This window comes from Nelumbo nucifera, chromosome 4 (genome assembly GCF_055504915.1).
Source record: "Nelumbo nucifera cultivar China Antique chromosome 4, China Antique-T2T, whole genome shotgun sequence".
Lineage (NCBI taxonomy): Eukaryota > Viridiplantae > Streptophyta > Magnoliopsida > Proteales > Nelumbonaceae > Nelumbo > Nelumbo nucifera.
The window spans coordinates 17,560,235-17,624,832 of NC_142652.1; the positions used below are offsets into that span (position 1 = coordinate 17,560,235).

The 64,598-nt window shown below is 38.1% G+C and overlaps 3 protein-coding genes across 9 annotated transcripts; 1 reads left to right on the top strand and 2 right to left on the bottom strand.

Moving 5' to 3' along the window:
• The first annotated feature begins 1,520 nt into the window (after positions 1–1,520).
• LOC104598106 (Biotin/lipoate A/B protein ligase family) lies at positions 1,521–15,611 on the top strand. 4 transcript variants are annotated; one of them, XM_088886600.1, is made up of 7 exons: positions 1,609–1,750; positions 1,838–1,908; positions 2,077–2,131; positions 7,488–7,703; positions 9,006–9,244; positions 11,079–11,227; positions 14,976–15,611. In XM_088886600.1, the coding sequence occupies exons 4-7, from the start codon at positions 7,522–7,524 to the stop codon at positions 15,210–15,212; spliced, it is 807 nt and encodes a 268-aa protein (XP_088742726.1). In that variant the 5' UTR covers positions 1,609–1,750; positions 1,838–1,908; positions 2,077–2,131; positions 7,488–7,521; the 3' UTR covers positions 15,213–15,611. The 4 variants fall into 4 exon arrangements, with proteins under 4 accessions (XP_088742727.1, XP_010258321.2, XP_088742726.1 ...); XM_088886601.1 differs by lacking the exon at positions 1,838–1,908 and having other exon boundaries at positions 1,521–1,750; positions 7,485–7,703; XM_010260019.3 differs by lacking the exon at positions 1,838–1,908 and having other exon boundaries at positions 1,521–1,750.
• Positions 15,612–16,883: 1,272 nt separating this feature from the next.
• On the bottom strand, positions 16,884–20,038 carry LOC104598105 (uncharacterized). Its single transcript, XM_010260018.2, has 3 exons — positions 19,255–20,038; positions 18,567–19,109; positions 16,884–18,238 (listed from the first exon to the last, which is right to left on the bottom strand). Exons 1-3 carry the CDS (start codon positions 19,847–19,849, stop codon positions 17,949–17,951), a joined length of 1,428 nt encoding a protein of 475 aa, XP_010258320.1. The 5' UTR covers positions 19,850–20,038; the 3' UTR covers positions 16,884–17,948.
• A 12,953-nt stretch (positions 20,039–32,991) lies between these two features.
• Positions 32,992–55,609, bottom strand: EMB93 (Mitochondrial transcription termination factor family protein). Of its 4 annotated transcripts, none has more exons than XR_016068592.1 (3): positions 54,594–55,609; positions 33,709–34,015; positions 32,992–33,324 (listed from the first exon to the last, which is right to left on the bottom strand). XR_016068592.1 is itself a non-coding variant. In XM_088886484.1 (2 exons), the coding sequence occupies exons 1-2, from the start codon at positions 55,580–55,582 to the stop codon at positions 33,898–33,900; spliced, it is 1,107 nt and encodes a 368-aa protein (XP_088742610.1). In that variant the 5' UTR covers positions 55,583–55,609; the 3' UTR covers positions 33,385–33,897. The 4 variants fall into 4 exon arrangements, 2 of the variants coding, with proteins under 2 accessions (XP_088742610.1, XP_088742611.1); XR_016068593.1 differs by having other exon boundaries at positions 54,587–55,608; XM_088886484.1 differs by lacking the exon at positions 32,992–33,324 and having other exon boundaries at positions 33,385–34,015.
• Between the last annotated feature and the right edge of the window lie 8,989 nt (positions 55,610–64,598).

Here is a 64,598-nt window from a genome sequence, read left to right on the forward strand (position 1 = left end):
TTTGACATTACTAGTGTGGGATCATTTTGTTGGGTTGCCCAGTAAGAGCACGAGTTACATTCTCAAATCATGGGCTATATATCAGTTTGGTAACAACTGACTGATCAATCAACTAGAGAATGCAGTTCAACAATGCTTCTTTCTGGAAACCAGGGATCCAGGGTGGATATTCCACCTGAGATTCCAACATTGGTATTAGCCTTTTTTAATTCCTTTTGTGGTCAAGATCCTGATTGAGTGGTTGTCCTTCACATATTTCCATTTCTCAACTTCAGAAATTGCTTTTCTGGCACAAGGTTTTCTTAGAAGCCCTAGTCAGCAGCATTCTCTATGCTTTACATGGTATTTGTTGAAAACAATTGTTTTGCAGGTTAAGTTGAAAAGTGTCTCTTGCATGGTTTAATGGTTAAACATTTTGTCACCTATGAAATCTGGATACCTGTATATGAGTGTTATGTCATGTTGGATATTCTGATTTTTGGGGTAAATTGTGTATGCAACAACTTGTCCATCCATTCCTCTACCGTATTTTTGTCATATCTTTACAACTCGATATACACTGGTTAACCCTTATTTGTTACTTTCCAAACTTGACTTGAGTCTAGATAAAGATGTTTGTACCTCTTAAAGTTTCACTAAGTTGAGATGAAAGGAAATTGGAATATGCATTGGCTCATTTCCCTTACTGCTTTTTTGGTAGGGGAGCTTGCACTTTATTATTTCTTTCTCTGTAAAATTCTCTTGGTGATTGACAAAAGTAGCTTTGCCTGATATTTTTACTTACACATTACATATTTATATTTCTCAGTTGTACTTTTGAGTTTGTTCATTTTTCATTTAACATCCCTGTAGATTTACAGGAACTTCAAGAAATACAATTTTTGTGTCCTATCTGATTTTGTAATTTGTAAAATCTTAAATTCCAATAATTTTCTGCAACCTTTCCCACCTCTAGGGACTCTGTTTGGTCTAAGTTTCATCTTCAGCATGTGCACCACTCCTCCCTTTTGTTCACCAATCATCAAGTTCCTATTAACACTACATTTTCATGACAGTGTGTACATATGTATGATGCTGTGAATCTTCACACACACAGAGAGACATATTTATGTAATGATTTCAAATGTTTCACTAGCATCTTAGACATTTATTTTCATTCATTTTTTTTTAATTTTTTGCAAAATTATTGTAATTTCTGCAATTTTCTGATTTTCTTGCAATTTCTGCAAAATTCCTGATATTTTCATTCATTTTTTTGAATTTTTTGCAAAATTATTGTAATTTCTGCAATTTTCTGATTTTCTTGCAATTTTCTGCAAAATTCCTGATATTTTCATTCATTTTTCTGATTTTTTTGCAAAATTATTGTAATTTCTGCATTTTCCTGCAAAATTTCTGCATTTTTTGGTATTTTCATGCATTTTCTGTTTTTTTATTTTTATTAGGGGCAAATTTGGAAATCATGGCTGATTCCGATTCCAGCCTCTTGATGAACCAAACAGCATCAACGGAATCCGATTCCCGTTCCTGTTTGAACCAAACAGGTACGGGGAATAGACCATTCCCATTCCGATTCCCATTCCAAGGGATTCCCATTCCGATTCCGATCACAAACCAAACGGACCCTGAGATTCTTTTCAACTTCGTGTTGTTCGTTGTTGAATCTTCTCAACTCAGGGAACCGAGACTCTTATCAACTTTGTTGTTTGTTGGAGAGATCCCAAAATCCAATTCGTTGGAGATTTACCAGGTATATTTTTAGTTTTATTTTTTTCTCTGCTAAATCCGATTTTAGCAAAAGCAAAGGGACTGCTAAAATATCGTTTACTTTTTCAAGTGAATACGAGCATAGTTCGTCCTTAAGTCCATTCTGTGACAAAGCAGTAAGAGAAGGCCTGCTACTCACTGGTATGTTTTGTAGAGAAGCATGTGGAGTAAAGAAATCCTGGTTCTCCAACCATGATTACATTTTGTTCCAGCATTCATCCAATCCTATTTTAGTTCTTTCCTTGTATGCAGGTTGCTCTGGTTTTATTTTAATTCTTTCTTTATCTAATTATAAGAACATTGTTTCAGGGACGTTTATGGTTGCCTCTATTGTTCGAAGGACTTTCAATGGATTCTTCAGCTGGTACGTTTGCTTCCTCTTACAAAGCATATCCAAAGAACTGAAATTTTATCAAAAAAACATTTATTGTTAATAGTCGGCATCTCTGCTCTTCAACTTTTTTAGTTGTCATTTTTTACTACACACAATAATGCAGATATACTTTTCTTGCAATTAGGGCCTTCAGTCAACTAAAATAGCGAAGTCCCCTTTTCCCAAATCTACCAGGGAAGCAATGGACGACATTAGCATGTATGTGGTGGGTTCTATATACTTAGGGTCCCCAATATTTTTGAGACAAGCTCAGGCTTTCAAGAAAAGTTCTAGTTGGACTCCCATATCAAATTTCCATGTCTTTTTTTGGATATCTGGATATTACAGGAAATTAGATGTCAGGTGGGAACATCAGGGGATTTCCATTGAGCCAGGAATTGTCCTTTTTAGCTTGGGTGTTTCTACTAGGTAAACCCTTTTGTTTTCTTGAGTTAGTTACCCACTTTCTACTGGTTAATTAAGGGTTGTAACAACTAAAATGGCTGAACAAAATGGTTTAATCTTTAATAGCCTTTCACTACATAGCTCGCTACATCTTTTAGCTTAAGTGGGAAATTATTTTCGCTAGCTTTTAAAGTGCATGCACAAATCCAAACCAACTGAACGTCCAGTCCTTTCAATTTATGCATGATGCATCCATTCACAAAGTGGTCAGTCACTTAGTCAGATACCTTTGCAACACTGCTTATTTGGGCTTAGCAAGTTCAAATTGAGTAAGGAACACCCAGCATAGCTCATTGAAGTCTGGAAGTTTTTCAACTAGGAATTTTTAAAACAACCAAATCCATGGCCACGAGTGATATTTTCAATCATACTTCAAACTCCCTTTTTAGTCCAAGTATTCTTTAATCCAGTGCTTCTATCTATATATTGCTTGCCAAATCAGTGAAATGACTAATAATTAAATAAACAAATTAAATGAATAATGAACAAATTAATAACAAATTGAAAAAGAACCCTCACTTCCTGTCATTATTCCCATCCTGGCAAAAATAGCTGATGTTTTGGAGAAGATGAGAAATTTTTGTGGAGAGGGTGGAAGGTTGCAGCCAAATGCCACTTGCTGACTTGGAAAAAAGTATGTAAGGCTAAGAGATGGGTGGCTCAGGGATAAGAAAATTAAAAATTAAAGGAGGTGAATTCTTCTATGTTAGGGAAGTGGTTGTGGAGGTTCAATGAGAAATTGAACAGCCTGTGGAGAAGGGCAATAGTAGCTAAATATATGTATAATAACAGAAATTGGGATTCAGATGTGGTTTGAGCCTCATATGGATGCTCAGTGTGGAAAGGAATTTAGAAAGTGTATCCATAGTTCGTGAAGGGATTAAGTACGAAATTGCTAATGGAAAAAGGGTAGTGTTTTGGAAGGATCAATTGTGTGAAGGATGGGTTACTTGTGGAACTTTACCCCGGGCTGTTTGAAATAGCTGTAAATAAGGATGCAACAGGGGCTGAATATATGCAAATGAAAAGTGGAAACAGCAAATGTAAAATGGAAACAGGATATGGGATCCCTAAATTTTAGGATTTTGAATGATTAGGAAGTGTTATCCCTCATTAATCTGTTTGCAATAATTTATAATAAAAAGCTGAGTGGGGAAAGGGAGGATAGGAGAATGTGGGGTATGGAGAAATCAGTCTAGTTTTCTGTCAAATCATTTTGCAGCATTTTAGCCAGGGATGAAACCTCTGTTTTTCCAAGTGCAAGAGTTTGGAATAGGAATGCCCCATCCAAACTATCTTTCTTTGTTTGGAAGCCAGATTTTAACAAAATTTTAACTAGAGACAATGCGATTAGAAGGGGCATTGAAGTGGTTGATGTAAGGTGTGTTATGTGCCACAGAAATGAAGAAATAATAGACCATCTCTAGCTGCATAGTGAATTTTCTTATAGATTATGGACTAAAATGGACTTATTTGGGGTAGAGATGTTTTTCCTGGGCAATATTGGGAGTTTCCTGGAATTTAGGGATTTAAAAGATTTGAATGTAGGTGGCAAAGTGGCATCAAGAATTGTCCCAGCAGTTGTATTCTGGGTAGTGTGGGGAGAGGGGAATGCTCGGATATTTGAAGGAAATCTGTGCAATTGAGGAGACTATAAAGAGGGTGTTGGGCATGGTGTGTTCTTGGATGGGAAATCATAAAGCATTTAAAGCAAGAAGCTACAATACTTTTTTTTTTTTTTGATAAGTCTAATTGTTTTGTAAATTCATAATGGGAGGGATTTTGATGTAAAGTTACAATAGTTGAATGTATATCCTTTGTATAGAGCCTCATTGTACAGGGGAATTTTGCACTTTTTTAATCACAAATGAATACTTTACCTTACAGTTGTAAAAAAACTTATATCTTTTCATATTTTATATATGTTTTGTTGAAAATGCCAAGAGAAAGTTGTCTAAATTCCACCAATTTGTGTTTTTTTCCCTCCATTTTCTGCTTCTTTTTGGGTGTGTGTGTGTGTGCGTGTTTTGTTTTTTTAGCAATTTTGCTTTTAAATTCTTTGGTCACTTTTGGGTATATGGATGACCCAACCTGGTTCTGCCACTGGCAGCCAGAAGAGGGGACAGAATTCCTTTTTATTTTAATCTGATCATTTTCAGGTACACTGGTTGTGCCACTTGGAATAGAAATATAGAATAGAGAAAAAGAAAAATGTTAACTTGGGCAAGCGGGTCAAAATGGGTGGGTTTAGGGATGCAAACAGTATCCAATTTTCTGAATTTGAATTCTCTCCCATTACGTGTGAACTTGGACCAAATATGGATTCAGCCTTATCCAATCTGATAAATTCCAGTTCAATTAGACTTAAATATATTGTGTCTATTAATAAAGATGGTTTGAATGTTGTATTTTTACTAAATTGTCATAGGTTCAAGTTTCATAAAAGTATTGTTCATGGAATACAACATCAAAGTGATTTTTAGTTCATTTTATTAATAATATATAATATCTTGATCATTTTTAGTATAGTTTATTTTTACTATTCAATATCCAATTATAATCTGAATTCAATTCAAATCCAATATAAATCTGATGGATAATATCTGATTTGAATTTGAATTTGAATATAAACAAATCAAATTTGGATCTACCTATATTTGATTCAATTCGATCCATTTGCAGCCCTAGGTGGGTTAGGTTGGGTTACAACCGATTAATTTGTATATGGAATGGATTGCTTTTTGTTTTGGTGAATAACAGGATTTTATTAATATGAAGAAAAAGATTCCCTAGTTGTCCAAAGGAGATAACAGAGAAGGTACAAATAGGGGTGCAACTCAGGTAGGCCGGAGTTAGCATTTCAAGCTTGGGCTTTCAGGCCAGGCCCATTCAAATTTTGACAAAATTCTCAACCCAAGCCCACCCAAGTTCACCCCTAAGGTACAAAGCCAGCTAATAGTTGATCACACAAATTTAGACAAAAACATAACTGGTTACAATTGGACCCCTGGCCCAGGCATTCCCCATATGCATCCTTGACAATTGACATCATCTCTAATTGAACTATTATGCAAGAGAATTAGCCAACATCGAACCCACTTGAAGCAGTTCAAGTTTCTTCCCAGCATTTTGGCTTCTCTAACCAGAAATCTGAATATCTGAGCTGGTTCTATTTCAGAACTGAGCCATGAAATGACTGTTTTGTAGTCACCTTCAATGATCACCCCCTTCTAATTCTGTTGTGCCAATAATTTGAGTCCGTCAATCACTGCTACCAATTCAGCCCTTAATGAGATACCAATACCAACTGCACCACAGAAGTTTAGCAAGATGTAACCAATCTCATCCCTTACAGCACATCTAACCCTATTTACCTGGATTACCCAAGCAGCAGCCATCAAAGTTAAGCTTAAAACTGTCAATCTGACCCAAGCACACGAACTCCGTTCACTTCCCTTGGATTGTTATTGGTTATGGGCTGTAAATGGATGGGTTGGTCTTCAATCCACTCTCAAATTTGATTTCTGAGCTGTTGAAATGTGTATATAAGAAACATCTTTCCAGTTTTAAAAGCAAAATATCTTGCTTTCGTTTCTTTTTCTTATTTCACATGTAAAGACAAGTAGACTTTAACAAAGTAGGCTTTGGTTTTTGGGACATGCAACTAGATTTGTTGAGCCCTGGATGCAACTAAAGTGGTGTTCTTTGATGTAAATTGTTTTTCTTGTAGTGAGTTCCTAAAACAAGTTAGAACTTAAAACCATCTGTTTTAAAAATAAATTGGTTTGTAAAACAAAAACATATAAAACACATTCTTAGTTGTATATGTGTTTTTTGTTTCCAAAAAATGTGTTCTTAAATTTCTGGTTTGCAATCAAAATGTTCTCTCATCATCTCAATGATCTCATAAATCATACAGTATTTGTATTCCAAAATTTGTTTTTTATTTTAAAGTCCTTCATATTGATGGTTTGAAAAACATGAATTGTTTTCTAAAACAAAACCAACTTGTTTTTGCTTCTCAAAACAAAAACACAACTTTTTTTTGCTGATGTGGCAATTTAAAAAATGAATAAAAACAAAAACGTTCAAATTGTTCCCTAAGAAACCGATACTATGAGATTAGTGATGCACAAAATGCCATCAGATGCTTGCAAGTTCAACCAGCAACTAGACGGAGTTTTAGGTTGGTCATAATTTGAGTGCTCTCGAGTCTTGAGTCAATAAAACTCTGGCCAAATTCTGTTCTAAATGATCACAACCTTACACTTAGCTTTCCAGAAATATGAAATTCAATGGCTTGGCTTGTTGAGTTGGGTTGGGAACCAAGTATTAGGTAATATTCCTTAGAGAATCTTCATATCTGAGGTTTAATTGTGCACCTTTATGCTTTAAAGCTCCACTTTGCTAGCTTTAGTAGATTTATATCTTGGGTATCCACCCTGCCGTGTAACTTGAAGAATTGGAGGTGTGATTTCAAACTAAGAAATTGAGGTATGAGGAGATGGTTTGGTCATTTCTTCTAAAGTTGTCATTGTGGCATTGCTGAATCTCTATGTTGATTTTCATTTTTGAGAATGTTTTTTCTCCTCTACAAAGAGAAAAGAAGCAAATCTGTTATTGTAGACTATTGCATTTGTTTTACCAGTAATTTTACCCTTTATGTTTCATGTATTAGTAGAATATCTCAAGAGTTTCTGTTTGGTTTGCCTTTTTGTTGTTGATGAATGTCATCATGCAAATGGGTATATCAAGTTTCAGAAAACAGAGGGTCTATTGTGAATCCTTGTTGTGATCATTTCTTTTCAAAGAAAGACGCATATCAGTTTATAGTGAGTGGATTCTTTTTTCTTTCTTTTATTTGTTTATTTTTTATCAGCAGATAGTAAGTTGATCTGACTGAACCCTACTGCTCAATGAGTACTATATCTCAAGCTAGAAGCATTGGCCTTCCACTGATGAATATTGTAAGATTTAAAGGCGCACCCATTCTACATCAACTATACTTGGAGGAACAGCTTCTTCGGACCTCCTCAGAGAATTGGTGTGTCATCAATGATGGAACAAATATTCCCACCATTGTCATGGGGATTTCAGGGTAAATTTGCTCCTTTTTGTTGGTTCTATTCTTTGATCAGTAATTGTTAAATTTTATTCATATGAATAAATGAATAGTATATCTACAACAATGTGCTTAGCACCATAGATGTTGGCCTAGTTCATACTAGACACTCTACCCAATTTCTTTACATTATACTTTCTTGGAGAACCAGTCTTGCTAATCCATATGCATCTTGAAGTCCAATTATGCTTTCTTCATGGTTCTGCAGCCAACCTCTCAGTTTCACTCATTAAAAAAGGACAGCCAAGTGCATGAGGCTCTTGCCAATGCAGGGTCTTGGGAGGGACAGATGTACACAGCCTTACGGCCCTTACCCCTGCAGATACACAGAGAGACTGTTTCCAAGATTTGAACCCTGGTCACCCAGGTTGCAATGGAACAACTCAACCCACATTATGGATCTGTTTCCTTCATTAAGGATCTGTACTTCCAAGAGCCCGTATCATTCTTATTTAACCAACCCACAAATGTGTCGCAGTCTTCTTTCATCATTAAATCTTTACATCTAAGAGATTTATTCAGCCCCTGTCCTTGTAGAACTGCCATAATCCAGCCCTAATTGAGTATCCTTGTCCTCTTTCATGGTTCTCATAAACCGTATTTTAGGTGCAAAGCTGCGGTTTTTTTTTTTTGTTTTAGCTGAGACATCTCTTTTTGTTTTTAATGAATTTATTTTTATTTTTCAAAAAAAAGCTAACGTTAATCCAAACTCTTTCCCCAACATGCCAGCCAATGCAAGCTCTGTTGTGTTATTCATGTAATTGACTGGATTGTCCCCCTATTTACATGGCCATCCACTTTCAGCTTCTTTCCCCAACCCAAGGATGGAAAGGTTGTGATATGGACCTAAGTTGTCATGCTACAAGACCATGGTTCAGGAAAATTGATTTGTTCTCTCCAATGAATCATTGGTTTTGGATAACATATAAATTATCTTTACAGAATAATTGGTAACTTGGAGAGATGTAAAATTCTAAATAATTTTATTTTGTCCACGTGCCCAATAAAGGAGTGTTTACCAAAAAAAGGAGTGACATGACTTGGCAAAGTTATTCTTGAACTAAATCAGTCAGTGATCACACACAGAATTTGGCTGAGTGATGGTTTTCTTGTTACTTATTACAAACTTAACTACTCTTGTGACTGCATAGGGCTTAGAATTGGCATGATTCAAGTGAAGCACAAATTGTGCAAACTTACTCTACCTTGTCAAGTAGTGGGTTCATATTTTCAGGTATTTATATGCAAGAAATTGATCATGCTAATTTGGTTATGTAGGAAACCCTCTGAGCTTCTTGAAGTTAGATCTGTGCTGCAAGATCAGGTTCCTGTTGTAAGAAGGTTTAGCGGTGGAGGTACCGTCATTGTTGATCATGGGACACTATTTGTCACTTTCATCTGTAATAAAAATGCTGTTCCTGGTGTACAGCCATATCCTCAGCCAATCATGTCCTGGAGTAGCACATTATATAATGAAGTGTTTCAAGGGATTGGTCACTTCCACCTACGTGAAAATGGTACATAGCTCTGAATTAGTAAATCCCTTATGTACTATCACCATGTTATTTATATTTTGTATCTTTCGAGGGTAAATATTCAAGTAATAAGTTGATTAAAAGTGATGAAGAACTATATACATAAAGATAGGTAAATGGTTTTATTTTTCTATTTTGCTGCCACCAAATGTCATTGGTCCGCTGGTTATTTTCAACTTCTGTTAGGGAATCTTTTCTTTTCTCCAAATCTATTCTTCTGAGTTTCTCTTCTAGTTTACCAGCATGTAACTTTGACATGTGCGTTTGTAGATCATTATTGGACACAATAATGTCAGACACCACAAGATACAACTTGAAAAGTCAACACATCTTTGTATCTTATTTTAATATTTTGGAATATGTATCTAAAATAATTTGCTTGACATAATTGTCTTATATAAAAAAAATAAGTAATGATGAATGTCTTGTATTAAGAAAGAAAAGAAAAAAAAAGCACCCGTAGAAGGGGGCCTGTGCAAAATTTGTTCATACAATTCTTGTACAGGGGTATTTTAGAAATATTTGCAATTTAAATTGTAGCCAGATTAGGATGCTGAAAAGAAACCCTAATTTAATGATATAAATACTAGCATTCTTGCTAGGGTTGTAACAGTTGATTGAGAAATAGTGTAAATTTCACAGGGTCCTCTATGGACATAGGTTTGACACGCCAAACCACATAAATCTTGTATGCTCTCATTATATTATTGCTTTATTTGCTCTTTTGCGTTTCTCTTCACAACACTAAGTTATATGGAGGAATTTGTTTTTATTTTACATTTCCACTGATTAGCTCTCACTTTATTAAATTCTGTGAATCTGTTCGAGCATGAGAATTAATCCTGTTCATCTTTGTTAGACTGATTAAATAAAAAAATTAATGACATAAGAAATGCATATTTGGCAAGTATGCTTTGACAGGATGCATACTTTTCTGGTGCTAGATTATGTCTTTGGTAACAGTAAGTTTGTGGAAATGCTCAACCTAAAATTAAAAACCAGAGGATGTGAGCCATACATATTTTTATGAGATCATGAAGTAGGAAATGAATGCACCTGAAACTACCCTTGTAGACTCCTTATATGAAGCTGTAGATGGGTATAATAAGAATGTGAAAAAAGTAAATAGAATTAGTTGACAAACAGTATAAAAATAGTTGAAAACAAGGCATAGTTGATAAACTAAGATTAATATAAAAAGAATGTGTCGATGTGTTTCTGACATGCCAAGATAAAAAGGTCTAACTGTGGCCTAAAATATAGAAGTTTGGTGTCCTACCTAAATATATTTTATAATCCCAGGTCCTTGTTATAGCCATCAGATATGGTGCCACAGTTTCCTTTCTTTTACTCAAAATGATTGCTTTTAGCCATTAGATTAAAAGGAAAATTCTATAAAATAGATGTAAGGTCAATAATGCTGTATGCAGCAGCGTGATGGGCAGTCAAGAAACAATATGTTCAAAATTGAGTATGGCAGAAATAAATATGCTGAGATGGATGAGTAGAAAAAACGATCAGTTACAAGTTGAAGGGGCTAGAAGGGCTAAGGGCAGAACAAAAAAGACATGGGTTGAAATAATAAGAAATGATTTAAGCACTCGTAATTTTACAATGGATATCATTAAATAGAACGGAATGCCAAAACAGGATTCATGTAGCCGATCATATATAATTGGGATAATGTTTAGATGATTTTTTTTGTGCTCTTAATTTTTTTCCTTGAAGTAGGTGAATGGTATTTTGACCAAAGAAATTACAACTAAGAAGATAATTTTTTTTTTTCTGATATGAATATGTTTTCATCTGATTCTAGATTATGTGTTCGGTAACCGCAAGTTTGGTGGCAATGCCCAATCTATTACAAAAAACAGGTGGGTCCACCATACCTCCTTTTTATGGGATTATGAGGCAAGAAACATGGCCTACTTGAAACTACCTATGCGGACTCCAAAGTATCGATTGGTATGCTCTTGTTCCTCTATTCCCTTCTATTCTCTCTCTCTCTCTTCGTTTGTACTATTACCTATATAATGAGGAAAATTTGAGGAAAAATGAAATTTATTTGGAAGTAAATCTTTATCGAAGGTATTACATATATCACACTGACCAATTTCTGTCTGCATTATTTTCGTGCAAATGCTCATATTTTTTCTATATGCTTAGGTGTGCATTCTCCTGCATTTGCATCCCCTAGAATTAAGGTTCAAAAAATTGTTATATATCGGCCCGTATCAGGGCCTTTTCGATACACCCCTATAGGGGTTGTATCAGGTCAGGGCCTGGTTCAGAGGGTAGCTGGGACTTAAACCAACCCTTCTGAGCTGGTTTTGAAAAATAAATAAATAAAACTTAAAAAAAAAAGGACCAATACAGGCCAATAGCCACTCTGTATCGATACTTTGAACCTTGTATAGAATTAATGATAAACAATTAGAGCTGTCAATGGATCAGGTCTAGTTCGGGGCAGGGTGCACCACTCCCACTCTGATTATTAATTGGGATTACAAGAATCACCCAGAACCGACCCAATTATTAATCAGGACAATCAGGTCTGAGCCAATTATATTTAACACCTATGATTAACGATGATAATAACAACTTAGAACTTAAATTTGATAATATAACCTTAATAAAATTGACAGTAAAATAATGAACTGTTTATATGTTGATAAAATGTGTTTTTAACTGCAATTATCATATATACTGTTTATGAATTTTTTTTTTGGCTCAGTTTGGGAAGAGTACAAATGCAAATAAATGTTTACACTCTTCCCAAGATGAGCCTTTACAAACTGAATTGAAAGGGCATCAGATCCTAATCCTATGTGTTAGATCATTTCCAACTTAATATAGTCGAAAATGAAAAGCCATGTGGTCATGCCACACCCTTATACTGGGTGTTCGATAAGTAGAATTTATTGATGACAGGGCTAAAAATTTGGGAGGATGGAGAAGGCAACATTTCCTTAATTGGTTTTATATTTGGGTTTGTTGTTCTTTTAAAACTATTATAAATTTACACCATTTTTATTTACTTATTACTGCATTCTAATCTAACATTATGCACATATCACATCATATCATATTATCATATTACTGTATTGTATTGTATTGAATTGAGCTAGTCTGCTATTCAGATTGTTTAGCGGTGGCTGAATGACTGACGAATCTTCCAGGTGTCACTTTGGTTTGATTTGACCCGGATGGTCAGACTGTTTGGCTCGGGAACCGTTCAGACAATTGGTTTCATTTTATCCTAAATCCGGTTTCTAGTAAAAAATCGTTGAATCGATCAATGAACTGTGACCTGGGAAGTTGTCGTTGACCCATTCAATAGTTTTTGGCCACTTTTAAAATTTAATTATTTTTTAAATTTATTTTGCTAGAATGGGCTGTCCGTTTAGACTAAATGATTGAACCGTCAACTCAAACCGATGGCCAGAACAGTTTCAATTCTGAATCGTTTTTTAAAACATTGCTCAAAATGACATTACATATTCCTCTTGCCATCCTTTGTTGATAGGCCGAATTTGAACCCATCCTTACATCATGGAACAAGATAAACCTGTCTTTTTAGGCAACTATCATATTGGAAAGACATGGTATCAGAAAATCTTATGACCCCAATCGATATCATTAAAGTGGTAATGAGTGGTATTCATCAAAGTTTACCTCGGGAGGTATTGATTGGTCAAATATCATACCTTTTCAGCATATAGATGCACCCATATTATATTATATGGATAATACTAATAAAAGCAGAGGTACAATCAGTATTGCATAGACTCTCCTGAATGGATGACTTGTCCATATTGGACAGGCATCGAGTCTTGACACTCCACGATTTTCTTTGGACCCTGTTACATATCATTTTTTTTTTTTTAATATCTCATGGCAACATAAATGAACAGCTAATTTATGAGATGAATGCCACTTTTTCCCATGGATTTCAAAATCGGACTGGACCAGAAAAATTGGCAATTCATTCAGACTGAACAGTCGGACCATTTGACCTAGGAATTGACCCTAGAACGGTTCCTTTTTTGGGTGGTTGAACCTTCAAACCGTTGATCTAGATAATGGTTTTTTACTATTTTTTAATTTTTTTCTGTAAGAACAGGCCATTCATTCAGACTGGACAGTCAGACCGTTTGACCCAGGAACCGGACCCAGAACGGTTCTCTGTCCGATCTGATTTTAAAAACCTTGTTTTTTCCTATCAAATGCACCAAGTAACAAAGTCAATACTTTTTGTAGGTGTAAATGTTAGAATTTGAAAAATATGAACTATTTTTATAGTATATACTTTTCAGTAGATGTGTCCATGGGTTAGACTCTATCTCAACTCTCATGTCTGTGCTCATACAACACACTAGATACAGGGATGATGTCAATTGGAAGATTGAATAGTTTGATCAATTCAGATGGTCTCTAAGCGGCCCACCAAGTAGGAAAGCTCCGACTTTACCTGATTACATACATAGATGTACATAGAATAAATTTCAAAGTACTGCAACATTTCATTGAATATCATATGATACATATCAGTTTTCAGGGTCACTGAAGATTGAATACTTAAAACTATTTAATAGCTTCAAATGTTAATATTCATCTTAACATTTTTTTTGTGGTTAAGAAGTTAAGAAGAAAATAATGGAGTATTAAAGTGATTAAATGCCCAGTACTCAATTTTTGACTGTTGAGCATCTGGATAGTTTGACTATTGAGCATCTGCATACTCTGAACCATGGCTTGTACCAGACATGTTTCAAACACATTCACATGTCTGAGACCATAAATGAATATGGGTGGACCAGAACAAGAGTCTAGTTTTGCAAGACTGAAATCTTTCATTCAACAAGTAAATGTTTAGTTGCAATAGGTCAAATAAAGTGGTACCACGGTCTACAGCCAGTGTTGTGGACCCTTTTCAAAAAGTGTTTAGAAGGAATGTTTTATCTAATTGAATAGGGGTTATATAATCCTGACTGTGGAGCCGCTTCCTTTTCTATGATTCTATTCATTCTTGAGGTGAAAGAAATAATCCAGTGGATTTTGTTGAAGGATCTAAAGCCCTGGCTTAGATCCCAGTGTATTCCATCATGTCCCAATTACAATAGTCGAGAAACCATTACATTCCAAGCATTGAAATTCTAATTTTATGTGTTCTGTCAAATCGTTATGTCTATTTCTAAGTTTTAAATCTATATACAGTTTGGGTTTTGTATTCATCAACTTGTACGCTCTGTTTTAACCAAAGAAAAAACCTGTACGTTCTTCTATGATTGGGGGGTTGGGATACTGGCTCTATTTGTTTTTATTCAATAGGGAGAATCAAATCAGAGCATGGTGTCTCGATAGTAAATATATGTTCAAGTGGTAGTCGTCCAATGCCAATGGTACCTTCATCCGGTTCTTGATGAGTCATCTGATGGTCCCTTTTTCTTTTATTTTTTGTTTGTCTCTGTGCACGTGTGGTGGTGCCCTTTTTCTTTTTATCTTTTTTGGTGGGTTGGTCATTGTGCAATCTCTGGAGCTAATTAAACCTACGCAAGCATATGTCCTTTCCGTCCAAGGCATAGGCTAGCAGCTCAGCTCAGCACATCACCGTATTGCACAAGGCTTTTGAAAATTGAAGTGTGATGTTTTGATACTAGCTTGTGGTTAACTTGCTAATGTTAGGTTACCTACTACTTTCTGTTCACTTCAGGCAAGGGATCATGAAGAATTTGTATGCCGTATGAAGGATTTTTTGTCAAGAGAAGCTTTCATCGATAGAACTTTAAAGGCTGTTGGAACTCAATTTTCAGTGAGACCCATACAGTCGGAAGCAAGTAGCGTTCCTCACGATGCAACATTCCAGCACTCCACCACCATGCTGACAAAGCAGGAACTGGAAGCAGCTCTTCCATCTCAGAGTGAAACCTATGAGTTGCAGCGGTTTTGATTTGGACAAGGGGTGATTGTTTGGGTACACACTACAGACCCGACCAACTGGAACCCAGCCCAAGTTAAACTGGGTTGAGTCTGTTCTGTTGGCACTAATGCGGAAGGGTACCCCAAGTAAGGGGAAAAAACATGAATAACAAGGTCATTTTTTTTTTTCTTTCTTTCTTGTTTTGGGATCAACAAGTCAAAAATGAGAGGAAGAGAAATAACCTAACGATGCAGGTGCCAGATCAAACGTTGGCATTGGCAGGATGCAGTGAGATAAAAAATAAAAAGGTTTGATCCTCGGTCAAGAATAACCACCCTTATTTATGGATTCAGGAAGTAATCTGTTTTTATATTGTCTAGACTCTAGAAATCAATTTTCAAGTAATAATTCTCTGATAAATTTTATTTATTGGTGCCAACTGTTAGGTTGTGTTGTCTGGTTAATTGATCAGATCTTGCAACTGTTAGGTTGTGTTGTCTGGTTTGAAAGAAAAGGAAGGGGAAAGGCTGTGTTTGGTATTTTTCCTTCCTTTCCTTACCTTTTCTTTCAAACCAAACACAGCCTTAGTGTTTAGCAAGAAGAGTCATAGGTGGTGATGATTGGGAGAGCCTGGAACAATGGATTCTCCCACAGGTTGCAACTTGCAAGCTTTGTATTGGAACATCTAATTCATGGATCCGTATAACCATCATTCCACGTCACGTCTGACTCACCTGTTGGATCCACAATGGTTCCACTGGGTTTTGGACAAGTTTCCAAGGTGTGTTTGTGTAACTCATGCGGATGGCATGAATTCTGTTAAGAGTGGAAACTGGAAAGGATGTTTGTTTGTTTGTTTCAACAGTTACCATCATCATCATCATGAATGAATGCCAAGAGAGTTGAGAGACGAACAAGAATCTGTGCCCTCCAACTCCAACTCCCAAGTTTTGCGAGACCCCACGGCCACGAGAAATGGATGTTTGAAAAGAGAAGCCCCATCTCCCATGTCTTTTGTTCGGTTGTTAAGTGTTTGTGTTTACCTTCTCCTCATTCCTCATTCTTCCTCATCATCATACCTACCTTTGGTCGGTTTCCTCGTCAGTCATCACCCATATCTGTGACTTTCTCTCAACCTCCCTCAATTCACCTGTTCTTGTTCTCCCCAGAAATCAAAGAGAGAGAGAGAGAACGGTAACCCACTTCTGTCTTCTGACTTTAATGCATGAAAAAAGTGTGTCGGACTCCTACTTTAGACCCATTTCAGATATCCAAATGGGCTGGCACCTACCATTTCGAGAGGTATCGGGTCAAATTACTGCTCTGAAGGTCTGGAGCCAGTCTCCCGACGTTTCTCTCCAAGTTGCCATTGGTCTTTTATTAGGGTCTCTCTCGAGTCAAGAGGAAGAGCAATAGCATGAGGGGGTCGCCCAAGGGTCCAAAGCTATCGCTCTGACCCATCTCAAGGAGAAAAAAGGAAAATAAAGTAAGCTGACAGCGATCGACGCCAAGTCTGAGCATCGATGCTTAGTTAAAAGTTTGCACCTTTTCTGTCTGATAGAGAGCAGTGGATGACCTCTCGTCTAATTTCCGAATCTGGATCATATTATACACATTGACATTTAAGTAATTTAACATCCATCGTTCATCCCGGTGACAAAAAGGTCAAACGCAGTCAGTCACGCAAAGGTGCTAATCATCTCATATAATGACATCTAAACGTCTGTTCAAGAGTTAAAGAAAAGGAGAGAATGAAACAATTACAAACAAAAAGACGAGATAAATGGTTGCAGGCTCATCTCATATAATAATGACATCCAACGGCCAAAGTCTCTCTTGCACAAATGCGTTTGGCTCATGGAGAGGCTTATCTCAGCATTGGTCTATGAATTTTTATTAGCGTGTTTAACTTCCGATATGGGTTATTTCATGTGAATAACTGAGAACAAACTTCCAGAGAACACCCCTCTGAATTCAACATTTTCATCAACTCCTTTTTGCTCAATTTTTCTCAATCTCGGAGGCAAACTTGAGATGTTTAATTTGGTTTAGGGACCACTTCAAAAAGATCTGTATAGGAGTGATAGAAGTATTCCTATGGGCCTTGCATGATATCCACTTCCATAAATGCCCCATTCGGTTACAAATCTCTGCAACTAAACCTGTGAACCGTCAGTTGATTGACAAACTGGAAACATGTTTTATACATTTCGTCCTCTCTCTCTGGCACAGGTCCTCTTTAGAGCAGAAGCTGATAAACTTGGGCAAGTTACTATGGGGCTTCTAATTTAAATGGCCATGCTATAGTTTCAATGGGTGGAGTTTGTTTCCTACCATGGAGCTCAGCATCACATGATATTCAATCCGGTGCTTTTTTTTTCCTAACATCTCTTCAATTTATTTAATATTGTTTTCTCCTGTATGTTATCGGGCAAAGTCATCTTCTCCGGTGAAACCAAGATAATGACGAAGAAAGAAAGAGAAAACGAGCTATTTGGTTCTGCAGTTCTGCACAATAATCTTAATTATTCTTCTACATTTGATCAGCTATCTAAACTGGGTGGTGGGTCACAAGGAGATTTGGTTAAGGGGTGGCTTCATACTATTATTATTGCTCATCTCTCCACTACTAAACTGATGAACTTCCATATTTTTCGTGCCCTTTAGTGCCAAAGGAGCCTTCTTTTGAGCACCATTCAGTTTCAACTTTCAACATCTACTCCTTATAGAAATTTCTTTCTTTTCCAGTTTTTCCTGGTCTTCTCTTCATGTGGCTCCAACCCCAAGAAAGTCTATAAATGGTGGCGAGATGGTGCTCTCGAAATGGCTGGTTCGGCTATTGTCTGCAACAGATGATGATGCTTCCGTGACTGAGAGTTGGGATGTTGATGTTGTGGAGTCCGAGAAACTAGAAGGCTGATACTGGTCTGACTGTTGCATTGGCATCATCGGTGACTGGGTGGTGTAGAAACCAGTGAAGGTGGAGGAATCATCGCTTGGCCTATCCCATTGCCTGTTCTGCCCGAAAAGTCCGGTCATGCCATGGTTCTTAGTACCTACAAAATGCAACCAACAACAAAGATGAGCATACAAAACACAGCAAACCAACAAATAATAAAGCTCATTGTTTGTCACATAAACATGGAAAAGGGGGTTCCTGTTGCAGCTCAAGCATATCTGTTTAAGGCAAATAAAATAGTTGAACCTGAACTTGAACTGGACTGGACTACTGGGTTGCATTCTAAAAAATAAAAATCAAATGTGTGTCGTGATCGTGAACTTGCAAAAACAAAAACAGATGAGATTGAGAACCCAAACACAAAAAAAAAGGAAGAAAAGAGATGCAATATGAGATGGAATGAGAGTGGTCAAAGAGAGACACACCGGAGAAGAAATCAAAGGGGACTTGCTCCGCACAAAACCCACTATGAGGCGGGAAGTTATTCCTACTTGAAGAACCAAGTAACATTTCTCGTCTAGGAAAGGGAGCCGAATCATCACCACTGGTCACGTGTGGCAAACCATTTGATCCAGAAACACCACCACCAAAAAGAGCTGCAAATGGGAAGGGAGAGGAGTTGTTGAAGCTTCCATTGTAGAGATTGAGGCAGTTAGAATCTGTTATTGTAGTAGATGCATCTCTGCAAGCAAAGCTTCCATTCTCCTCCAACCGTCTACTAACAGTTTGGTTAAACTTCCTCCTCCTATAAGCACTAGATTGTTCTCTGTACTTCCTTGCCATTATAACGTGCCAATGATTCTTCACTGCATTATCAGTCCTCCCCGGGAAAAGCCTGGCAATCATGGCCCATTTGTTACCATACAATCTATGAGCAGCCATTAGCCTTTCTTCTTCTTCTTCAGTGAAAGCTCTTCTATTGATCCTTGGGTCCAACTGGTTAAACCATCTTAATCTGCAACTCTTGCCTTCGAGCGCCCAAACAAAAGAGATAATTCAATGAAAAGAACAAAAGAAAAAAGAAACAGAAACTAGTTCAAGCTGTGTAGAGGAGGATTCATCTATCTTATGGGTTTGAAAAGGTTTAACTTTTTGCCAGTCTCTTATTCTTACCTGATCTTCCCTCCAACTTCTCTGCTATAAGATTCCAATTCTGAGGACCATAAAGAGCAACAAGTTCCTTGAGCTTGCTATCCTCTGCAGGTCTCCAATGCCCTCTTGCACAAAGCTTTGACTGCCCGCTATCTAGTTCCTTCCCATTCACTGAATTTACATTTGGGTTCTCTTCATTAAAGTTGTGGGGGTGCTTGTTGTATTTGTCTTGCGCTATAGCATTGTTTTCTCCAAACCCATTACTGGATTCAGAGACCTTAGCATCATCACTTTCACTGTTGTGGGGGTCCTCCAAGCTGCTGGTGGAGTTTCCCATAAAAGGAAAAGCCCAACCACCTCTCCTGTTATCCTTGTCAAAGCTTTTACAGTCATTACTCTCTTGGGAAGCAGACTTGGGATTGATGGAGAGAGAACCGATATCTGCAAACATCCCCATTGAAGAAGAACAAGGAGAGGAAGTGGAGGTGGTGGAGGAGTAACTGCTGAGACCATTTGATTGGTCTGGTGCATTACCATACATGTGGTGGTCGTTGGTCATATCTTCCTCTTCTTGGTGAGGGATGGTTGTGCTAAACTGTTGCAAGGTCATCCTCATCGATAGAGAAGAGAAGATAAAAATCAGAGGAGAGATTGACAGAGATTGAAGGGGAGGGAAAGCAGTTGCAGAAGAGAGATGAAGCTTGAAACAGCACAAGTGTTTTAACAGAAACCCACACGGCTTCTCATCTCTGGACTCTTTTTAGAGGAGTTCCCACCTGACTGACCCTGACCTTTATTATTATTTCAAGCTTCTTTTACCAGTTCTGTTTTTTTATAATATTCGTTTTCTTCCTTTGTAACAGCCCAACATCATTCGCACGTGTGAATGACACCTCAATTCACGCGTTAAAGCTGAGAGAACTCTCTCTCTCTCTCTCCCCCTTATAGGCTGTCTCTCTCTAGCTTGACAAAAAAAACACTACTGTGCTGTCTGCTAGCTTGGGCCTGCACAGGCCTAGACACCTTTCTTTTCAAGGCGATATAGGAGGCTTGACACAACTTCTCTTGTCAACCCCAGTAAATAACCTAGCTCTCAATCTCCGTCAGTCCTTTAACTTGAGAGTTAACCTGGGTTTCAGTTAACCACCTGAAGAAGACTCAACATCTAAACTCCATAACATACAAATAACAAGATGCAACATCCTCCTCTCGACTAATTATAATCGTCCAAACAGGCATTAAACTCGAGTCAGTTAAACCCACCAGCTCTTTTGTCCCTTTTTGGATTTCCACACAATAACACGTTCCACTAAAATTTATTGCTCAAATGCCATCTGGGTCTCTACCTTTCAACTCCATTTTTTTTTTTTTTTGTATACATGTAATTAGTTTTGGTAATCAAGTACTTCAGAGTTGTCTATTTCATCAAAATGAATACTGCCAATACAACATATAACGCATAAGATACACAATCAAACAAAACAACCAACCAACTGCCATGTATTTCATTCTTCTGGTAAATAGATATCACAGAACACATGTGAAGTAGTTGGCTAATATCAGCTAATTAAGCATTTGAACTCTCAGAATATAATCTGCCATTTACCAGGAGATTGTGCTTATGGCAAAAGCGTTTGCCCAAAAAGACTTTTGGGCAATCTTATTACCTTTATCTCTTCATATGATCATATTATTTCCCAATAAAAATAGTAACCCCATCTAATTAAATCGAATTTCTGGTCTTGGTTCAAAACAAAATCACTTTCAAAAATCAAAATTCCTCGTTATTCCACCACAAATATTTGTCGCAAAGAGGGGAAGATAGTAAACTGAAGTCAAGCTGTCAAGGGAAGATATCTGTATATTCCCACCAGAAACCACTACTAGTAAAGGTATTTCATGGTTTAATGCAAAATGTCCTTAGCCTGCACTTCCATAAACATATATGACATACATAGGTGTTTGAATTTTTAATTCAAAATTTTCAGTTTTCACTAACTCGAAAACCCAATTGCAGACGTTTCATTTAATGAGGTAACAGTGCAACAGGAATGTACCATAGATCGAGCTAAGAACCCACTTCAGTCAAAAGCTAGTAGCTCTGGCTACTTATGGAAAACAACCTAACTAAACGACCCAACAAATGAAAAACCATTACAGGGAAAGCTCAAAATAGGCGGTACTCGTATATAAGAATTCAGTTTGTCTCCATACCTATGAACCTTCCTATAGACCATAGGTCCCAAGAAAAGATGGCATCTCCATCCCTTACTCACTCACTTATGCTCGATCTTTTACCCTACTGCTACTGCTAGACCAGCCTCAAGTCTCCGGTCGCTGTACTTGGGCAATATTATTAAGAGGTGCATGCATGCAACGCCTTCTGATAATGCTCAAGGAAGCATTTGGGTGTCTGTCCTGCACTCTCAGTCAGTCGATCGTTAAATTTGTTGAAGATTAATGCTATAATCAACGCGTTCCCAAGCGAATAAACCATATCTGTTTTTTAGTCAACTGTACGTAGCGTCAAGCGTAGCTTCCTAGGTGTGGATAAAAACCGTAGTTTCAGAAAATTAATGGCATTTAAAACTGAGTTGTACCGATCAGGCTGAACCTAATCATGTTGATTTTCTGAAGATAAAATTAAGAATTTTGAACTCAAATAATCCTTTCTCTCTCATCATTTGTCTCCAACATCCCTCAAGAAACAAATTTGGGTTCAAAGCTGCTGGAAGCCTGGAACCTCGTGCTGCTTCTGAGCGGTTACCTTAATTATAATTTTAAGAACAAGAAGTAAACAAAACGGCCTGGGCGGTGGGTCTCTGTCCGAATCAAAGGAATTCTTCATTGATGTTCAGTGATGAATTAATTAAGGAAAAACAAGAGATTAGATATCATCTTCACACGTAATGGGATAGATCTTAATTTGTGCCCCACCACTCACCAATGAAGAATCAATCTTGTTTGGACTTTGAGGATTAGTTATGAGTTATGACATCGTTGGCGGGTGAAAGAAGAGAGGCCTTTAACCACCTTATGGTATCTATTATTTTCCTTTCAGACAAGGACAAGAGATTATTCGGTCTCCGACTTCCTAGACCACCATCACCAACCCAGTGAAAGGTGTATCATGTATGAGAGAGAGAGTGACAGGCAATCTTCACCTAAAGCTCCCAGTCAGTCCTCCCATCACAGGAACGTGAGGGCCAATCTCTTGCATGTGAGTTGCTTGCAACGGACGTAGTTAGATATGGATTGACTGACTGTTACAAACATCTTTCCTTCCTAAGGTTTCATAACTCATAACTCATGGCTTTAAATGTCGGCGAAATTTTCGCTTCAGAAACACCAACCGACACCAAATATGAAATTTTTTTCGTACCTTTTTTCATCATGGGTTATTTATTTATTTTATTTTGTCGTATAAAATGGAAAATACAAAAAAAATAAAAAACCATAATAAAACAAATAAAATATAACGAAAAAATTTGGCATCACAGACAATTTTGTCCAAAACGGCCAACATTTCCGAAATTTAAAACCTTGGTCTCATCATCTCTACGAATCTAAAAATGCGGCCAAACTGTTTCTACTATTGTGCTATTTCACTTGATATTCTTTGAGGGTAGCCAGCAGAAATTTGAATGTGAATGATGTAGAACTGAACTACTCACCCATTTTGTTTGCATGTATAATATGTTTGTATTCTCCACTTAGGGTTACATATAAACAAACGTACATGCATGGAGATGGAGTAAGTAATAGGTCAAATGAATAACCAGCCGGTATGTACATCTTTCTGCATTTTACAGGTGTATATATAAACGTACATTCATGGGTTGTTCAGCTCAGCCGTGTGCTGGAGTTGTGGTTATGTTATGTGTGTATTGAAAATAAAGATGCATGCTTTGGGGCTGAAGTTGTGGTTATGTTACTTGCAAATGCAGCAAGTAAGTAAAAAAAAAAAAAAAAAATTACAGGTTGATTTCTGAAGGCGGTTGGGCATGCAATGCAACAACTAGGTTTTTACTTTTTACTTTTTGTTTTGTAGGAGGCAAAGCCCAAAATTAATGAAATTATACTGATTAATATATAGATGGAGATGGATGATCTGGGAAAGAATATTTAGAGTAGAGATGTGGATGGCCCACCATATAAAGAGTAGGGCTGCTCCACGAGATTCTGTTGGGTCTCTGTTCCCTTGGAACTACATGAAAAGGGAGAGGAAAGCACGGTGGTGCACTCTGAGACTGACCGCCTCTTACCCTTACTGTTGCTATTGGGGTACTCTATCTACTCCCCCCCCCCCCCCCTCAACCCCTCAACTCAAAACAAGACAAAACCAACCCCTAAAATGAGATTTCCCAAGCAAAAGCATAAAGTAACAAGAGAAAGAGCAGAGCATCAAAGGAGAAAACTTTTCTTTTTAACAATATAGGACTGCACATACAAACACACAAGATCAATTGCTTTGGCCTTTCCCCACCACACATGTTTGCGTTTCAAAGTATAAAGTCGATTAACTTTTCTTGGTAAGGTCCACAACCACAACCAGTGTGGGGTGTGAACCACCCGCCCGCCTTTACCTAATCCATGTTCAAGCTTTAGCTTCCAACAAATTAAACCACCTCAAAACACCAAATTGCCTGCATAACGCAACACTGATAACCCAAGATTAATGGGCCTCCACCCTTAGACTGTTTTTAATTTGATTTCAGATATATAGATAGAAAATGGAGGGACCCATGGACCATACTGATCATGGACGGTCTTCTCAGCATTGCTCTCTTAAATATTTTGTCGCAAGAGGAACCGAAATAGTACTAAATCCTTCACCCTTTGTAGTACTTGATGTTCCAGCATTGACATATTTAACAACCTAAGACCGATATAAATTTAATGGCGAACGATACATAACCTACCAAGAACAATGCTTTCAATGTTGCACAGTGTATTCATTGTTGGGGTTTCGCGATCGTCTCCCTTATCATCAAAACCCTAGTAGTAGCTACTAACTTCACCCCCCCCCCCTTTCTGTGGACTATGGACATGCATTGAAGTGCATGCCATCTTCCCAACTACCTGTTTGGAGACAGTGGAATGACATCTAGATAAAGACCCATCTCCGGTCCCTATGCGTGACTGAGGTAGAATAACCTGCTTCATCAATACATGTGATGCCTTCATCAGTCATCCATGGTTGGTGATGCTTTTCTGTTTCTGATAGAAAAGAATGGATGAGATGATTATATATATATATATATGGTTGTTGTTGGTTGACATGTGTATAAAAAATTCCCCTCATCTAACAGAATTTTTTTCCTTTTCTGTAAAACATTGGTTTTCCTCCAAAACCAAAAAAAGCAAAACCAAAAAACTGGTTTCCTGAAAACGTTTGGAAGGAAACAAACAATAAGTAGATAATGAAATGAAGTGAGACTAGTAGCAGGTGCAGGTATACTAGGAGAGTAGGAGGATGAAGTCACAGTGCAGTACATGGCACAGGTATGTATATACACAACAACAGCAGCTACAACCCTATACAAGACCTAGATGAAGTCACAGCTTACGATGCATAGGAAATACACATAGTACAGACAGCTAGAAATAGAAAACAGGAAACTAAAAAAAATAGAAAAGAAAAGGGTCCAGGTTCAATATGGGCCCCTCACATGACAAGAGTTTTTAACCATCTGATTGGTGTCTGAGGTCTGATTGTCAACCAGATTTCTATCTGAGAGAAGAAACCTTTCCCTTGTGTTGTTTGTGGACTTTTCACTGGATGAAAACCCCAGAAATTAAATAACAAAAAAAAAATAAAGAGGATGGACAAAATGTATATAAAATGAGTTCATACTGAACTCCGTGATGGGATGCAATTGCATGCAGTCATGCACCGACTTCTCATAACACATAAAGCTAGCTAATGAAGGTTGGTTGCACTGCTAAGTTTTGATAGTCTATAGTCATGAGCTCATTAATATTTAATGCTATAAATGGACAATAAAGATGATGTTTTACACTTTACAGGATGTAAACAACACGTATCTGAACAATAAGGTCTGGTCTGTCCATCAGCAAAACAAAATTGGGAAAAGTAGAATTTCTTTTTTTTTTTTCAAGGGCGATCTTTTTTATAAACTGATTTCACTCAAGGGAAATCAACATAAAAAAAAAAAGATATTGCCCTAATTTTAATTAAGGGGAAAGCCATATATTATAGAAATATATACTTTGAGAAGAAGTGAGCCAGTTGTATCTATAGAATTCATACAGACATTTAAAATAGTATTCTGTCCCAACTCCCAAATTGGAATTAGATTGAAAAGTTAGCCAAACCCGTACTCATCTTTTAGCTCATAAGCAACAACTATCAATCATATCTCTCCGTGTGTCTTCCACAGTACTTATGCCAGGTAAAAAAATCAGAGACCAATAAAGGTCTAAAACCAAAGTGGTGAAAATGGTGTAGAATTTTAAACTCTGCTGTACAATATAATGGAGATGTAAGAAGTTATATAACTGTACAGATGGTGGCAGGAGGAAACAGAGATGGTGGAGGATGAAAGTGGAAGGACAGTATTGATTTTGTTGAGATATGCTAGCATTGATTGGGGAAGGGACAGAACTTTTGCTAACACAAAGGGAATAGCTCTCTCTCTCTCTCTCTTTCTCTCTCGCATCTCAGCATCTGTATGCATGTAAGCTGAAAAGCGAATGTGTCCGTCCATGTGTTTGTGATGTTGAGAACAAACAAAGCAGGGCCAACGGTTACACGATCTTTGAACACCAGTACTGGCTGGATGGACTACTACTACTTGGCTTTTAATGAAAGTAACAAGTATAATTATTACATGATAAGATGTGATTTAACCAAAGTGATCCTATGCGTGGTTCCTATTCAATGGACAGGAAGGTGCGGGTGGGGTTCGAGTCTTGGAGAGAGACTCTGAGAGAGAGAGCGCGATTGGCACACTGCACAAAAAAAATCACAAGCTCAAAGGTAGGTAGCTATTTGATACAGATTGGAAATTCACCGGACCGGAGTTCCATCATCGTGATGATCCATGCGGTAGTGATGGGGCTGATCAGTGCATCATCTTAATTTTATAATTTTCGGCAGTTGAGCTAGCTAAAGGCTAAAGCAGTAGTAAAGCTTACCGGTTACAGTCCGTCCTACTACTGTCGGAGGGCAGGGAGTGCGGTGGTTAGAGAAGACTGATGAAGAGTAGTAGGGCTCCCTACCAACTGAGCTTCACTGTTTCAGTCTGACTGACTTAGAGCTTCACGGTTACAGTCAGAGTGAGCTTTTTTAGGCTATAACAGTAGATGTGGCTTCCCTACCGACTCAGCTTCAGGATTCAGGATTCAGGAATATGGTCATATTGTCAGCAGTTGCCAAAGATAGTTATGGGGCTTATGCTGGCAATGGACCTAAACTGTTGTATTACTTTAACTAATACTTATCTTTTTTTTTTTTTTTTTCATATTCTCAGAGTCTGAGACTAAGGGTTTGAAAAATCAGTATGGAAAGAGTGAGCATCAATTATTCCCAAGCAGTTCACAAATCCGATATCCCCCCTCAACAATTAACAATGACACTGGTTTCGGGACCATATATTCTCAGACGATCCAATAAGAGGTAGACACGTTCGGAACCCAACAAACAAACACTTCACCCGTTGGTCGGTCGCTGTTGATGTGAAACTCCATAAAATCCAACCCTATCCACGTCTGCCACCGATATTTGGTTATTTCAATTTCGTTGATTTTGGTTTTTCTCTACCCAAATCAAACCAAACATGTATTTGGGTTTTTCAATTTTTAAAATGTGACTAAAATGTTTTGATGGCATAATAGTATTAGACCCATTTAACACTATTAAGTCTAAAGCAGGGCTGAAATATACTTGTGCCAAAAACAGTGGAGTGATTATTTTTGGTAATAATCGATTTTTTTTTTATTTTGATAACGTTTACAAAAAAAATGAGTTATGATTTCCGCCCCACACCTGCAGCGTGTAGAGGAACATTTCCCAATGAATGAAAGCATACAAGTACGAAAGATGTTATTGATGTACAACTTGTGCAGTTGCAGCATGCTAAGGTGAGTGTGAGGAACAAATCCTAATTACATGAAAATATTATCATTATCATTATCATCTAAATCTTGTTATAACCACATGCCAGTGCCATACCCAATAAAAGAGGCTCATAAACACAAATTACATTTAAAAAATATTTTTATACTTTATTTAATGTTTACGCCATTGAGATCTTATCAAGGTTTTTAAAATTGGACTAGACAGACAATGTTCCGGGGATTGATTTTCGGGTCAAACAGTTCGACCATTCAGTTCAAACAGATGGTCCGTTTTGCTTAAAAAATAAAATGTAAAAAAAAAATGAAAATGGCCAAATATTGTTGCCTGAGTCAACCATTCAACCGCCTGAATCAACAGTTCACTGACCAAAAAGATGATTGTAGGGTAAAATAAAACTGGTCAAATGACTGGTTCCGGTTTTTTTGATCCAACTGTCCGGTCTGATATGATTTTGAAAACCATGGACATTATAAGAGATTATAAATAAGCTTGATGGTCCAATATTCCAACCACGTCATGCTTAGATCCCTTGGTACAGATTTTTTATTATTATTATTATTATTTGAAGAGCTACACAATGGGGGTAGCCCATCCCCCACCCATAATCCCTAACCCAGGTACAGTGAGGATTAGATCCCAAGTCTCCGCTATCACCTACAGGATACCTTATCAGCAGTTGGTTGGCATCTTGCACATTGGCACAGACCTAAGCTTCCATCATTTTGGTTATTTCAAAGAAAGATGTATCACCTCTTCATTTTTGTATCTATTTCTTAAATTTTAAGCATAGACTTCAACTGGGGCTAACCCAACTCCAAACCCATGATCTTCCCAACAGCCCAACTCTGATACATGCGAGATTCGATCCCAATTCTCCGCTGCAACCAGCTGGAGACGTTACCAACTAGTCATTTGGCACCTTTCACATTTGTTTCAGGAGTCCAAAGAAAGCCCTGACAACTGAAGTTACAAACAATTTCTACGAAATTAGTAGCGTTGTATTAACTCCACTTGAAGCCATTCACACGGAAGCATCTGACGCTTGTCCAATCAAATCCCACTCAATTTATTCACATCTACTCTTATTGTCTAAATATTTTATTGATTTTATTGTCATTTTAAACTGAACTAAAGACTCAGAGCCTTACCGTGTCAGGTTCAGGTCTACATGATAACCAAAATAACCTGCAGGATTTCAAAATTTATAACGAAACTTAGGGTTTGATTCATTTTAGACTCCATGATAGTAAAGTTCATCTCATTAAGTAGAGTGGGGTTTCATCAGATTATTAGATTTCTTGCATAGTCATCTAGACGTGAAGCCAAGAAGCATGTATAGAGATGATTAAAATGCCATTGGGGTATTAGAAAAAAAAAACTTTTACCAATTAAAACCCCTTGCGAATTTTGATGAATACCACCTGATTGGTTACTACTTTAATAATACTGGTTGATTGCTTATAGGTTTTTTCGGCATCATAATTGAATGTGTTAATTTTTATTTAATATAAGGCCTCGTTCACTTTTCAGTAAGTTACTTGGGTAAATATAGTTGAATGGGTAAGTTACTTACCCAGGTAAATGCAGTTACTTGGGTAAGTTTTTCCTGGAAAACACTTACTCGGGTAAGTGCATTAACACATGTTCTTTTATTTGTCATGTAAATAAGGCAATGAACATTTTAACCACAAAAATCCATTATTAAAAATGGAATTTTTGTTCCATTCAAGTGTTGGCAACTTTCCCCCTAGGTGGGAAAGTTATTTATCCACCTAGGAGATGGGTATTACTTACTCGGGTAAGTACCCAAGAAAATAAACTTTCCATAGTCCCCACATAAACCCGGAAAAAAAATGAGATTCTTGGTCAATGAGAACCAAAATCCCATTGACCAACTTTCCCCCCTCTCAAAATCCGAAAAAAGAACACCCCTAATAAGTAGCAACAATTCCTGGGGTGTTTTTGGAAGAATTGTTGTCTATTCTAACTCATATTTGTGGCATCCGCTATTTGTACAAACTGCATAAAAAATCCCATTTAACTTAACCAATTCTTCAAGATTCAAGTGTGGACCTGCTGACCATAGAACACTGACCACACCTGTATGCACATAACACCATGTCTGCACATTGAGAACATTGAACAACAATAAATAGATCAAGATGTTCTCTATGTGTGGCTGTAGATGTAGATGTGATGCCAAAGCTTTAGATACATATTCACAAATCAGAGGTTCATTTCATATTGATTTCTGACATGGCAGACCGATGACATTGTAACTATTGCATGCTTTTTAGAAATTGCCCTGTCAGCAATTTAGGGTGTCAACAAAATCCGAAAGTCAAATACCTGGTTTGACATCCATTAAGATTGGAGTTCAACTATATAAAAACTATGATTATATAAATTTAGTGTTTGATATAAATGTGTTCTATCTACATAAGTTCAAAAGTAATTAACTTTTTATTTCTTTCTTTATTAAATCTGAATTTTATCCAAGAACCTAGATTCAATTGGATATAAATTTAAATTTGATTGGATTCAGATGTGGCTGGATTTAGAGCCCTACCCAACATAATTTCCACCAAACATGTTTTCTTGGAGGAATCAGTTATTCTCCAAACCCATCAAAATCACTGATTTTCCCCTAGCTAGTCACATAAATCAATCATTTAGTCATTTTTGGATGTCACCCACAAATCTGCCAAAAGAATCTTTTAACCTCTCTTCCCTTCCAATCCAGAGCCAAATTTTGGTCATGAAGAACTAATTTGTCCGACTTTCTTATTTCCTCTTTGTTTTAAGGATGAGTTGGGGGGGGGGGGGTGTTCTTTTTTTCCCCCTGTCCTGTCTTCTTGTGGTATGAAATCAAGGGCTGACACTTCTATGAAGCCTTCACATCATTCCCTGTTCTTAGGAGAAAGGAAAGTATCAATTATCAAATCAACCATCCACGGTCCATCAATATCCAGCTAAGCTTGGGCCTTGGTCATCAAAATCAAAAAGCCAAGAAAAAGTTAAAAAAAAAAATAGAAATAGGGAGCGTTTGGTGTTGCACCAAACACAAGTTGGCCTACCCAATCCATACCCATCAACTGAAGTGATTTATTATTTTCCTCATTAGCTGATTATCTATCACATTCCATCAAGAGATATAAAGCCAAACGATATCAAGTTCTGACAATCTGAATTATCTTCTTCAACTACGAGTACTAATTCACTCACTATGAGTACTAACAAGTAACAAACAAGGAACATACATGATATTCAGATTTGGATGGAACATGGAAGCAAGCAACTCAACTCTAGGAAAAGGAAAAGGAACTGGTTGGGGGGAGGGGGGGGGGGGGCTAATGCCATAGAGGTGATGGGAAGGGCTCATGCATTAGATTAGACAGGGACGTTTGGATAGCGCCAAAGGTGCAGATGAAAAGTCGAACAAAACAAAGCCATAAGCAATCAGAATCACTTTTCAACATTAAGGAAACCGTCAGAGATGGGGGCAACACACCAACAGTAACACACGGTACACCTAAATTAACAAATTAAACATGGGGCAAAGGTAAATCATATAAAAAAAAACCAATACGACATACCTTTTGTCTTTTAGCCACCAACATCTTAATTTGTGACAATAAACATACATCCCCCCCCTACTTATTAACTGTTATTACCAGTCCTTTTCATCAAAATTCTACCCAGATTCTATTTATCATCCTCTCTTTCTGGGGTAAACAGTAAAACCCCGCAACTTGAGACCCGAGAGAGAGAGAGAGATTCTGAGCTTCAGATAAATCAAACCTCTTTACTTCACCGGTCCCTCACAGCCACAGACCCTTGATATTGAAAAAGAAGAAAAACACACAAACAGACAAACAAGAGGTCTTAAGATTTTACGACAACTCATCGTGTCTTGCATGAACGTGGGCCCGTCCAATTACCCCCCCAAATGATCTACCATATAAGAGCAAGACACATTTGTACGGATGTGATGTTGCATCTTATGCGTCAGCATGGCCACTGGTTTTTTTCTAATCTCCCTTCATAAAAAAACCCAGATTAACTTCGACCCCGAACGCATCCATATTTGTGTTTTTTTTTTTTTTTCTTTTGGGAACCATCCAATGAACCGGTCCTCCAGATGAGTGAGAGTTCGTTCATCAGACGACCAAAGTGAGTGTGAGGACTCTGGTTGTTTACCGACCTTTTGGGTTACGGTCAGAAAGGCCCCATGTGCAAATTTTGTCGGTTCATATATACATCTATTCATACCATGTAAATTTGATCATGAATTATGGGGCTTACTTGAGAAGAGATAGAGATCCCCCAAAGAGTTGAAGTTCAGAGCAATTAAGTAGAGATGCAAAAAGGAAAGGAGCACAAGTTACGACATTACTTGTGTGCCGGGTAACTAACCTGATTCAGGATCAGGGTGTCCAACATTGCAGTGGGCTGTAGGCGAGGACCCCATCACAAGAATTAAAAAAAAAAAAAAAAGCAAATGTGGGGTCTTCCTGAAGGATCCCTTCCTCTCTCATATCTTTGTCCATACAAAAAGATGGGATAGGACTTGGGAGACAAGATTCCCCTCCCGAGTGAGAGAGATCATAGCAAGAATTCCACTGCTGCAAACAGAGATAGGTAACAGACAATAACTCTTTCCTAGAAGACACACACAAGCAAGGACTTGAAGGATTCCACATATCATGTAATGCCACCAAATGCTACAAAATTGGGGTGGAGATGATGAGGACTAGATATTGATACAAGTTAATGTACTCGGGCAGACAGTGCAGCGATGCCTGAGGGCTCGGGCAAATAGGATTGCGTATCATGCGGAGAGCCCAACATCCACTTCAACTTCAATCACCAACATATCCTTAGTTTCTTAGCAAAGAGGGAAAAAATCAAAAATTTTATGTCCAGTCAGAAAACGTGTGTCAAGAACAGATAAAGGTTAAGAGTAAGACTATTCTTATTCTATCAACAACTTTTAACCCAATGGATCATTATCCCCTAGTTTTCTAACACCCAAATCAAGAGAAAGCACAACGTATCTAATTGGAAACCCTTGTTCCCCCCCCAAATATCTTACACCACATTTCTTGCTTCCTACTGCTCAAACATGGATATCCTGCTCTTGTGTATTCCACTTTCAACGCGAGCCCCACAACTGACCCATCCTCGACATATCACATGTAGACTCTCTCTCTAGAAAATGGAGAAATTACCCATCTTCTTTCCTTGTATTTCCTCCTATAATTTTTTTTTCCGTGTTACAAACAAGAAACATAGAAAGACACATGAAAAACAACTTTTACAGTCAAGCTGATCTGCGCTATATAGCCCATGGTCTTATTTGTTCTCACAAGTTTGGTGGGCCTAAGATTTAGTTTTAACATGAAGCATTAGTTTAGGTCGAATGATTCTTTATAATCTCACAAGGCCAGTGTTTTACTGTCTGTAAGACATCCAAATTAAGATTAAGATGTGTTTTTCAGAAATAATTAAACTCAATTGTTAGAAATATCAAGTGTTTACTCAGCATCACTTGCTAGGCCCAGCTTCAGATCTACTGCTCAAACAATTTATAATGCTGATAGGTAGCAACATTAACTCAAAAACCTCTGTCAATTCAGACATAGATCTCTGCATTTACAAAAAAAAATTGCACAATTCTATAATTCTCAAGTCATCTTTGCAATGCAGCCAACTACAACCAAAGCTCTATGAGAACAAGTAACTGTATCTTCATTGGCAAACAAGAGTCATTGTAAACTATGGTAGAAGAACAGTTTCCCATAGATCGCTATCAAATCCACTCAATAGATTTATGATCCTGCTTAAAAACTTATCAAACAGAACCGAGGAAAATCTAAAACTATGATTAAACAATTTATTAATTGAACCACTTGTCCTTCTATACAGGTCAGAAATTAAATTCACAAATGCTCTAGCAGTGAAAACAATCCTCGTCACCTTCCATCCTGGAAAGTACTTTAGGATATAAGTTAAAAAAAAAAAAAAGAAGAAGAAGAAGAAGAAGATAAACTAAAGATATATTTTATTGCATTACCAACAAATCATATATTTTCTTGCCAAAGCATTTAATGCGGGGCCAAAAATGTAAGAAAAGGGAATCCTTCATGTGTTTGTCCCAATAGACAAGCAATAGAATTTTCCACAAATCCAGCTCAGCTCCACACATCTAAAAAGTAGGGAGCATTCTTTTTTTGGATTTTGAGAGGGGGAAAATTGCCAACACTTGAATGGGACAAAAAAATGTCCCTTTTAATAATGGATTTTTATGGCTAAAATGGCCATTGCCTTATTTACATTAGAAATAAAATTTACCCAAATAAATAACTTACCGAAAAGCGAACGGGGCCTTAGTGTAATGTCACTAAGTCGTGCCCAAGGTCCACAAACTTCAGCCGATTCCAAAAAGCCCAGCAAGCTAGCTGTCAATTCGAGAGAACCCCCATATGATTTGGATTTGACTCTCCCAACTATGTCTTTGATTTGATTCTAAACATATGTTGACTAATGGGTGGACCCACCTATTCTAAATATATGGTGAAATATCTTTGATAAGTGTTCCATCGGTTCAAGACACTACCAATATTCTGTTCCTTCTTCAGCAAGGACATAGTGTCTCCATCTTGGTCACCTCCATATCTGCATCAGATAAAGCTAAACTTCAATAAAAACAGTATGGGCTAACCAGGGAGGTCAGGAATAGGAAGAGTGTTAAGGAACAGCAATGGTGTGATATAGTTCTGTACTCAGGACCTATAAGTAAAGGTGACTCAACCAAAGCTGAACAGCTAGCAATACATCAAGGCTTAAAGCTAGGAAAGTTGTCAAATTACAGAAACATTATATGGAAGGTGATTCTCGTGTCACTGTAGACTGGATAAGAAACGAAAAGTAAGATCACAGCATTGTACACACATTTTGAGAGAAGGTAGCTGGCATGGATGCCAGAGCCCAATTTAAGTGACATATATCATCTTTGTAAATATTCCTATATTTTTTATAACTAATTAACAAAGTGGACAATTGCCAATAAAAAACAACTGGTTAATCCTTAATATTTACTTCAAAGATACGATATATTTTAAATATGTTTTTTATTGTAAGTATTTTTAGTTCCTTTTATGATTAGGGAAATCTGATATCTTGTAGATCTTATAAGATTCATTTTGTTCCTCTACAAATGTTCCATGTATTAGCACATTTGAGCCATTAAATAAATGAATGAAAAGTTTTTCTATTGATGCATTTGGCATCGACTCTGAATTAGGGGTGTCAATGGACCAAATTTGGGTTGGAGCCTGTCAATCAAAATCAATTTGAACAGATTGAATGGACTAATAAGACAATTGGACCAGTCTAGACTTGATGGTCCAAAGTATTTATTGGATTGGATTGGGCGTAGTCCATTTGTAATGGATTTATATTGGACTGGGTTGGATTGAACCAATATCCAGTCCTTTGACATAAGATAGAGAGTACCGGTGCAATGGACCAGGTTTGGGTTGGACCCGATCTAAATTAAAATCAATTCAAACAGTTTGGACGGTCCAGACATTGAATTGGACCAGTCCAGAATGATCCAAAGTATTCATCGGATGGGATTGGACCTGGCCCATCTGTAATGGACTTATACTGGACCGGCTCGGATTGGACCAATGTCTGGTCCATTGACAGCCCTACTCTGAACTAATGAAAATGTTGACTCAATCTCCAGGCACTGATTTCTAGAGAAACCTAGTGGTGCTGACTACAGTAGGACTTGTCTTTAAATTACAGCAGATACTTGAAACTAATTTGATGTATTATTTTTTAGATGTGTTACTTCTATTGCATTTTTCTTTCTTCATTGCTGAATTATCCCATACCGTTATTTCTTTTCTTATTCTTCTTTTGTTAAGGCTCTGTTTGTTTCTGGTGATTTGCATTGGTGTAAATTTCTGGTTTACTATTGCTTCAGATTTGACCTTACCTTGTATGTGAGAAGTACAATAGGAAGTAAAATCATGTAATCCCCACTTTATATGAGAAAGAATGGAAACAAGAGAAAGATTATTTGTTTAGGGTTAAAGTAAGAAGCAAAATGATGTTGTCCCCACTTTATATAAGAGAGAATTAAGATAGGAGGAAGGTGATGCAAATTTTACACCAGGAGAAGTACAGATCATTCACAAGCAAATAGATGCAAAACTAAAACTGGTACAAAATTTATATCCAGTTCAGATTTGGACCGCAAACAAACAGAGCCTAAGTTTCTCCTTTAGGTTGATTTGCTTACAGCAACCTGCTGTTTCAATTTTAGCTTTAAAAGCCATCTTGAACCTACCATACCAACCCTTGTTTTCCCCTGAAATTTTCAAAGAAGCCTCATCATGAATTTCTAAGTTTTTTTTTTTTTGATAGATAACAGAAAGTATTTCATTAATATAAACAAGCATATACATGGTACCCCTAAAAGCAGATGCAACAACAGAAACCAATACGGACACTCCCTACCCATTTACATACAAAACTCCCTGCCCTTCCCTTACCCACAGGAGCAGTTGCACACTCACACCTTAAAACAACTTGGCCCAAAATAACTGTTCCCTTTCAACCCCTTGTCTTGCTAGAGGGTCTGCCACCCCATTAGCAACCCTTGGAATCCATTGAAAAGTTACTGTTACACCTCTCAGATGCCACTTGATCTTCTTTACCAAATCTCGGTAGCTCCAAGCTGCCTTCTTTTCATTCTTTAACCAACTTACCACTACTAGGGAGTCTCCTTCTATTAACAGCCTTCTTAAATTTAGATTTTCTGCTAATTGGACCCCGTACAATACAGCAGACAATTCAGCCTTAGTTGAATCTTCTTGGGCAATAGGACCCAAAAATAAAGCTAAGATAGTTCCATCTTTATCCCTAGATATCCCTCTATGCCTTAAGTGCTTGGGTTGCCAAAACAGCTTCCATCAAAATTAAGTTCTACAAAGCTTTCTGATGGTGGTTCCCAAAGCTGAACTCTTCTAGTCTTTCTTGTAGCTGAAAAGGCCACTTCCCTCCAATTCCTTTTTATGTCATCAAAGGAAAATGGAGAGAACAGATCGAAGGTCTTAACCCAGTGAATCACCCTTAGGAGGATATAGTCTAAAACTGCTTCCAGGTTTCTCTCCTCAACTTTGAGGAGTCTCGCATTTCTTTCTTCCCACACTGTCCAAATGATAGCGGCCCTAGTGCATTTCCATAAAATTCTTCCTCTTTTCCTTGGCCACCTAAAAATTTCACCTGCAAACAGACTAGGTAAGCTTGTAGGTAGAGTCCACCTGCACCCAAAGAGGTCAAAGAACCACTCCCAAATACAAGTTACAAACAGACAGGAAATTAGAATGTGAAAAGCAGTCTCACCATTTGCCTTACAAAGTGTGCACCAGTTAGGGGATAAACAAACATTTTTTCTTCTCTTTTGCAGCATGTCCAAGGTGTTGATTTTTCCATGATAAACCTCCCAACAAAAAGTCTCTACTTTTAAGGGGATTGGTTTGCACCGAACCTCACTCACTGGAAAGGCCCTAAAGGAGCTTGAGCAATCAAGGAATGAAAAAAGGAGGCACAAGAAAAAGAACCTTTAGGTCTGGGATCCAAATTCTTTCATATGGGGTGGAGGGGAACATAACAATTGAATCAAGGATGAGCAGCAGCTCAGAGATTGGTGCACATTCAGCCTCTCTTAAACCTCTTCTAAAACCCAAATTCCAAGACACTCCCTCAGAAATGGAATGGAAAGAAGAAATTGGCTCATTTTTTAAACAAAGATAACGAATATAAAAATGGGAAAGCAGTTTTTAAGAGTAGAATCACCCACCCAAAGGTCTTCCCAAAACCGAATTTTAGACCCTGAATAAGAATCATACCTGATTTGCTTCAGGAAGCAAGGAAGAACTGCATGAATTGCTTTCCAAGGAGAGGAAAGAGTAGCTCAATTTGAGACTCCAGCATCTCAGCCATTTTGCAACAGTCCATGTTAGCTATTACCTTGTGCCACAGTTTCTCACTCTCCAAAGGGAATCTCCACAAGCATTTCCCTAGCAATGCTTGATTCTTATAAAATCATGTTCTCCACCCTTAACCCACCTTCCTCCTTACTCCTGACCACTACTTCCCACTTCACCAGATGATCCCTCTTTTCCTCTCTAGGTTCCCAAAGAAAATCCCTCATTACCTTTTCCAACAAGTTAGCTAGGGGGTCTTAAAGACAAAGAGGTAATACACTGGAAGGTTTGCCAAGGTGGACTTGATCAAGGTTAACCTACCACCTAAGAGACGTAATTCTGCTTCCAAGCTGCTAATCTCTTTCCAAACCTTTCTACAATTGGAGTCCAAAAATTCACACTCCTTGGATTTCCCCCCAAAGGCATACCTAAGTACTTCAACGGCCACTCACTAGTTTGACAACCTAGAGTCTTCACGACTGCTTCTACCTCCCCCTCATCTAAGTTTAGCCCTGCTACACCTCACAACCCCTCATCTAAGAAAAATATTTTAGCCATTCATCTATTGATCCAGCATCACAAACCCTCACAGATTCTGGATTCCGTGGAAAATAAAGACCATCCTTGAGAACTAAAACCCCTGAATAAACCCGATGTCTCCCTATTTTTCATTTCACAAGGAAACATGACAACTTCCCGTCAAAAGCATTTACCTTCCAGAACAAATCTGAACCCTCTGAAAAACTTAATCCCTTCAAATAGATGAGTCCAGAATAGCCACAATCTAATCCCTGCATCTTAATTCCTGGAGTACCATCTATTTTCTAGTGGAATCTGGGGATTTCCAAAGTTAACTACCAAGAAAATTAGAATCCAGCAAACTTATGAGGTTTTCATGATGGTTACTCAGCAACCCCTTCCAATCAACTTTGAACTCTCAAGTCTCAACCTTCAGAGTTCTTTTGTAACATGACCCCACAGACAATTAATACTTAAGTTTCATATTTATATTTGTGAAAATTAATGATTTGTAAACAGATATAAATCTTCCAGCATTTGCTGATGCCAAACATTGAAGTAAAAAACCAGGATACTTTTCATCACCAGAAATGTATATTACTGTTAATACTCCATTACAATGCTGGCAAAAAATTATGAATTCTTGTAATGCTCTATGAGGAAAATTCCTTTATATTCACAAAAATGCAATCTTTCAACAAACATATTGTGCAACTTGGAATGTAGTACATGTATAAAAAAATACTCTGATGTCCATCTAAAAGGAGCACAATGGTTCAATCATTAATTCTCGCCTTTAATTAACTCAATAGAATAACAGATAAACAGATGAAACAACTAAGAATTTTCTATACCCATGGCCAACCTCAGCACCTTCTCCAAGAAACCTTTTTTCCTTAGTAAACTGGAATCCCAAACTAAAGTTGGTCAAAACTACCATGCTCCTCTGGCCAACAAAAGGAATGAGTTTTCCCCCCTCCTTTTCCCTTGCCTGGGAAGATGGAGATCAAATCAGAAATGCAGGATCTGACATGGAGCAAGCACAATTGTATGTCCCACAGCTGACATGCACATCTTAAGAGCATCAATTTCCAATAGTTTATATGAATCTGTAATAAACACCATAGAACAATGGGTGAATGGGGCTAGGAGCTAATACCACTCTCTTTAATAGTCCATCTCAAGCTATACAAAAAGAGGGTTTCACACATGTCATCATCATCCAAGCCTTATCCCAACTAATGGGGTCAGCAACACGAATCCTGTTTTGCCATTCCATTCTGTTTAATGCCATATCCATTGTTAAATTATTGGCACTCAAATCATTTCTTACTATTTCTACCCATGTCCTTTTGGGTCTACCCCTACCCTTCTAACCCCTTCAACTTGCAACAAATCACTTCTTATGGGTGCTGTTGATGGTCTTATATGCACTTGACCAACCATCTTAATCTACTTTCCCTCATTTTATCATTTATTGAAGCTACTCCTAGGTTCCATCAAATGACTTCATTTCTAGTTTTTCCACTCATCCATCTTGGCATATAGATTTTTGCCACTCATTTTCTGGACATGTTTCTTGTTTCTTGACTACCTAACACTCTGCTCCTACAGGATACAGAATAGCTGGCCTTACAACTGTTTTATATAATTTTCCTTTTTGATCAGCAAATGATTTCATTAGAGATGAAGACTAAAATTAATGCAACTGTTGGAGATTCAAACACCCTTTGGTAACAGTTTTACAAGTTTGCCCAGAAAAGATTTGGCCTTTCAACTCCCTGTTTAGCCAATTGCTACCCCATTTGCAGACCTTCACACCCAGCTGAAATGTGAATGAAATTGCTTTGCATATCACATAGAACTTTGGATGCACCCCTCTGTTTTTCCCATCCTGCCCTAATTCTACGAGGGACATCCTCCTCAATCTCTCCCTTGTTATGAACTGTTGAACCAAGGCACCCTAATTTGCACTGCTGTTTACATATCATATATTCTACTTTAGTCCTACTTATTTTAAAACCTCTTGTTTCCAAGGCATTTGCCCATAAGCTTAATCAACCCTTCATTGATTTCATCAATTAAAACAATGTCATCCGCAAACAACATGCACCATTAGGCCTCCTCCTGAATATGTTTAGTCAGTTCATCCATGACCAGTGCAAAAGCCATACATGTGATCTATGGAAATAAGAACCTACTCTAAACCTTGCATTTAATAGCATTTGCAAAACCACTTTCCACTAGTAGAGAATATCTACATAATGCAGCACCCCCTTGGCTAACAAGGAGGACCATCACTGATCACCCTTACCTCAATAGCATCAGCTTCCGTAATGCTCAGCTCTTGAAGCTTACAATTGTGTAGGACATCAATCACAGCTTTCATGTGATATGATAAAATCTTGGGCTGATAAGCATGTAATAATAAAATCTAAGAGTTGCCATTTTGTGTGAATAAAAGCCAAAGATTAGCTGGGACAAACATTAGGTAATGGCCTTGTCACAGCTTTTGGAGGGTCCCACTGAAGACCCACCAAGTTCAAGTGGAAATTCAAAGATCATTGGCAAGATGCAAACATGGGGGGAAGATATCAATAGTTACGGCTCCTTATTGTTACATTCCGCAAGTGTTAATCTTGCCACAAGCAACTTCCCAAAACAAACTTCCTCTTGGAGAAGCATTTTTATCAGTAACAAGATCAAAAGAATTTTATTAAGAAAATATAAAAAGAAAGTACAAGGTGAAGGAAAGAAAGAATAGAAAGAAAACCCAAGCTTTTCATATTACAGCCTCCCTACACACCAACAAAGAGGAAAAAAATACCTACCATAGTAATATAGGACTCTAATTTAACTCCTCTAGTCCTCTTATGAACCCTGTTTCTGGACAGAGAGTAAGCTAAATCATTAGCAGATATTCTGATCCAGGAAGAATCAGAATAAAAATTCCATTAAAATAGATAAGAGTCATACAACCTGGGGGTGTTAAGATAGCACCCAACCTAGAAAACAAGCTGATTACATTACACTAGAAAAATCAGTAAAAACAGAACTGATCAAGATTACAAGACTGTAACTCAAGAACATTCCAAAAATTCTCCCCCAGCTCTGTTCTGCTAGTCTGAATGAAGTCTTGCACCAGGACCCAATCTGACACCAGATTTACAATCATTGCTAAAAGACCTTCAATGTTTTTCTGTTTGTTCTCAAATAATCTTCTATTTCTCTCATTCCATAAGACCCAGCAGACCGCTGTAGAGATGGTTGATAGACTATTAGTGTGTGTGTGTGGTCCCCGCCCCACACTTTATTTTACTGTTTATTTCTTTATGTTACAGTTATGGTAGTTGAGCCGGTTGGGCCATATTTATTATTTTTTGTTCTTAAGTAGGGGTATTAGAGTAACTCTACTTATTGTAAAGTCATGAATATAAATAAGATTTAGTGGGGTGGCATCTAACCGCACCCTTTCTCTCTTCTTTCTTCTCTTCTCTCTTCTCTTTTCTTCTTTCCTTCGAACCTAGGTTGACTTCTCTTCTTCTTTCTAAATTACATCAGGAAACACATCTTTTTCTGATTCTTTTATTCAAGTTGGTATCAGAGCCAAGTGAAGAAAGATTAGGGTTCTCATGTGAGCTTGATCTGGTCGGCTACAATGAGAACTCTTTAGAACTGGATTTTCTGCAGTAGTGCCTGGTTCTTGGAGGTTGCTGGAGTATTGGAGACTGCCCAAGAAATTGAAAGATTCTTGGAGATTGCCCGATGACCAGGGAGAATCAGAGAAATCAGGTGTGACCAAGATTAGTGTTTCAATTTGAGGTGGTGACCAGTGTTCTTCTGAGAAAGGTACAATCTTTAGTAAGGCCGATCTTGGTTAGAAGTAGTTTAAGCCTCTCTATAAGCAGCAGCTGATAAACCTTAGTATCCCCTGCTGTTTTCTCCCTTTTTAAAACCCTACGATCAGTTTTTTGGGATTCAAAGACTGATTTTTTGACTGATGATGAACTAGGGAGTTGATTATTGACTATGGATGCTTTCTTGGAAGGTGACTATCAGCTGAGACTGAATTCTTGATGATTGTTCCTAGCTGTGAATAAATTCTGGGTTGTTTTTCTCTCAATTCCTTAGGGTTTCAGCATAAAAGAAATTCCTTTTGGGTTATTTTCTTGAAGTCTTGACCTGTTAGTGCTCTACATAGAATGGAGAAGGCTGGAAGTGAGTTAAAAACTCAAGGGGAAGGATTTTTAGGGAGTGGTAGCATGACTGAAAATTCTTTTCAGGTTACCACTGTTAGGTTTGATGGGACCAATTACTTGGAATGGGCCCAATCAGCAATGATGGCCATTGGAGGTAGAGGTAAATTAGGTTATGTGACTGGAGACACAAAGAAGCCAGCCAAGGATGGCATATCACATCCCAAATGGGTTCAAGAGAACTATTTGGTGATGACTTGGCTATGCAACTCTATGCAGCCTCACATCAGCCGAAACTACTTATGGGCAAAAACAGCCAAGGAGATTTGGAACAACATGAAGGAGACATACTCCCAACCTCTTAATGTTGCTAGAGCTTATAAGCTGAAGTGTGAAGTGAATAATCTCAAGCAAGGGGAGAAGCCAGTCCCAGTGTACTTTGCTACTCTGAAATCCCTATGGCATGAAATTGATCACTTGGAAACTATTGAGTGGGAAAGTCAAAGGGATGCAGCAACATATAGAAAGCTGATTGAAACAAATAGAGTGTTTGAGTTCTTAGCTAGTCTGAACTCAGATTTTGACATTGTAAGACGGTTCTTACTAGGGAGAGCGTGACATTATCTCAAGCCTACTCATTGGTTCACAGTGAAGAGAGTAGGAGAAATGTTATGTTACCATTTCAGCCTATAGAATCAGCCTTAGCAGCAACAAAACCTAAGGTTGGAGGGGAGAAGGAAAGGAAAATGAAGAAGGAAGATAAAAGAGGCATTTTTTGTGATCATTGTAAGAAGCCAAAACATACCAAGGACACTTGCTGGAAGTTGCATTCCCACCTGATGCCAGTGAGACTCAGAAACAAGAAGGGAAGTGCTAATGTGGCAGTTATTACAGACAGTGCATCCACTTCCAACACAAGGACCACATCCTTAGATGCTTTAGTTGCTATCTGGGCTGCCTTGACACAATTAGAGAACGAAGCTAGTATCTTTGGGTCATCATCTCAGCCTTCAGCTACTACATTTGCTAATCCTACTTCAGCCTTTGCTCACTAAGGTACAAGAGCTACAGCATATCACACTTCAGCCCCAAGTAACACTAGACCCTTCTGGGTAATAGATTCAAGTGCTTCTAACCATATGACCAATTTATCCACCTTGTTTACCACCTATTGTTTATCCTCTGGCAGAGACAGTATCTATTGTTGATGCCTCCCTTGTGCCTATTTCTGGCAAGGGAGACACCAGACTGTCTGATGCCATCTCCCTGTCCTCAGTTTTGCATGTCCCTAAGCTTAGTGCTAACTTGCTTTCAGTTAGTAATATTACTAAGAATCAAAACTGTTCAGTGACCTTTTTCCCTGATCACTATGTTTTTTAGGATCTGGAAACGAGGAAGGTGATTGGGATTGGCTGTGAGATGAATGGAGTTCACCTGCTTGAGCATCCACAAGGGAAGGAGAGTGAAGTTGGGAGATTGTTGGTTTCTCAGTCTTTGAGTCAGATTATGCTTTGGCATAACCAATTAGGTCTTTTGTCTTTTGGGTCTTTGAAGAGTCTGTTTCCAAATTTGCTTGAGTCAATCCAACTAGTTTGAGGTGTGAAAGTTGTGAACTTGCAAAACATTGTAAATCAACTTATTCTTTGAGCAATAAAAGAAGCAATCTTCCTTTTGAAATTGTGCATACAGATGTTTGGGGGCCATATCATATTCCTGCTATGGGGGCAGGGGTACAGATAGTTCTTGTTATTTGTTGATGATTATACCCATTTCTTGTGGGTTTACCTTATGCACTCTCGAGATGAGGTCCCTTCTCTGACCTAGGCTTTCCATCAGATGGTACTGACCCAATTTGAAATCAGGATCAAAACTCTCAAATCCGATAATGCCAAGGAGTACTTTGCAAAACCCTTGGCATCATATCTCCTAGATCATGGAGTCATTCATCAGAGCACTTGTCCCCATACACCTCAGCAAAATGGGGTTGCTGAGAGAAAAAACAGACATATCTTGGAGGTAGCCAGAAGCATCATGCTCAACTCTAATGTTCCCATACGCTTCTGGAGGGATGCAATCCGCATAGCTGCTTACCTTATTAACAGAATTCCTTCACGGGTTCTAGACATGAAAACACCATTCAATCTTCTATATCCAGACAAGGACTTGTTCACTATTCCCCTTAAAACTTTTGGGTGTACTTGTTTTGTTCAAATCCTTAGACCTCTTCGCTCCAAATTTGATCCCAAAGCTGCTAAATGTATTTTCCTTGGGTATGCACAAAATTAAAAGGGGTAATGCTGTTATGAGCCTGTTTCGGGGAGGCATTTTGTGTCCACGGATGTCACTTTTTTTTAGGATATGCCCTACTATCATAGGGCTTCTCCTCAAGGGGAGAGTAATGAGGAAGGGATTTCAGCCCCAGAAGTTCCATTACCTATTCCAGTTACTGAGGGGGAGTGTCGTGAAGAGGGTTGTCAGAAGTGTAGGGAGTTGATAGTGTATCACAGACAGTGGTGGAGGCAGGTTGATTCCTGTCCTCAGCAGTCTAGGTCGATCCCAACACCTTCTACAACTTCAGATCCATGCACTACTCCCACTGTTGAGCCCCCTGTTGCAGATACTTTTCCTAACACTGTTGAGCCTCAGCCTCCTCCTTCAAATGACCTTGATCTCCCAATTGCAATTCGTAAAGGGAAGCGTCGTTGTACTTCATCCACTGCTCATTGTATCTCCCAGTTCCTTTCTTATGATTGTCTCTCAGAATCCTATAGATCTTACCTGGCATCTATTGCTACTATTCCTATACCCAAAACAGTGCAAGAAGCTCTATTGATACTTGAGTGGAAGGAAGCGATGAAAGTAGAGATGGATGCTCTTGTTAAGAACAATACATGGAAACTAGTTGACCAGCCTGAGAGGAAGAAACTTGTTGGATGCAGATGGGTGTTTACAGTGAAATATAATGCCGATGGTTCTGTAGAGAGATATAAGGCCAGATTGGTTGCAATGGGATTCACACAAACTTATGGCATAGATTATATGGAAACCTTTGCACCAATTGCCAAGATGAACACTATCAAAGCCCTACTATCTATTACTACAAATTTCTCATGGCCATTGTTTCAAATATGTCAAGAATGCATTTCTCAATGGAGATTTGCAAGAGGAGGTGTACATGGTTTTACCCCCTGGTTCTTACAGTACAAAAGCAGGAAAGAAAGTTTGCTGGGTGAAGAAGACTTTATATGGGCTGAAGCAATCTCCAAGAGCCTGGTTTGATAGGATTAGAGTGGAAAATTTTGGTTACATGTAGGCTCAGTCAGATCACACTCTTTTCTTTAAGAAGACAGACTCCTCCTTGACCTTACTTGTTGTCTATGTGAATGACATTGTGGTGATGGGAAGTGATACTAGTGAGGTTGACTCTCTTAAGCAGCATCTTCACGAGGAATTTGAAGTGAAGGACTTGAGGGAATTGCGTTATTTCCTAGGAATTGACTATTGAGGTAGCTCGATCTAAGCATGGCATTTTTATCTCTCAAAAAAAGTACGTTCTTGACTTATTGGAAGAAATTGGAAAGCTAGGAGTAAAGCCTACTGACACACCCATTGAGTTGAACCATAAAATAAGTGCAGAAAGTGGAGAACTTCATGAGGACAGGGCTATGCATCAAAGGTTGGTTGGGAAACTTCTTTATCTTTGCCTAACATGACCAAGCATTTCATATGTTGTCAGTGTTGTTAGTCAGTACATGCATTCTCCTAGGACCACTCACCTTCTTGCGGTGGAAAGGATACTTGCTTACTTGAAGAGATACCCAAGGAGAGGCATACTCTTCAGGAATAGTGGTCACATGAAGATAGAGGTATATACAAATGCTGATTGGGTTGGATGTATTGATGACAGAAGATCTACCTCTGGGTATTGTGCATTTGTGGGGGGAAACCTTGTTTCCTGGAGAAGCAAAACACAAAATGTTTTTGCTCACTCCAGTGTTGAAGCTTAACACAGGTCCATGGCCAATGGTGTCGCAGAAGTGTTATGGTTGAAATCTTTGCTTGATAAGCTGGGAATTGACTATGAGAAACCTCTAATGTTGTATTGTGATAATCAAGCTGCAATTAATATTGCCCACAACTAGACCTGTTCATGGGCCGGGTAGTCCGACGGCCCGGCCCGACCCAGCCCGCACCCCAGCCGGGCTTGGTCATATAATTAGGCCCGCGGGCCTGACCTCGGGCTTAACACAGTAAGCCCGACTGTTTTTCGGGCCGGGCTCGGGATTTGTCAAAAAAGCCCGGCCCGGCCCGACTCAGTATTATATATTTTATAAAATATATAATATGTATTTTATATATTATATAAAATATATAAATAATATAATATTTATTAAAATATATATTTATAATTTAATATATATATATATATATTTTTTATTCTTTTCTTTATAATTTCAATCTATCTCTCTCTTTATTCAGCTGCTTCAACATTAATAATAATAATAATATAGGCTAAATTTCGGGCCCGGGCCCGGGCCCAGGCTCGGGCTTCAGGCTTTTTATGAGGGCCGGGCTCGGGCCCAAATTGTAGGCCCGATGGTCAGGTCGGGCTCGGGCTCGGGCTCGGGCCTTAAAAAAAAATTGTTAATACACAGTAAAAGCCCGGCCCGGCCCGGCCCATGAACAGGTCTACCCACAACCCAATACAGCATGACAAGATTAAACATATCGAAGTGGACAGGCATTTTATCCGAGAGCGAGTTGCATCTCAAGAAGTGTGTCTTCCCTATATTGCCTCAGACATGCAGCTAGCTGATCTCTTTACTAAAGCAATCACAAAAATCAAGTTGGAGACAGATTTACGCAAGTTGGGAATGACGAATATCTACTCCCAACTTGAGGGGGAGTATAGAGATAGTTGATAAACTATTAATGTGTGTGTGGTCCCAGCCCCACACTTTATTTTACTGTTTATTTCTTTATGTTACAGTTATGGTAGTTGGGCCGGTTGAGCCATATTTATTTTCTTTTGTTTTTAAGTAGGGGTATTAGAGTAACTCTACTTATTGTAAAGTCGTGAATATAAATAAGATTTAGTGGAGCGGCCAGAATAATAAAACCACACCCTTTCTCTTCTTTCTTCTCTTCTCTCTTCTTTCTTCCTCTTCCCTTCGAACCTAGGTTGACTTCTCTTCTTCTTTCTAAATTACATCAGAAAACACATCTTCTGTTTCTCTCATTCCATAAGACCCAGCAGACCACAAAAGGGATACAGCTCCATATGATCTTTGTTTTCTTGCACCCATTAAATCTTGGCCAGGAGGAAAATAACTCTGCCATTGACAAAGGCTGAAATAAGTCCATTCCAAATAAAAAGTAGAAGAAACTCCAAAGGATATGAGCCATCTTGCACGCGTAGAACAGGTGGAAAGCTGTTTCCTCATCCAAACAGCAAAGATAACATAAACTTGCCGTGTAGAAACCTCTATTCTTCAGGTGGCCTGAAGTTAAAATACTGTCCAGCGACACTAACCAATTGAAGGCCTCCACCCTAGGAGGGATAGGATTCCCCCACACTCCTTCCACCTGATCCCCAGGCATCTGCTCCCTTATCAGAGCCAAGTAAAAGGATTTCACAATGAAAATTCCATTTTTGCATTCTTTCCACCACAGACCGTCTCTAGCAGCAGTAGAAATAACAACCTGTTGCAGCTTTTCTAACAGCAGATACATTCCTCAATTTCCTGATCTCTCAACAGCCTTCTAAACTTTGGGCTCCACACCAATTGGTCTCCTCTCATCTCAAAGCATTGATCCACCCTCACCTGCTGATCAGAGAGCCTGTAAAGTCTTGGACAAACCTCCCTCAGCTTCCCAACCCCACACCATTCGTCTTCCCAGAATCTCACTCTTGACCCCTCCCCACCTTAAAACTGACCAAAGCTTTGAACTCTCTATTAAAATTCATTATCCCCTTCCACACACTCATCCCATAGGAATTCGAGACTTCTCTTGATTCCCAACCAAACCTCACTACCCCATATTTCCCGGCTGCCACCCTCCTCCATAAAGAATCTTTTTCTCTATCTAGCCCAAACCTCCATATCCACTTACCCAATAGAGCCCTATTAAACAGCCTCACCCTTCTAAACCCCAATCCCCCTTTCCCTTTTGGTCTGCAAACCTTATCCCAGTTTACCAAATGAAACTTCTTTTGACACCCAACTCCTTCCCAGAGGAAATCTCTCTGAAGTTTTTCAATCTTTTCAGCCACCTTCCTTGGGATCTTTAAAAGTGACAAATAATATGTTGGTAGGCTTGAGAGAACACTCCTTATAAGAGTTATTCTACCCCCAAAGGACAGGTATTTGGCTTTCCACTTCTCTAGTCTCCTCTCCACCCTTTCTAACACCGGCCTCCATACCCCTACATCAGAAATCTTGGTCCCCACCGGGAGACCCAAATAGTTGAAAGGTAACTCCCCTAACCGGCATTCCAACACTGCAGCACACTGATCCAACACCTCCCACTCCACTTCCCCCACTCCAATTAGAAGACTCTTGGAAAGATTCATTCTCAGACCTGTTAGACTCTCAAAATTTGCCAGAATGGCCCTTAAACTCAGCACCTGGTCCACTGAGACATCTAAAAAACGAGTGGCATCTGCATACTGCAGATGGGAGATGTAGGGCCCCTCCAAACCTACTCTAAAACCTTCAATCCATCCCAGTTGAACACCCTTCACCGTAAGTAATTTAAGCACCTCCATAACCAAGACAAAAGGCAAAGGGGAGATTGGATCTCCTTGCCGCAAGCCTCTAGATGCCTGAAAGAAATCTGAGGAAACTCCATTAAGAAGCAGAGAAAAGGACACTGAAGATACACAAGCATACACCCAGCTCCTCCACTTCTCCCCAAAGCCCATCAAATGCTGCATCTCCTCCAAAAAACCCCATTCCACATGGTCATACGCTTTCTCAATATCAATCTTACAAACTAGACCTGGCCTCCTGCTTCTCAGCCTAGAGTCAACACATTCACTAGCCACCAGCACCCCATCAAAAATTTGCCTCCCCTCCACAAAGGCCACCTGAGTTTCACCCACCACTTCATAAACTGATTTCAGCCAAGGAGATGAACATCAGAAAACTCTTAATTGAAGGGGATTCGGAGGTACAAACTAGACCTGGCCTCCTGCTTCTCAGCCTAGAGTCAACACATTCACTAGCCACCAGCACCCCATCAAAAATTTGCCTCCCCTCCACAAAGGCCACCTGAGTTTCACCCACCACTTCATAAACTGATTTCAGCCAAGGAGATGAACATCAGAAAACTCTTAATTGAAGGGGATTCGGAGGTGGTGAATCTGGTGATAGGGTGGCTGAATGCAGACAGCAATGGTTTATGGAGATACAGTAATCAGAGGAGGAAATTTGAGTGGCTGGTGCGGGAGATGGAAGTTAAAATGTGCTGGGTCAAAAGATCAGCCAATTCTCTAGCTGATGGTTTAGATAAACAAGGGGCAGAAAGGGATTCAATGTTTTGGGCTAAATTGTAATTTTTTGTCTCTACCTATTCTTTTGTTTTCTTGATTGTACTTGGAAGATAAGGGCTGCTAATTAAGCTAATTGGTCCGAAATCTTTAATATTCACAGCCCCATCCTTCCTTTGAATCAAAGAGATAAAGGTGGCATTCAGCCTTTTGTCCAGCTCTTGTGTTGCAGAATTCCTTTTTTTTTTTTTGATAATTATGTGTTGCAGAATTCCTTGATCAATTGAACAAAATCCTTCTCCAAGAAGTTCCAACCGGCCTTAGTGAAGCTAAAATTAAACCCATCAGGCCCCAGCACTTTGTTTCCTTCAATCCTTTTCAAAGCGTCTCTGATCTCCCCAACCTCCACCTCCCTTTCCAGCCACACTACTGAGTTGTCATTCAACTTTCTAGGCTCCAATCCCCCCAAGGACACCCACCTCCAACCCTTTTCTGAGAATAAATTCTTGTAGTACTCTACCACCTCTTTTTGAATCCCCTCCCAAGAGTCCACCACCACCTCTCCTACCTAAATTCTCGAGATGAGGTTACTCCTATGCCTAGCACTTGCGAAAGCCTGAAAATATGCTGTGTTCTTATATCCCTCCTTCAGTCAAATTGCCCTTGATTTTTGTCTCCAGCTCACCTCCTCCCTCAAGATTAGTCCTTCCAGTTCTCTTTCTAGGGAAACCTTCTCGATTAGAGTCTCTCTTGAGAACTGTCCCTCTTCTTCCAGCCTATCCAGTTTTGCTAGCTTGTCCAGAACTTCTTTCTTCCTCAACTGAGCCCCTCCAAACACCTCTGTTCTTCTACCCCTCAACTTCTTTCAGAAGCTGAAATTGTCTCAAAATCCTAACAGCTGCTGACCCTTCCACCTGCACACTCCACCTTTCTTCAACCCACTCCAAAAAGTTGGGATCTTGCAACCAGACATTTTCAAATCTGAAAGGTCTCATTCATTTACAGCAATGAACTTTCTTAACATTATTGGTTTGTGGTCTGACATTCTTAAAGACCTCTGTTCTTCTACCCCTCAACTTCTTTCAGAAGCTGAAATTTTCTCAAAATCCTAACAGCTGCTGACCCTTCCACCTGCACACTCCTCCACCTTTCTTCAACCCACTCCAAAAAGTTGGGACCTTGCAACCAGACATTTTCAAATCTGAAAGGTCTCATTCATTTACAGCAATGAACTTTCTTAACATTATTGGTTTGTGGTCTGACATTCTTAGAGACAATACTTCTTGAACCACTTCCCCCATGTACTCCACTCAATCCCCTGAAAATAAGAACCTGTCCAGCCTTCTAAGGATAGCTGGGAATTGACCATTCGACCAAGTGAATTTCCCACCACTTAAAGGTGGGTCGATAAGTCCATTTCCTTCAATAAATTCTCCAAACTTCCTCATTCCCGTCAAAATCCTTCCCTCCCTCCCTCCTTTCATTTCGCTCCTCCTTACCACATTAAAATCACCTCCTACCACCCAAGGACCACCACACAGACCCCTCAGCTCCTCCAACTCTTCCCAAACTCAGCTCTTTCTCCCTCTGTATTTGGGCCATAGACATTTGTTATTCCCCAGCACCACTCCCCATTCACCTCTTTCAGACAAATCGAGATTGAGAACTTTCCCACCTTCTCACCCACCTTTTTGAAAACCCCCGGGTCCCAAAAACTGAGCAAACCCCCTGACAAACCCACTGCACTTAGCTCCAGCCACTCCCAACTATTCCTTCCCCAAATTTCCTCCTTCAGACCCAGATTAAAAGATTCTAGTTTTGTCTCCTATAGCAGAACAACTGTAGGACAATTTTTCCTAATAACAACCTATAAATCATCCGGCTTTGTATTCGACTCCTATAACCTCCTCTGTGCATGTTTTGTTTTCAAATATATGAGCATTTCTTTCCAACCATACTCTCATCCAGAAAGAGGTTCATTCCTCATACAGTAATACAACCTTTCAGTTTTCTATAATGATTTGTCCTTGCTCATTGTTCTGGAGCTAAGTCAAGGAGGGGGCATGCTCATATTCATGCCTATGAAAAAACATCAACTATTTTAATAGTATATACTTTTCCATAAATGTGTTTGCAAGTCATGTTTTCTCATGTCGACAAGTCAGACTCTTGGATATGCATCAGATTCCACTTCCCCTGTCCGTGTCCTGCAGGCATGCACCATTGGAAGTTTGGAACCCAGGCTTTTGAAATCCTCCATGTCTCTTTTTTTATTGGTTTCTCTCAACTTTCACTTAGATTCAAGGATCAAAATATTGATACGCATGATACCAACACCTCGAGTATCTGTGCATATCAATTGACTGATACTCTCTTTTTTTTTCATATTATCGACCTGATAATTTCACGAACAGGCTAAGAAGGATATGTTCTATCATCAAAACCTCCAAGGCCTGTGTATTTCAGTGTATCAAAGTGAATCAGACCCTTTGGATATGGATACGATATGCCTGATATGGGACATATCGTATCAATATTTTGATCCTAGCTTAGATTCTGACTTTTAGAAATTTAAAAGTCATACAGTCTGCTCTCTTTTGATTATTAAAATAGGAATTAAAAAAGAAGAAAAAATTTTCTCAAAAAAATTATTAAAATAGTATCTTACTTTTCAAAGAAAAATAAATCTATACAAACAAGCAACTGGTGATAAAAATATATTCAAACAATTCCCAGACTTAACTCAATTCAACTCGGTCTTGTCCCAACCATATGAGGTCCACTACATAAATTCTGTTCAGCCATAATTTCCAGTTCCGTATCCATTGTTAAGCTATAGACCCTCAAATCATCTCCCAGTACACCAAACATGTCCTTTTTGGCCTACCCCTAGCTCTTCTAGACCCTTCAACTCTCCAGACTCCCTATTGTCAAAGCACACACATCAAGAAACTTCACCACTTCCATAGCACTCTCAATAGCATACCAAGAAGTGCCATTGTTCTCAGTTCTAAGAATTTTCTTTCTTTATGATGTTATAGAATGATTTAAAATCTCTTAAGCACCAGGACCTTTTTCCTTAAAGGCCTCTAGACTTACTCTGCTGTTTTGATCTACTCTTGATATCTGGTATAAATTGATCCAAACTAATCAGACAGTGAATGACAGACCCATATTGTTAAATCAATCCAATATATGATTACTTTTAATTTCTTTTCCAAAAATAAAATAAAATATAATCATTTATCAAAAAAAAATAAAATAAAATAAAATATAATCATTGAAGATATATCTTACATGCCATGAGTTCCTTGTTAGATTAAAAATTTAAAACCAATAAGCATTTAGGTGTCTAGTCAGTCAAATCCCTAGGCTTGGCTGGGACTTTTAACAACAATGCAGGTTACTATTTGATACATGGTAGAAGCAGAGCGATTCTGTAATAATGTTTTTTTTTCCTTTGATCAATGAAAGGAAATCCCGTTGGTATAAAGAGGATTACAGAAATTACAGGTTACGAGTAGCCTTGGCTACCTTGGCTACCCCACTATAATTAACATGTCAATTATCAGATTGATTTTTCATTCTTACAACTGAGCCCAAAAACAGTGATCCCTTTTTACCCCTTGTTTAGCTAGCACACTATAATTAACCTGTAATATGTTGATTCACCAATGTTCTATTAGCCCTTTCAAATTCAACACCCAAACATTGTTCAATAAGTTAGTCTTCCAAAATGTACTGTAACCCTCATGAACAACTAAAGCATTCCAAAATTTTCATAATTTCCCTTAAGGAATTTGCTAACTTAATCCTACATCTTTTTGGTAATTCACTTTTCTTTCCTTTTTTTTAATGCAACTATAACTTATTTCAGGTGATCCAATATTTTCTTTGTTAAATCATGAGATTTTCTCTTTTTTTTTGTTATTATTTGTTAAACCATAACAATTAGAAATCCATATTATTGGAAATGGAAGTCCTCAAGAAAAAAAAATAACTTGGGCATGCTCCACCATCATCACAGTGTAAACTTGGCACAGATTGTACATTTGTATGTGGTGCAAAGTAAATGGGACCATCAAGGTACAAACTACAAAGCATTTGTGGCAAGCAAATTTACTAAAACATATAAAATAAATAGACCATCAAGGAAAAATTGTTCCTGCTACAAAATCAACTTCGAAAGGAACAAGACTTTTCATGCCATAATGAGGTCATGATTGTGTTTAGTGGTCAAATATGTCTGAATGATTTGCTGAAACTTGTATCATGCTTAGAAATAAGGAAACCAGAGCATTAGGAAATTCAGGGAAACATTTGGTTGCAAGCACATTTTCAACATCTTGATGTGAAAGGAATGTTTCTTAGGGTTTTGGAAGGTATATTCCCCATTGCATGAAAGTAATCTACGGCCCAAGTAATCACCAGATGTCCAGTTTCAGACTTTCTGTTAATCAAATGGAGAATGAAACAGAACTGGTTTCAGGAAGTACAGTGCACAACAAGAGAAATGTTGGTTATAAAGCTTTAAACCCTTAACATCAACAAATGTTAGTTTCCTTTATTCACTGCAATTGAAGGTTGCAAAATCCAATTGCAGGTTTTCCCATCTCAACACAATGTCTTGGGTTTGCTTTAGTGAGATAGGTTATATTGGGGGGGCAAACCAATCAGTTTTTCTGTGGGAATCAATCATAAAGAATTCCGAGTAGACTCTGCATATAATGCTACAAAGCCATTTGCCATTCACAATTGAAGATAGGCATTTTACACCTTTTATTTTCTCAAACTTCCTTGCAAGGAAAATAAATTATATAGAGATCTCTTCAAATAGATATCAAAGCTGCATTACATATACACAAAGACTATTCATAACATACAAAACCCATTACAGGTCAGAAATACTTTTTGAAATAAAAGTAGTGGATTCATGAGATCACTTAACAAATTGTCGTGTAAGAAAGGGATGTCTTCTTGCCATTTGATTTATTTGTTTCTTATTGAATTGTTATACAACAGAAACAAGGACGCTTACAACTTACGAAGACAATTTCTCATCAACGGAGCGCAACTGCATCTCAACCAACCAATCTCTGAATTCTCCATCACTAACTTTCAACATTTGGGACAGAGGGAGTGAGAAGCCATGCTCGACCAAAAGTCTATGTCGGGGCTTTATCTTCCCTTCCAAACTAAAAGAGAAATACTGAGGGAACCTCTTCAACTCAGCCAAATCCCCCTTCATCTCATTCAAGAAATACTCCACCTTGGGCCGAAAGTTATTGGAAATGCTGAATGTCAGTAGCCCAGGCGATCTCAAGACCATCTTGACCGTCTCCTTATATGAAAACCCCAAACTTTGAAGATAATCGAGCTTGGGTATGAGCGTGCCCTCGACGCTCGACACCAGAAGAAGAGTCGTCTGGCACGTGATGGCATGCGGCCCCACGAATCCCAACCTCCGAAGAAAGTAGAGCGTTGGCTTCAATTGATCGCGCACGCTGCAAATTAACAACCGGGGACACCGAACGATGGACTTGCGGATGTCAGAGAAAGGAATGTCAACTTCGTTAAGGAGGAAGTCGAATATGGGGTATAGATCAGTGTAGGGATCGCAGGTGAGGAGCTGCGGGTGCATGCCGAAGATCCTTCCGATGTCGGAGCGTTCGATGCCCATGGAGTAGAGGCACTTCTCGACGGACTTGATGGATTCGACAGGGGCGGAGCGGAGATCAGGGTTCTTGTCGAGTGCTTTGGTGGAGTCCACATTGAGGCTTTCGAGGTAGAGAAGCTTCTGTCGGAAGCGGAGGCCGGAGTCGGAAGCTGGGTTGTTGGGGAGTGGTGCAGAGAAGATGGTCCGGGTCTTGAGAGGAGTGAAGCCGTGGAGGACTTGGGAATAATGTTTGTTAGGGTCAAGGTTAGGGTTAGGGTTAGGATTAGAAAAACGATTCTTCCGGCGGATTCTTGGCGAAGGGTGCCGTGATGAATGCCAATGGGGCGTTGAGGTCGGAATCTGCAGTCGAATTATCATGTTGTCTGAATCGAGAGCGAGAGAGAATCTATATTATATATATTTTGCAAGATGGTACACGTTACCCTGAGAAGGGTAAATTAGTAATTATGTCTTAATTTATTTTTACTAAAACCAAAGCTGTTGGGCTCCAACAGCCAAAGTTCTTAACCCCTTATACCAATCCTATATACCCCCCTTCTCTCTGTTCCGTTAAATCTCACAAACGTGGTGAATTAGAAAACAACCTCTTCCCTAAGAAATCTAATCCCCTTGATTGTAGGCACCAATCCCTTCCCCCCTCTTCCTCTCTCTCTCTCCTAGATTATATTCAAAGCATAAGCTCTCTTTATTCATTCATAGTTTAAACGTGATGGACTTCTTTTTTTTTTTTCTTCCCTTAAACACATTAAAAATTTAGAACACTACAAAGACTCACGAATAGGGGTGTCCATTAAAAACCGAAAAATCAAATCAAATCGGAAAATGTAGTTAATTAAATTGATCAGTTTAGTATTTTTGAAAAATCGAAGGATCGGTTTGATTTTCGGTTAACCTACAAAAAAACGGCAGTTAATCGAACTGATCGGTATATATATTTATATGTATATTTTATATATATTTTTAGTATATGTCACATATTTTCTATATATTATATGTAAATATATATTCATTATATATATAAATATACATATATTATATATATAATAATCTATTTATAAATATATTGTATATTTTTATAATACTTATATTTTATTATATATCATTTATTATTTATAATATTATATTATATTATACATATATTTATATATATTATAAATATAAAAAACCAAATAACCGAATAATTGAACCGGTCAAAAACTGAAAACAATGGACCAATTAACCGGTGGTACTAGTTCAGTTTCGGTTTGGGAAAATGGAAAAAGCGGTAGTACCGATTCGATTTACAAAAACTGCCCACCGAACCATGGACACCCCTACTCATGAACCTCCCGCTTTTTGCCCATTTGATCTTCTTCATTCCCATTATTCTACAAAGAAAAGCTATGGTTTTTAGAGGTTTAAAAGGGTTTGTGTTTTATTTGGAAGTAGCAGTGCCAAGCGGGATTGTTAAAACAATGCTACTCTTTAATTTGGAAAAGAGTTGGTCTAATGAAGTAAACATTCAATTTTGATTTGATAAGATGGCCAATGTTTGGTAGGAAACCACCGCCGACTATTTGTGATTGATCTAGCCGGTAATACAATAACTAAATGTATTCGGGTTAACCCATATGTGATGCCGGGTGAAGAAGAAAGGATATTCGGGCTTACATTGACCCACCATCAATTGGCCGTAAATTAGAGTTAATGCACAAATACACTTTTTGAATGAGATAAGGCATCAAATATTTTAACGGACACTTTAGAGCTACGAGTAAATATGTATTGGTAGATGACTAGATGTTGTACTTAGGCCACGTTTGTTTGGGGTGGAAAATATGGGGTAAATTTTATACCTCGTCTGATTTTACACAAGTTTGGAAATAGTATAATTTTAAACTGGTGTAAAATTGATTTTTTAATTTTTTACACCGATAATCGATGTAAAATATACATCGAAATTATCGGTGTAAAACTAGAGTCTCTTTATTCATCTATCTATCTCTCTTCTCCTTCTCTCTTAGTAGATCTGAACCCAAGGCGGCAGCGATAGCAACAGCCTCTCTCTCTCTCTCTCTCTCTCTCTCTCTCTCTCTCTTCTTCTTCTTCTTCTTCTTCTTCTTCCCCCCGTTTTTCTTTCTCTATTCCATCGTCGTCGTTGCAACCAGTTGCAACAAAAGATCTAAACCCAAGGCGGCACCAGCACCGCGCGATCTCTCTCTCTCTCTCCCCCCCCTTCTTCTTCTTCTTCCCTTTTTTTTTTCTTTCTCTGTTCCGTCACCGCTGCTACAATATTTGAACCCAAGGCAGCAACAACACCGTCTCTCTCTCTCTCTCTCTCTCTCTCTCTCTCTCTTCTTCTTCTTCTTCTTCTTCTTCCCCCATTTTTTCTTTCTCTGTTCCATCGTCGCCGTTGCAACCAGTTGCAACAAAAGATCTGAACCCAATGCAGCACCAGCATCGGCGATCTCTCTCTCTCTCCCCCTTCTTCTTCTTCTTCTTCTTCTCCCCCCCTTTTTTTTCTCTCTGTTCCGTCACCGCTACTACAATATTTGAACACAGGGCAGCAGCAACACCGTCTCTCTCTCTCTCTCTCTCTCTCCTTCTTCTTCCCCCCTTTTTTCTTTCTCTGTTTCGTCACCGCCATTGCAATCTAAACCCACCTTTGACCTTTCTCTCACCATTTGTCTCTCTTTCTCTCTTCTCCTCCTCCTTTTTCTTCCTCTGCTTCCCTCCTCCTCTGTGTAAATTTTCATAGAATTTACACCTTGACAACCAAACATGGTCGGTGTAAATTTTCAAAATCTACTGGTCCCAATTTCTATCGACAACTAAACCGGTTCACATTCCCCATCGGTGTAAAACTAAATTTACACCTAAAACAAATGCAGCCTTAACGAGTTTCTATTTGTCAAGAAAATATATGTTTGTGGAACTTGGGCGGCAATATACCTGCTCATTGGTCGAGCAATCTAATGTGTTGGCCTGGCCGATCTATTTTTTATTAGGCTTGGACAAAATTTCAAGCTGACATGCTCAGCTTCGGGCTTTCTCAAATAAGCCCAGCTCGAATCTAAATAGAGTTAAATATTATCATATATAAATTTCAATAAAATATATAACAATTGTAAAAAAAAAGAAAAGAAAAGAAACACACACAAATTTTATGAACTTTATAATCAATGTAATAGGGAATAGTGAATTTAGAAGTCAAGTTACCATTCAAATGATAACATTGGATATTTTGGTAAACTTTCCACTTTCACCATCTCAATATAATAGAGGGGTGTAGATGCAACAGTGACAGAAGGTTGAAGAAAGAACCGTGCTATTATCATAAAGCATGAAGCAGGGTATTGAACCGCAACTAATAATTAATTAATTAATATATATAAATAGTTAATTTTGACAAAAAAAAGCTATATTCATTAATGGCTATTCTTGACAAATTTTGGAATTTTCTATATGACTTTGAAAAGTAACTTCAGATGATTATACAAATCTATTAGTTTTATCTATTTTAATTAAATTAAACGCCAATTAAAGGTTGATAATGTTACGCATTAATAAAATAATGGTTGGATTGGATTTGAATTGGTTCATCCAACTCGAGAACAGATTATTTTCTTCAATTTCGCTTTGATAGGGCTCATGTATTGCATGGGTCTCATGTTTGCCAATGTTTGCCAAGTTTGATCAGTGAATTGGGTCGTAGGTTAATCGTTGAGTAATTTAATTCATTGTTAATTAACAACACATTTTAATTAACTATGAACTAAAATCCTGCAAATTAACTATAAATGTAATCAACAGTAAATTTCACTAAAATAACCACAATTTATGATAATTATTGATAAATTTTGAATTTGATAAAATTTTCATTTATCTTAGGGAGAATGACCGATCAATTCAGGTCAGAATTTTCTAACCCCATCGTACAGGGATGATGAATCGTGACCGTGGTTTATAGTGGGGACTATTGAGGGTTCTAGCAGATAAGGGCAAGGGCGGACAACGATACTGTTCATCGTCTTCCTGTATGTCTCTTCCTCTGCGTCTGTATTCAGACTCTCTTATCTGCTAGAATCCTACAATTGAAGAAGGTTGGTAGACTCCGTTTTCCCAAAAAGGTAAGAGAGAAGCGAATATGCCGGTTTCAACTCTCCTTCTCCCCTTCCTCCGCCTCCTCTTACTCGTATGCGTCGCCGCTACTGTCACCACCCTCATCAGCGGAACCGACCACACCGTCGGAGATCATTTTGGGCCATGGAGAGTGTTGGGAGCGTTTGGTGGGTGGTGCTGGCAGATGCCTAATTGCTAAACAGACGCAGCTGAACTAAAGTCTGAAAGCATTGCCAGGAAGACATGACATGATGACATCTCCCCATTCCTCAGTCAGTCCTTACCTCCGTTTATTTTTTATTTTATTCGTTTTCTTTTTATTGTTTAGAGTCTTACGAGTCACAGCTGTCGGTTATGCACAGCACGGCGGACTGGCGGACGGACCTTGCATTTGTAGAGGGGGTCAGGTCCACCCCCCTCCTCGCAATCCCTGATAAAACCCACAGCTCCAGCCAAGATATCTTCCGGCCGGGATCGTCAACTCTGAGGGCTCTGCTGGTTTCGTGCAAGAGAGCAAAGAATGAAGACAATGAAGAGTGTCATTGCCCTTTCTTATATTTAAAAAAAATACCTTATTTTAGTTACTTTATAAAAATAATATCTTTTATTGATATTCAAAGCAAAAATATGCAAGGGTGTAAACGGATCGAATTTGAATCGGATATCCAAAATCGAATCCGATTAGAAAATTTTGACAATTCGATATTCAACGGATATTGAAAATTAATATTCAAATTCAAATCCGATTAAATATTTAAATATTTGATTTAAATACGACTAATTAATTATTTTGGGTAATTAATAAATATTTTTATTTATATAAAGTATATAAATATATTAATTATTTATATAATTTAATTATTATATATTATATAAAACATTTAAAGATTTCATATTGATGTAGCGCGATCCGGTCACTCCTAGCTGGCACTCGTGTGGCTCTTGAGAGGTACCTGAGACGAGAAGAAAGAAGAATAACTCCCGGGGGTATTTGCCCGGTAGGAACACTCCGATGATTAAGTCAGTATTTTGTACAAGAAGCAAAAGGAAAACGAAGGCTAAGAGTGCAGATTGCGCAGGTGGTTCGAAAATACCTTGTTCCTTGAGAATCAACTTCTTATAACAAAATCTCGTTGCTTCAGGCCCTCTGGCTTCTGACAGGGCAAGTATAACCGCCACTGTCAGTCTGCCACAGGCGTTACAGGCAAGGCTGAGGTGGCACGCGCGGGGCCGTCGTTGCAAGGTACGTGCCTGTCAGGTGCGAGACACCTTCTAAAGATGATAGGCGCGACGCTATCTGACAGGAGACATGGCTGCTGTCCCCAAATTTGTCGGGTACGGTGGTCGGGCAGGAGACCTTCCTGTGGTATACCGAACTACCCTTCCGCGAATTGCCTTGCACGGGTTGTCTCTTGAGTGACGAGCTGCCTGTAGCAAGTTATGCCGAGCTGGCTGACCCGAGGTGTCTATGCCTCGGGGTGTCCAGAGATGGATCAACGCGTTCCTGTCTAGGAGTGGCCCGAGGTCCATTGGGAGGAGCTCGGGCCTCAAGAGAGGTCAGGATGCCCTGAACTCGGGGCGCCCCGAAGTGCCTTAACCCCGGGGAGGAGGTGCAGGTAAGGCGGCTTCCGGCGAGTAGCTTATCCGCCCAGTTGCCGAGCTGAACTCGGTGGGACCTTCCCTTCGAATTGTGGTCATGTCAGTTGTGCTGTCACGCTGAGTCATTGCTTGAGCAAGGTCACGCCCACGTGTACCCGTGCTGCGAGGTCGGGCCAAATCACCCTCCATCACATATATTATATATAAGAATTAAATAATCGATCAAATTCGGATATTTATTGAATTGAATAAGGTCATATCTGATTTCGAATCCGATTAATTATTTAATATGAATAGGATATCTAAATTCAACCGATTAAATATTTAATTATTCGAATTCGATTCGATTATATCAGATCTCGAATTCAAAATCAAATTTTTGAATACCGTTGACACCTATATATACATTAACATGAGACAAGTCCTCCAAGGATTTGGATAAATACATGTAGCCACCTTGTACCAAGGGGGTAGTGGCACTTACTTACCACCCCCAATATTTTGTTTTGCGACAAAGATCCTCTAAATTTACAAATTCCATTACTTTGTCCCACCGTTGGCATTTATCGGTTAACATCATTAAATATTCCTTTTAATATTTCTAGAATCCCAAATTACCCTTACGTGTTTATCTTATGTGCCCATTTTGCCCTTTTTATTTAGTTTTTTTTTTTTTTAAATTAACTCTCCCTGATCATGGCCCAGGTCGAGCTTAGCAACTATGTTAAAGGCAATAGCCTGAACATGGCCCCAACCTAGACCATGAGCCCGAAATGTAAGCTTGGACGGGTTGGAATTTGGGTGTAACCGGGTAAGTCACAACTCACAAATTAAATTTTATAATATACAATCTCTCTCTCTCTCTCTCTCTATCTATCTATCTATCTCTCTCTCTCTCTCTCTCTCTCTATATATATATACATTATCTTAAAAAGTACAAATGGCCTCAAGAATATTTCTACAATTTTCTAAAGACAAAATTTACCCCCTCTATATTTAAATTTATTGATAAAAAAATGAGAGCAAATAGGGTAATCGGTTCTTGATATTAGCTAAGTTGAAAAGAGGTAATTTAAAGATATTCAGTGCATTCAATTCTCTCATTAAATCCAACATTTAAGTTATTAACTTGCATTCATGTTCATTGAATCATTTATTTAAGTCATTTTTTGTTTCTTCTCATCATTAAGTTCTATTAGTTAAATCAATACTTAATAAATTAATAATTCAAATAACAAAAAAACTTATACTTTTAAAATCTACATAGCAAAAATTAGTGTTTTCATCTAGGTGGTGGTAAGAAATTAAATCATTGTGGGTCAAATGGGTTAATTCATATTGCCACGATTAAATAATAAAATAAAAAAATAGAAATTAAAAAATTTGGGAACATTTTTACATACACATTAAACAGTAGAATGTAAATTTTAAAATCAATTGGAAATAAAAATATTTTCCTATTCTCTCTCATTAAATCCTATATTTAAGATATATTTTTCTCATCATTAAATTATTGTAATTAAATCCACAATATTAATTTTAATAGTATAAAAATAAATATTTTGAAAACAAAACCATTTTCTTCCCTCTCGATGGTGGGTAAGCAATTCAACCATTTGGGGGTTAAATGGATTAATAAATAATGTCATAATTAAATAAAAAAATAAAATAAATAACTATGAAATGTAAGAAATATTTTTATTAACGATGAAAATGGAATGCCAAATTCAAAATCTACCTAGGAATGAAATGATATAGTCAGATAATAAAATTTTTAATAATAGAAAATACAAAGAATCACAAAAATAATAATAAAAAAGGATAGAGAAAATTTTGGGCACATATCTAATGTTATATATTTATAAAAAATAAAATATTGGGCACATCTCTAATATTGTGCATTCATTATATTGAACAAAAATAAGTTTTATACATAATAAATAATTTTATCAATGATGGAAATGTAATACAAAATTTAATGTCAACTTAGAAGTCAAATAATTTTTATTTTTAGATGGTGGGTTAGTGGTTTGAGCCAAATGATACCATAGACAAACAAAAGTTAAGTGTAATAAATAAAAAATATTTTATATAATGTAAATGAAATATATAATTTAAAGAGAAAATTATAGTCAATGTCAGTTGTACATTTAAAATTATGATGTAGGTTGGTCCAGAAACCAACAAAACTTTGACAACTAGCTCTACATTTCAAATTATAAAAGCCCCCGCCATGTTATCAAAGGCTTTTGTGGCTGTTGCCAACATGAGACTCTTAGTCCATGTTAGACATAGTAAAAAACCTATACCAAAAATAGGTTTTCAGTTTCTCTCCCACTCCCTTTGTCTCTCGATCTCCCTTTCTTCTCTCTCACTCTCACAGTCATTTCTTGATATCTTGCTTCCTTTGTCTTTCCCACTCTTTCATCTTCGGTCTATAACCAAATCAAAAACCCCTCCCTCTCTCTCTCTCTCTATTGTTCTCCCTAAATCGTTCTCATTCTTCTCCCTCACTCTCCCTCTCGTTTAATATCTCATTTTCCCTAAATCTCTATCGTTCTCCAGTTTGTGTAAATATCTCATTATTACTTGAAAAAATAGAAGAAAAAAGTATTATATATGTTTTTTATTATATAAAATATATTTTTATTATATAATACATTATTAAGCCAAGTTTGGGCTCAGACCGAGCTTTTTTGAGAAAGCCCGAGCCTGGCCCAAAATAAAGTCGGGCCCAATATTTTAGGTCTGAGCCTGTGGGCCTGAAATCTTGTCCAAGCCCGACTTAGATCGGGCCGGGCCGAGTTGGCCCGTCAGGCTACTCAGCCCATGAACAGGTCTAATTAAGAGTCCCATGTTGGCAATAGCCACATAAGCCTCCGATGGCATGGCAAGCATTTTTATAATTTGAAATGTAGAGCCGGTTGTCAGAGTTTTATTGGTTTATTGACCAACTTGTAGCCTAATTTTAAATGTACAGCCAACTCCGACTATAATTTTCTTTAATTTAAAACTAATCCAAAAGCAAAGCTATCCATGATGTCATAATTGAATAATAAATATTTGAGTTTATTTTTAATCATATTGTTACTTTCGTTAATTTTCAATTTCTATCTTAACTATGATATATCTAAAATTCAAGTAATTAATATGAAGAAAAAATTCTCACATGCAATGGTCCTTGTCACTTTGTTTTTCCTTGCTTTATTATCCCAACCCTTCATTCTTCTTGCCTCTCTCTCCAACCCCTTCCCACCACTCCCAATTTGCCATTTCAGCTCCCTCTTTCTTCATTCCTCTCTCTTCCCATTGGATTCTCTCTCTCCCCCCACAATTCAGGTATCTCACTTTCTATAACAACCTAACTTCTCTCCTAAATTAGCTCAATATATGTTTTATTCTTCTCCTTCACTCCTATCTTTAATTCTCTTTTATTCTCTCAACTTTTTCATAAAAATAAGGCCATAATTTATTAAGATTTGGTTTTCCAAATCAAACAATATTAGTAAGTGGGTACATGATTGCACGTGGGAGTAGACTTGCTCATAGGCTAGGCTTCGGGCCTAACTTACACTGTATCGGGCTTGGGCTTCGGGCCAGGCCCATTCAAAATTTGGCAAAAGCCAAATCCGAGCCCGGCCCATGAACAGATCTACGCGAAATGTTGTCATGA

Excerpts from the sequence above, each read along its gene's own strand:
- LOC104598106 (XM_088886601.1), top strand. The coding sequence starts at position 7,522 with ATGAGTACTATATCTCAAGCTAGAAGCATTGGCCTTCCACTGATGAAT. Across the intron at positions 7,704-9,005 it reads ATTGTCATGGGGATTTCAGG|GAAACCCTCTGAGCTTCTTG; the intron begins GTAAATTTGCTC and ends TTGGTTATGTAG. Across the intron at positions 9,245-11,078 it reads CTTCCACCTACGTGAAAATG|ATTATGTGTTCGGTAACCGC; the intron begins GTACATAGCTCT and ends ATCTGATTCTAG.
- LOC104598105 (XM_010260018.2), bottom strand. The coding sequence starts at position 19,849 with ATGAGGATGACCTTGCAACAGTTTAGCACAACCATCCCTCACCAAGAA. Across the intron at positions 19,110-19,254 it reads GAAGTTGGAGGGAAGATCAG|GCAAGAGTTGCAGATTAAGA; the intron begins GTAAGAATAAGA and ends GGGCGCTCGAAG. Across the intron at positions 18,239-18,566 it reads CCCCTTTGATTTCTTCTCCG|GTACTAAGAACCATGGCATG; the intron begins GTGTGTCTCTCT and ends TGCATTTTGTAG.
- EMB93 (XM_088886484.1), bottom strand. The coding sequence starts at position 55,582 with ATGATAATTCGACTGCAGATTCCGACCTCAACGCCCCATTGGCATTCA. Across the intron at positions 34,016-54,593 it reads GTTGATGAGAAATTGTCTTC|ATATGGAGGTGACCAAGATG; the intron begins GTAAGTTGTAAG and ends TATCTGATGCAG.